Genomic DNA, 72,089 nt, shown 5'->3' on the forward strand with positions numbered 1-72,089 from the left:
TTTAAGAAGTTGACTAACATCTTAAATTCAGATAAACTTCAGACAAACCAAAACAATAAGGACACATTTTACATATGCAATTATCAATAATAATAAATAATAATAATATAGGTGTAATAATAATAATAATGTATAGGGATGTTCCTGAAATCTCACTGAGAAACTGCTTTTATATGAATGTCAGGTATCACCTTTTCAATCCTAAGTCCTTCACAATGTACCTGCTATCTGTCTAGTAAAACTCAAAAAAAAAAACCCTGCATAGTAATTACTGACAATTGAGGGAACTAGATGCAGAAAGTCTACTTTAAATGTATTGAATTTGTGTATCTCTGCCCAGGTATTTCCCAGTGCTCATTTTTGATGATACAGCATGAATCATGGGATTAAGTAACATAGCTTGAGAGGTTTGAGAAGGGTTTATTATGTAACTCTTTAATTTAAGCTCTAAAATGCTAAAGAAATCATGGCAGCTAGTTAATATTCTCAGACTGTGCTAACTGATGCAGAGAAGTATATTTAGGAGTGAGAGTCTCTGAAAGACACAAAGACAGTGCCACTGAATTCAGGACAGGTGATAAGACAGCATCCTGGAAAAGCAGATTCTTCCCAGTACAGTCTCTTCAAAGCAGTGTAGATCCATGGAAGGAGCCAACAGACACTAATTTCCACCCTTCTGTATTTGCTGCCTTTTGTGGTTTGCTGTTATTTCAGATCTTATCCATCACATCCAATACCTACATGCTCTGGGTTTACTATATTTTAACCAGTGTAGCCATTCTAAAGTTATTTAATCTTATTTTAAAAGTTTATATTAAGTACAGTTGTTTCCAGAAATTACGCTGTATTCTCCTGCTGTTTGTCTTGAGGACATTGACATACATTTTAATGACTAATAACCTGAATTGAATTTTTTGCTACTTTTGGGGAGAAATGGATACAGATATTATTTATAGGCATAAAAACCAAAATATAAATAAAAATAGCAATAATAAATAAAACTCCAAACTAAAAACACCCACAAATCCAAAGATTAAACAAATAAATATGCAAACAAACAATAAACTCATAGTATAGTTAAAGGTGAATATTGTTTTTAACATTATCCTTGCATGCTTCAAGGTCAAGTACTGATGTCTCAGTGTTTTATGTTAAAACAGCCATTCTTCCGGAAGACAGCATCTCATACTATTCTAAGACATACAGCACATGGGCCCTTCCATTCCAAGTCATTTAGGAAACTCATTAAGATATTTTCTAAATCTCAGTTTTGTTGGTTCTGTTTGGGTTTTTGTCTTGGATGAATTTGTTATCTTCTGTACATGAGTCTGTGTCATTGCCTCCCTGTCTTCTAACTCCCTGCCCCTGGCCCCCTGCCCCGGAAACGGGAACTGCACAACAGGCAGAACCAACAAGCCTTCAAAAACTACAAGGGAGTGAGATCATCCCTCCATTGCTCCCTCCACCATATGACAGACAAAAGATGAGGGCATATCCCCAAGGGTATTCGTGGTGCTGGATTACCTGTGCCTTTGTCAATGGGGTCAGCTCTACTATGCTGCCCAGGGTAGGTGCAAGGGTGCACTATTCTGAGTGCTACAGCCAGTGAAGGGTAGGATCCACTCTCCCACTTTCAAGATCCTGGGACCAGCTTTTCTACCCTGCTGTAGGTGTTAAGGGATGAAGTGCAAGGAACAAGGAGGGTATCTCTTCTTCCCACACACCACAGCATGACAGACCAAGGGGCTAGCTGGCTCCTCCACTCTTGCATATTCAGGGACAGATTATGTGGATTCTCACCTGCAGGAACAGTTTTACTGTGATGCCCGGGGGAGGTACACTGTTCTGCTCTCCCTAGTGTTGTAGTTAGAGGTAGGGCCAATTCTACGCAGCCCTATCCTCACTGCATTCAGTGGTTTCAGGAGCCATGAACATCATTGTAGGTCCAGGCAGAGCCAAGGAACAAGACATAGCCCCAATGGCAGCACAGGATTGTATGAGGCCCTGGCCCTGGGTGACAGCGTATGTTACTCAGGTTGGGATGGGCCCAACAGCACCATAGTCCTCAGGCTTCAAGAAAACCACAGGTGGAGGCCGAAATCCTGGGAAATAGTGTGGTCCTTTGTGGCAACATGGGCCACAAATAACAACAATGATTCAAACTGTTGTAGAACCACGAACACAGATATGGCCCTTGGCAACAGCCCAAACTGGATGTCATCATGGTCTTACTTGGCCTTGCCGGATTGCTCAGATCAGCATGATCAAAGAAACAGCATCATCCCCAAACACCAGTATGTCCCCAGGTCCACTCAATCTTAGATGGTAATAGGAGCCATAGACATCAGCACAGACCCTTGCTGTGGTAGGGCCACAGATACATATACGGGCTACTTCTACAGTTTGGGACTGGATGACGCCATGACTCTGCGTTACATTATAGTTCTGTATGGCTCTGTGTGGCATCTAGACCCTGTAAGATTGGCATGGTCTCAGGATTCAGCCTGGACTGCAGTCCTCAGTATGAAGCTTAGTGGCAACAGACCCCCACATCTGCATTAGGGTCACGAACCAAATAATGACCTTTGGAAGAAGCCCAAATCAAGACATCTGACCCGGAGTCGCAAGTTGGGCATGTACCTCAGTTCATTCTTCTCTTCCCTCCACCTCTTCAGATCTGTCTCTCTCCTCAGCCACCCATTTTGCCACTCTGAACTTACCATAAAAGTGCCCAGACTGCCTGGTGTGTTAGGTGCTGGGCAGGCTCCTGGGTGGAATTCTTTCTGTCCCAAGTCTAGAGACCGGGGGCAGAGCTGTGCTTATCCTCCAAAGTCTGCCAGGTGGCTCTAAGGTGAAATTCTGTCTGCCCTGAGTCTTATTCTTTTTTTTTAAGATTTATTTATTTATTAAGTATACAGTGGTCTGCCTGCATGTGTCCCTGCAGGCCAGAAGAGGGCAGTATATTTCATTACAGATGGTTGTGAGCCACCATGTGGTTCCTGGGAATTCAACTCAGGATGTTTGGAAGTCCAACCAGTGCTCTTAACCTCTGAGCCATCTCTCCAGCCCCATGACTCTCATTCTTAATAATTAAACCAGGATATGTCTTTAATCCTAATTGATATTGTGATTATTACTATGATTAGATTATATACATTAATATATACAGCTGTCTGTCTGTTTCTCTCTATATATATGTATATAGAGATGTATATATACATATACATTCACACATACATATGTGCAGCTTAGAGTTCATACTCCCAGTGTCACACATCACCTTGGCAGGGGCTCTACAGAATGTATCCTAATGTAGTTGTAAGTTTTCTCTGCCTTGCTTGATTCTGCCAGACAGGTTTCTTTTCTGCCCTTCAGTCCCGCAACTGCTTATTAATAATCACTGAGAGGTAAATGTTAAATATAATGGTTTGGCCAATGACAGGCATTATTGATTAGCTCTCATGCTCTGGTATCTTTTTCCTTTGGCAGCTACATGGTGTACTCTTATTGGGCAGCTGACTCACATTCCTCTTGACACCGCCCTAGTTTGTCTGTTTATCTGTTTGGATTTCCTGCCTAGCTATACTCTGTTTTGACATAGGCCAAAAAGCTTTAATTATTAACCAATGGGAACAACATATATTCACATATATTCAAAATATACAGAAGAACATACAGAAGAACACCCCACCCTTCCCCCCCCCATTTTCTGTCAAATTAAAAAGGAAGGTGAAAATTCAAGCTCATACTCCAGACACCAAAGATAGAGTTGCTTCTACTGCTATGCCTTCCCTGCCATGTTGAACTGAAGGGTCTCTGAAACCATGAGCCAAAACTATCTTTTGCTTCTTAAAGATTCTTCTGTCAATATCCTGTCACATTAACAACAAAAATTATTAATACAATCTGTACATGTTCCTAATCCAGATATAAATTTTTATGTAGAGGATAATTTAATTGTGTAAGAAATTGTGGTAGGATAGTGAAATAAAAACAGATCAATCTAATCGCATTGTTTACTATTTTTTATCCTCAACACAGGAATAATTTTATCACAGAAATGAATTCTTTTAGAGTTCCTAGTATTACTAGGATAGAGTAGCTGGAGCAGATATAAAAGTATTTGAAATAAAGTATAGTGCAACCATGTGGATAGTGGTTGTAACTTTTGTTTCTGTATATCAGCAAGTTGTCCGTCATTTCACGTTACTCTAAAACATCAGAAAGGTAGGTCTTAGACCAGTTTATGATCGTAACTTATTCTATATAGAAAAACAGGTTAATTCCCTATTTATTATTTGGTTCCCTCATTTAAGGAATATCACAGATCACATGTCGTGTATACTTTTTAGTCAAGCATTCTCATAACTACATAAAACTTTTCATGAATTTGGAGCCTGGGCTACAGTACTTAACGTTCCAGAGAAACAATTATACTCTTATTACCAGTGCACGACTGGGTCTCCAAAGACAAACAATTCCTACAGATCTTTCTAACAAGATGCTGTGAGCATAATTAAGACTTATTGGGTGCTCAGAGACAAATAATTAGAAAACTAAATAAACGATCTGTCACACTTCTAAACAAGTTTCAGAGGAACCAATTAATAGGGACAACTAAAACTTCCTGGGTGTTAATTGGTGTTCAGCTCTGAAGTTATCTCCCAGGACTTGGTAGATAGCAAAGAGGTTTCAGTTCTGATGACAGCCAGGTTGATGAAAGGCAGAAAGGTCAATATGTAACATTATTGTTCATTAACTTATGTCTTGTCGTCTTAGCCCTTGATTCTTTACCCTACAAACAAAACAGAATACAACATAACACATTCAATTAACAAAAACCAACAGATCAAATACTAAAAACAGAAAGCTGTAGGAGAAAGTGAAATTCAGATCTTCATCATGCAGAAGTCTTTCTAGATAGTCACACTGAAATACCACCTTTTGATCTGGAGAAACTGTCAAAAACTCTAGAATTCTCATTCCCTCCATGTAAAAGGAAGTTATTGATTCATCACTGAAGAATTGCACAAGATGATTATTGAGTGTGTGCATGGTACATAAAAGAAATCAATACATGTAAAATGTCACCATTATGTAGTTCCCTTTTTCCTTCTCAATCCTGGGCTCACTCTTAACTGCAACTAGATCAGGTGGTTCTGGTCAATTCCAACTGATTGACTCTAGACTAAGAAGCTCTGCTCTTGGCCCTTTCCTCCAGAAAAAAATAGAAACAGATCCTATAATTTCAGTGTTGAAACTTGATTCACTAGTATTTAAATTATCAGCCAAAACTAAATATCTAAAGGCTTGAGAAGAGGCTCAGTGTTTAAAGTGTTTACTGCACAAGCATGAGAAATTGTGTTCAGATTCTCAGCACAAACTAAAAGCTGGGTCCTGTGGCACACATCTGTAATCTCAGGGTGATGGGGTGGACATAGACATATTCCTGGTGCTTACTGATCATCTAGTCTAGCTGAAATTAAAGCCACAAACTCACTGGGAGACTAACTCCAAAATGAAGGTGGAGGCTGATAGAGGAACACACTCAACCTTGACCTCTGTCATTTACACATACATGCACAAGAGAACACACACATCTAAGCACACACAATTACTTATGTAGTTTTTCTTTTCATAAGGCATGAGTCAAAGGTATTTTGTTGAACATAGTGGCAGAAAGAAACTAGTGAAGACAGTCAATTGCAAATATGTATTTATCAGCATTTGAGAATCCTATTGGTGCTATAGGTGACATATTTAGGTCAAAAATCCTATTCCTAGAAATTAATTGTCGCAAGGTTATACCTAATTCAGCAAGCAACAGTAGAGTCAGTCTTTACATATGTATTAAATTCATTTATCTGAAAGCTCAAAGAATCAATCCTAAAAGAAAAAAAATGCAGCAAAGCAATAGTTGGAGAGAATTAGTGTATACCAACAGAGATAAAGTTATGGGAGACAAAGAAGAAGGTTGCCAAGCTGGACAGATATTCAAGCTCAAGTTTTGCAAAATCTGCAATCCAAATCTCTCAATATAAGTGTATCTCTCACCCTTAGTTAGAGAAGCTCCTTTTACAACAGATGGAGATGATTACAGAAATCTACAAGTGATCAAAATGTATAGAACAACTGTAGGGATCCCAGCCTTCACTGGTAAACCTACAACGCAACCCTTACACCTAAGGTTGAGGGATATTGCAGGAAGAGAATGACTGTAACAGTCAGGGGAACATCTTCTGTAATAAAGTGTCTTTCAGACATGACAAGGATGCTATATCTATGAAATTTCAACAACATTGTCTGTGAATAAGACTTGCATAATGACAACTCCAGCTTATATGCCAATGTAGATGGAAGAAATCTCCAAGCCTGTCATCTTCCTAATACTACAGGAACGAAACATGGATAGGCCATTTTAAATGTCGTTTCTATGCTGATGCTGTCATCTAATGGCCAGATGCAGCAAAAGCATAGTAAGAAATTGCTATTTCACAACATTGGAAGGCCTTTATTGAACACACCTGATATTTCCCAAGCAGGTGATGACTTAAGAGATACAGGGAGACAAAAAGAGAGTTTCTCATTAGTTCTGTGAAATGGTTCATGTTGTGAATACCCTCCTGCCTTTAATTTCCAATTGCTTTAAATACCCTAACCTCAAAAGGTGGGAGTAAGACAAAAACTGAATTAATATGATAAAAGGAAATGAACAGACAAACTGAAGGTTGCAGGCTACATCCATAGTTAAACATTCTGTTGCTAGAACAAAACAAGTCACACTCACACCTGAGACCATTCTGTAAACCCCAGATAGATTCCAAAGTTATCTCTTTAAAGGAACTGAAACTTTGTTGGATCTGCAGACTTTTGTTTGAGGTAGCAGCAAATCTACTTCTCTTTTCTGGAAGTACAAGGCCTGGCTATTAGCCACAGCTGTTGACAATAACCTTGAAAGAGCAGGACTCTCTGGTCTAAATCCAGGTGGGACCTTTGAGGAAGAAACACAATAACCTTGAAGGAATAGAGGTTAGTTCCAACTCTCTGACCTTTGGTCAACATGAAAAGAGACGCACATTTTTGGGAAACAGTGATATAGAGTCATAGGATCAGTCATAGTGGATACTTGGAGTAACCCAATACCCTTACTGGTTGAACCAGTCATGCCCCAATGCCACCCCAGTCACCCCAGTGAACATGAGTCCTGACCAGAGCTTCGTTACTCCAGTAATCAGTGTGGGTGTATGATTGACTGTTGGTCAAGTTAGCAAAATAGCTTTTGTTTTGTTTCTTTTTTATTTGAGGGTTTTAGTTAAATAGCATTGTATATTTTCTCATTTAAATCATAGAAAAATAAAATCAATATATGAATGTACTCCATAACATCAAATTCTGTGGTTAGAAATTCAGTTGCTGCCAGAAGGTGGCAGCACAGTCCTTTAATCCCAGCACTAGCACTAGGGAGACAGAGGCAGGCAGATCTCTGGTGAGTTCAAGGCCAGTCTGGTCTACAAAATGTGTTCCAGGACTGGCTCCAAAACTATAGTGAAACCCTGAAAAAAAGAAGGGAGGGAGGGAGAGAGAGAGGGAGGGAGGGAAGAAAAAAATAAAGTAAGTGTGTCACCTGAAAGAAGAATGTAGATCACAGGGTATATACAGTTATTTTTTCTTAACCAAGTAAAGGAAGCAATAGCAATGGTGGCAAATGAGGTAGAAACACAAATCCTGCATAAATAGCTATTCCTTTGCCTATGACTAAGAAACATCATTGAGTAGCCTGGAACGGTAGAAACATTGCAGGTGTGTTTGCTTTCCCTGGAAGCTCTTCTAAGAGTCCCCCACATGTTTTGTCTGTCTGTGTGTGTGTGTGTGTGTGTGTGTGTGTGTGTGTGTGTGTACATGTGCATGTACGTGTATGTTCAAGCTTAGTTACATATGTGAAGGTCAGAAGAGAGCCTCAATCATCCACTTGCATTTTCCATCTTGTTTGAGATAGAATCTCATATTGTTCACCATTGTTACTGGCAGAGTAGCTGACCTACACACTTCTGGAAGGTTCTCTGTCTCCACCTCCCAAGGAAGCTGGCCCCACAGACGTGAAATTCTGCATCAATTTTACATGAGTTCTAGGGCTCTGGACTCAGGTCCTGACGGTACCCACTGAGCCGTCTTCCCAGCTCTATAAGCTATTTTTACTCTATTAACCAGTTGAAGTGGATCTAGGTCCTCTTCTCTGTAGGAAGTCCTACTGTTGGTAGGAATTGCTATCAGAGACATCCTAGTTCAAAATAATCATATTTTAAAAGCCAGAAAACTTTACTATACCTAATAAATAAATATAAACTTGGTCCCCATACAGGATGAATTTTTATCACAATTGCAAGGGGAGGAGACTGTACCTTCCAACAGCCGAAAGGGTTCTCAGCTTAAAAAAAAATCAGACAGTTAAAACACCAGGTTAACTACACAATTGAAGAATTACAAACTAGAGGATGAAAATATAAGACTCTCTCATACTGTTTTATCATTTTATACAATTAAAGACATTGGATTGGGTACCAGAGTTTTCAGTGGCAGACCAGTTAGGAGACAGAGAAAATGGGGAGACAGTGAGCACGGAGTTGAAGCTTGCCCAGCACTGTGACAAAATGTCAATGGATTACCAGTGACACAGGAGTGTGTGCCATGGTTGACAGGAATTCTGAAAAAAAATCACAGATTCAAAGAACCTTGCTGTCAAGTACAGCCCAAGCTTGGATTTTTTTAAGGTAACAAGCAGTCACTTTTTTGTTTTTTTTTTTTACCAAAAGTGGCAAGCACACTCATATCTGAGATTGCTCATCCTAGCCTCCATATAATTGTTTAAAAAAATAAATTACAGAAGTTAAATGGAAGAACTTTCTGAGCTACAGTATGACTCCGTTTTATGTTCCCCTATTGGCACTGTTCTATTTCCTTAGCAACTTGGCTCAGAATCCAGGCTTTCATTCCGAGATAATTGCAGCATACAGTCTTGTTTATGTGTCCTCTGACCTGTCTGGGTCTGCAGCTCCTGAGAGAGCCTGAGCAACCAGTCTGAACCCAAACCAGTCTATCCTCAATCATGGCAAAGTGCTGTATTTAGAGGGACTCCAACACTTGAAGCAAGTCCGACTGTGCTCTGAAGAAAAGAAGACTATAATGCTGTTTTACATCAGGGTCTAAAGACCAGGCACACTGAACCATGATGCTGTTTTACACCAGGCATGCTGAACCATGATGCTGTTCTACAACAAGGTCTCCAGACCAAGCATGCTGGACCATGATGCTCTTTTACATCAGAATCTCCAGACCAGGCAAGCTGGACCACTATGCTGTTTTATACCAGGGTCTCCTGACCAGGCATGCTGGACCATGATACTGTTTTACATCAGAATCTCCAGACCAGGCATGCTGGGCCACAATGCTGTTTTATACCAGTGTCTCCTGACCAGGCACGTTGTAACCCAGCGACCTCATTGTGAAATCCTTTTGAGTAGGGCTTGAGATAGATCCACAGTCTGGTTTTTCCTTGTATCACTACAGCATACTTCACCTGTTTTTATCTCCTCAGTTATAGATCTTGTTAAGAGGCATATAATTGAAATAATTATATTTCATACTATATACAACCAGCATAATTAAAAATAATGATAGATTCTGATTTATTTCGAGACGTCACTTTCAAGTAAAGTCTTTTCAAAGTAACTGGAATATTTTATTCTTTGAACATCTCATACAAGCATGTAAGACATTTTGATCAAATATAGCTCCTTTCTTGTTTTTAACTCTTTAACGTTTTTCAAGTTGGCATAAAGTTAGTAAAGTTCTCTATAAACTTCATCAACTATTGTTTATTTTGTTTTGATGTACAAACACAAAAGCTAGCATGAAAATAAATTATACAGAAAAAAAACTAAATAAATGAGAAAAAAATTAATTGAAATTACTTTCACTCTAAGCAAAGTCTTCTGCCTCTTATTTTCAATTTTATATGTAGGAAAAAGGGATATACATGCTACAATGTACCACTCATATCTGTTGTTTCTGTATTTATTAGATTTTACTTTGATTACAGTAATAAATATATTCAAGAGAGAAAACACACTTATGTAGTGAGTTTTAACATTCGTAGTTACATGATTAAATAAAGCTCAATTACTTATTTAATAAAATAAAATGTATTTTATGTAGTAAAACAAAAGCTATGTGGAAGGATAAGGAAGGTGACAATTATGCCAATTACAAATTCTGCAAACTATTATGTTAGGATGATGTCTAGGTAGATTCGATCACGTCTACCAGCTTTGCCTTGAATCTATTTTCTGGGTATTTTTTGGGGGGGTTGGTTTTTGTATTTTGTTTTTGTTTTGTTGTTATTGTTGTTTTGGGGGTGTGTTTCTTGAGACAGGGTTTCTCTGTAGCTTTGGAGCCTGTCCTGGAACTAGCTCTTCTAAACCAGGCTGGCCTCAAACTCACAGAGATCCATCTGCTTCTGCCTCCCAAGTGCTAGGATTAAAGGCATGTGCCACCACCACCCAGCCCCTATATTCTGTTCTTGATGACAATTTAGTTTTAAGGAAGAATTTAGCCTTGGTGACTGTCCTGCCCTTGGCCTCTTTCACCTCCTTATTCCTCAGGCTGTAGATGAGTGGATTGAGCATGGGAATCAACGCTGTGTAGAACACAGACACCATCTTATTGAGGTCCAGTGAAGAGATGGCACTTGGACGCACATAGATAAAAAAGAGAGTCCCATACAAAATGGAAACCGCTGTGACATGGGATGAGCAGGTGGAGAAGGCTTTCCTCCGCCCTTCAGCAGAGCGTATCCTCAGGATGGCCATGAGGATGTGGAAGTAGGAGATTAAGATGGTGGTGCTGCTGACAACCAACACAGCTCCAGCCACAATGAACACCAACAGCTTATTGATTCGTATGTCCGCACATATGAGGGAGAGGATTGGAGACATATCACAGAAGAAATGATTGATAGTGTTGGAGCCACAAAAGGGAAGTCAGAAAGCAGCTGTAGTGTGAGTCATGGTGTTGAAGAAACCAAGAGCATAGGGTCCCATTACCAGCTGTATGCAGAGTCTCTGGGACATGGCCACCGAGTACAACAGTGGGTTACAGATGGCCACATAGCGGTCATAGGCCATGGATGCCAAGAGAAGGCACTCGATGGCCACAAAGAACCCAAAGAACCATTGCTGCAAGGCACAGCCCATAAAAGAGATGACTTTCCGTTCTGCAAAGAAGTCTGTGAGCATCTTGGGGCCCACAACTGATGAGAAGCAGATGTGTACAAATGACAGGTGGCTGAGAAAAAAGTACATGGGAGTGTGAAGATGAGAATCTACACGAATGAAAATGATCATACGCAAGTTTCCTGTCATAGTAACCAGGTAAAACAGTAGAAAGAGCAGGAAAAGGAAGACCTGCAGCTTAGGGTGGTATCTCAAGGCAATGAAAATGAACTCTGTGACCCTTGTGCAGTTGTCATACGCCATCTGTAAGGTTGGTTTCTATGGAAAGAAAAATGAAAAACTATAGGAGAGTCACGTCTCTCAATAATGCGCAAGAGAAGAAACTACAGACTGAAGCTACAGCACTGAATTTTAGGATTAACAAAATATAGTAGCAAATCAAATATGTGTTATCAGAAGAATAACATGAGCTAAAATATTATATAGAAAATGAGGGTGTAGTATGAAAGGGTTCAACATTACCTGTAAAATTACAGTCAAAAGGGAAAAGCATTGGTGTTATTTTCATTAAATTTTTAAAAGAATTCAAGGAAAGGTAGTTCTCAATATAAACTTTTCAAACTAGACATAAAAGTAGTGATTTGTGTTTGGGTGGAAGCTGAGTGAAACAACACCTTACTTAGTAAATGTCAGACTCTAGGTTTGATCCTAATTGGAAAAGTATTTAACTGAATAAGGAGAATGTCCCTGAAAATATATAGTGTAGACACTGATCATGTCATATGAGGTTAGTAGAAATTGTGGATTGAACATGATTGAACACTCTATAAAAGCTATGAAGAAAATAAAAGAATTATAAAAAATGACTAGGGATATAGAGGTTGCTCATGGTTAGAGCACTCACTACTCTTCCAGAGGATCCCAGTTCAGTTCCTAACACCCATTTTGGAATCTCCCAGACAGCTATTACTCCTGTTCCAGGAATCTGATGTACTCATCTGACTTCCTTGGATACCTGTGTACATGAGTGTACACACACACACACACACACACACAAATTAAAACAAATCTCTTTGAAATAAGTAATTACAAAAATAAAAACTAGGAAAAATGTCACCTTTCAGCAAAATTCTACCTAGAAATCTTTGAAAAATCAACTTAGATAGTTGGGGTGCTGATGGTATGGAAGGGGTGCTAAAAATGTGTGGGAGGAGATAATCAAAATATATTATATACACACATGAGATTGTCGGTGATAAAAGTTAACACTACAAAGGAGCTAGAACTGTTCAACAAAGCATAAACAGTGTGAAAAGTAAAAAAAACTGAATACAAGTTTCAGAGGGAAACTATCACATTATAAAGATCAATAGTTAAATTCACCATCAAGAAACCCAGAATGACCAGCATGAACATCAAACAAGAAACATATACTAAGTGTTTCAATAGTTGTCCTATCCAATGGAGTCTAAGTCTTATATTTTAAAAAAGGCTTGGCTAAGTGTTGAGAGGATAGTAACTATGACTATCTAGTCTTCAACCCCATCAAAGAACTGAGAAAAGAAATAAATTACCTGAGTAAACAGGAAGTGCAATCAAGTAATTTCCAAAAAGCACAAAAAAACCCTACCAACTACCTAGTCAAATACCTGAAAAAAAATAACAAATTGTTAAAATTGTGAATTAAATAAATGACAGTGTGTTTAGCAATTAGTACTAAAAAAGTTGAATATCCTCAAGTAGAAGAATAGAATTAGACCATTTCCCCCTTGTCATTCATCTTAAATTCAGATTTTAATGTATGATTTGCCTCTTCTTTTCCAAGGACAATACTTGATATTTGTTCTTATTGTATATAGTTTTGTATTAAGCTTAGAACTCTTTTATTTAGACAAAAAAGCGAAGTAATTCCTTCACCTAGTAGCCTTTAAGATACTAACCAACTTTGGGTATGGTCTTATGTACTATAAATGAAGACAAAAAGCATGCATGGCCCTCTTGGATGTTGGATTTGGTTCCAGTTCCCAGCACACACAGAGAACTGCAGATCACTACCTTTACTGTGAGCTCATCCCCAAATAAATGAACGTTTGTTTTACTCCATTCCGGACTATTGTGAAAATCTTTTGTATGCCAGCATTTCTGAAATTGGCAATCAAATACTATTTATGATTCTAACAATTTTCTTTTAAAAACATTTTTTCTAAATAATAAATGCTGATTATATGTTCTAAAAAAAAGAAACCCAGAATAAAATATATATTTTTTTTTCAGTGAAAAGAGCTCAGAATGTGGTTCAATGGTAGAGCAAAAGTCAAGAATATTCAAGGTCTTGGTTCCATTCTCAGTGTGGCAAAAGATGGTTGTAAAAGTTGTTTTTAAAGTTTTTAATTAAAATATAAGTTAAGGAGCTCAATGGATCTAGTCAGACAGCACCATACTTTGATCTCATTCCTGTCTGGTATAACAAGAGGGCTCCTTCAAGAGTGACTTGGTTCTCAATCGTTGTTTTCCTGACTAGCTACATTACAATTGGTACGATCAGACATTCCTTGTATCTTCAAAGAGTCTTGTTTGAAGAGGGCGGGGCTTGTGGTGTAAGAGACAAGCATCGCGATGAAACGAAGCATCGCGATGAAACCCCTGCAACCTTCCTGTAAACATGTATTTTGACTTCATAAACATTCAACTATCTTAATAAGTAAATCCTACTTCTGAAGGTCTTAAAAGGTGATTTAGAGCGTGCAAACCAGCTAACCATAATTTTGCTTTAGGGTGTCAGCTTTTTAGAAATATCTGGTTTTAAAGCCAGGAGCAAAATTGACAATCGGGGTATTTGGAGTTACATTGGAAAAGGAGTTCTGTGGCATGGTCTGAATAGTGGTGATTGAGTTTCAGGTGTGCTGTGCTTTGAAGCTGGAGAGCTCGTTGTGTGTGCATATGTCGCCCTCTGCTGACAATTAGTTGTAATTGCATGAGCCGGGTTTCAAAGCCCGCTGCAAAGGTGGAATTCCCAGTTTTCGTTTCTAAGAGGCACAGCTGGGGATGATGATTCAAGTTTGCATAATTTGTTTAGGATGCAAATGAAGGAACAGGAGTGAGGAAGCGGCAAAGGGGAAAGGTGGTCAATAAAAGGTAATTACTAGTACGTAACTGAAGTTTAGTATGAGTTGACGGTTTGAAACGCTTGTCAGAGCAAACCTACCCTCAGTAAATTGGCAGCATGTGGGGAGAAGGGAGGGTGACAGAGGAGGGGATTGAGAATATCAAGTTGGGTAAAGGACAGAGAGGAAGAGCAAGGAAAGAGATACTTTGAAAGAGGGAGCCACTGTGGGGTGAATGAAAAATCAGACACAAGAGAAACTCCCAGGAATCCACAAGGATGACCCCAGCTAAGAATCTTAGCAATAGTAGAGAGGATGCCTAAACTTCCTTCACCTGTAAGCAGATTGATGACTATCTTAATTGTCATCATAGAACCTTCATCTAGTAACTTATAGAAGCAGAGGCAGAGATCCATTGCTAAGCACTGGTCTAAACTTCTGGAGTCCAGTCACAGGGAGGCAGGAGTGAGATTACAGGCAAAGGGGTCAAGGCCATGATGGGGAAACCCACAGAAATAGCTGATTCTAGCCAGTGGGAGCTCACTGACTCCGGACTGACAGTGGGGAGAACTTATGTAGAACCGAACTAGGCCCTCTGGATGAGGGTGACAGCTGTGTGGCATGGGCAGTTGGTGAGACTAACAATGGAACCAGTATTATCCCTAGAGCATAAACTGGCTCTTTGAAAGCCCATTCCCTAAGGAGGGATACCTTCCTCAGCTTAGTTACAGGGAGGAGGGCCTTGGTCCTGCCTCAAGTGATGTGGCAGACTTTTCTGACTCCCCATGAGAGGCCTCACCCTCTCCGAGGAGTGGGATGGGGGTTGGGATGGAGAGAAGGTGGGAGGAGTGGGAAGATGTGAGGGAGAGGGAACTGGGACTGGTATGTAAAATAAGATTGTTTTAAAAATAAATAAATAGAAAAGAACAAAACAAACGAAAAAAAGTACTGTTGGTGAAAATTTCCTGTCAATATTTGTGTATACGTTATTGTATACGTTCTTTGTACTCCTGTTGATCCTTAAGTTGAATGTTCTGTCAATTATTGAGAGAATTATAATGATATCTCCCACATCAATTGTGAGTACATTTGTTTTTTTTCTCAGATTTCTATCTATTTTCGCTTCATAATATTTCAAGGCTCTGTTTTGTATTGTGTAAACACTTAGGAGCACAACATTTTCTTGATAATTTAGCCTCACTATGACTACAGAATTGTCTTCTTGTGCTTGATAGCTTTTTTTTGGCTCAAAATATGCTTAGTCTAAAGTTAATATAGCTATATCTAAGTAAACTGTTTCCTGAGATCAATACCATTAGTAAAAAAAAAGAGCTGCTAATGAAATATTGTAGAACTTTATGGTAAATCTTCCTGATGGAACAATAAAAGTTTCAGAGACAATGCTGATTGAGATGGGTGATCTGTGCCACCCTTGCTAATTCTTTCTTCTCGTTAATGGGATCTCTTTATCCTGGCTTTCCTGTTTCTGCTAATCTATTCCTGGTCTTTATTTCCTCTTTAATTGATCAAAACCTTCTTATCTTTCTTGACAATTTCCATTTCTGAAAGTAAATTTTCACCTGCTCCAGATTCTTTAGCAGTTCAATAGCTGTTTTTATTTTTTTAAATAGAGAGGAGCCAATGCTGCTTTAATATGTTTTTATATTTACGTATAATAATAACTTGTTCAACAATGTTCCCAATCTATAATGATAATAAACAACATTAAGAAGTACCTAATTGGTATTTTATATTTAAGAAATACTTGGTAAACATGTCTAGCAATTGTATTAACTAGAGATTGTTCCCTTTATTCTGGAGAAAAAGATATGGACAGTCTTGGCTTACTTAATATGACAATAAGAAAAACTGGGTTGGGGTTTATGCTTAAATGATATGGTTTTAGAATGGACACAGAAAATGACTTCTTCCCAAATGCTTCCAGTATATCACTCTGATGATGGAAGAAAAGATGATGATAAGGAGGATAGATCAGGAACACACACACACACTCACACACTTTGTAATGACACACAGTTAGAAAACAATACTTGGCCAAAATGCTATTGAGATCATTTAAAGTTTGTCCCTTCAGGTGTAAACCCTGGAGGCTTAAGTTCTTTGGGGATCTGGCTCTGAATTATCATATAAAGCTTGAATAAGGTCTCTTATTCTGTGCAGTCTGTGACTCAGTGTTAAGTTCAGGGATTCTTTCTTCAAGCCTAGCTCTATCAGGGCGGGAGGTTCATCATCTGTAAGTCACTTGTCTCAGACAATTGCCAGAATGAAGAAAATCAGATCTTCTGTCTTCTAGAAAATTACCACTTTTTTTTAAATGTAGATAAAAGAGATGCAGAGAGGATATTCTTAAAGAAGTGAGTACACTGGGCTTTGATAGATGGAAGTTTTGGAACATGATGGAGAAACAGTAATGGTGTGAATGGGGGGGCATGGTCTTCCACCCCTAGGATATTTACTCACAGACTTATCAGCATTTACAGTTGGTCTATGAGTTTTTTCTAAACCTATTTGCATAAATATGAAATAGAGATGCTGGTAGCAATAGTATACCACATTCTTGAAAATCACCCCAGAATTTTAAATTTCCACACCATAATAAACAATATATATGTGGCATAAGACACAGTAGCTAGCTTCTTTGGAAAAGGTAAGCATCATCGAAGTATAATTTTCTAACATCAGAAATATATACCAATTGATTTGTCAGTTGAAACCAATTACCCACTTAATGAATTACTCCAAACAGCTTACACTCAGATAATTAATAAATAAATAATAGACTGTTTCTGAACCCGTAGCGATCTGTATTACACTTTGTCTTAATACACTTATCCTAGTAAGTTGCGTGACAGTGGACGTAAGACATGAACCAACCATTTCTACAATGGAGAGCACTCAAAAAATCTAGATCTGTCTGTTTAACTGCATAAAATACACCCAGACAGCATCAGCATAAGGATGCCACTAAAATACTAATAAACCACACAGATTAAGTCATTTAAACTATCTGAAATGTGATGGTGCTTGGCATATCATGTGGCAAACTGCTTTTTCTTTGAATGAGCACTTTGCTGTAGAAATCAGATATTTTTGTATAGACTATCATATACAATAATCTAGGCGATTTGAATAGTTTCTACTATTGATTATCTCATATGTCACACAAAAATATAGTCTTGAAGGTTTTACCTTTATTAAACTGTGATAAATGTACCATTTTATTATTATTTGATTTGATAGTAGCAGTGATATATCATAATAACTGATTTTAAAGAAGATTGCATATATATGGGAAATCATATAAAATAATTTTATGTTATTTTAACTTTGGGGATTCTTAATTTTCTATGCAATTTCCTGATAATTTCACTGCCCCTGAAGGTTTGTCAGGCACCATGATCTCTAAGAAAGCATTTCTCTTACTTTTCCATGAAAGCATTTATTGGAAGAATGCAGTTGTAAGAAATTTTGACACCCTTTCTTTCTTCTCAATCTGTCATCTTACATTCTTTTTCTTGATGCCACGTTTGACTTCGCACGAGTCATACACTGAATTTATTTTATCTGTTCATTGGAAGATCAGTATTAAATAAAAATTATATGTTTTACTATTCTTTCAAATGGCCATCCTTTTTCTTTTTGCCAAGTGTGCAGTTATATTTCCATATCTTTTTATAATTGGGATTAGAAAATAGACTGAAATACATTCATATGAAATACACCTTTGTAGTATTTTTATAGTTCTCATTATTCAGTAAGAATTTGATGCCATATTTAACATTTCTCTAATATATGATACAGGATCTTAAACTTCCAGTTGTATTTACAGAATTACCAATAAAAGTATATCCAAGTAGAATTTCTAAAATTTCTGAGTGCGTGTGTGTGTGCGTGCACGCGCGCATGTTTGTGTGTATGTACTAGAGGAAAACCTCAATGCCATTCCTTAATACTGTCCACCTTGATTTTGCAGACTGGGTCTCCACTGCCTTAGTGGGATAGACCAGCTGGGGAGTCAACCCAAGGCATCTACTGTCTACTGCCTCTGTCTCTCCAGACCTAGATTTACACTAAACACATACCATCCAATCCCCTGTTTTCATTGTGAATTCTAGGGAGCAAATTTTATTACTAATGTTTACAAGGCAAATACTTTAGAAGCTGATCTATTTCCTAAACCAATTAAGAGAGCTTCATTATTCCACTATATAATAAGATGAGAAATGGAGAGAAAATTTCATTGCAAATGCAGTCTTAAAATCAAAGGAACTGTTGAATCAATGAAGTTAGATAACTCTTGATGGGAGGATGTTCATCCCAAAAAGTTCAAGGGTTTGGTTGCTGAAGTCTGCATAGGATTTTGTACAAGTGTCCAGATCTTGTAACTAGGAATATTATTACCACTCAGCTCAACTGTGCTGACCAGCTGTCTATAATAGACCTATTGAGGATAATCTGCTATTGATTTCAGATATCACACCCCAGTGCACACCACGTTGTCTTCCGCCCCCTCCGTGGGCTGGAAGAAGACATGGTGATCTCCAGGTGGCCACGCCATGACTGAAGTACTGGACACTCTCAGTCCCTGTCTTACTGGAACCTCAAGTACAGCTGAGGATCACTGTCTTCCTCTGGGGTTCATCTTGGACTCCCAGGACCTGGTGATCTCCTGGTATTCCTACTGCCTGAGATGCTGTGTGATTCCCTTACCAGACTCCTCCTCACCCTCTAGAGGTTATTCTTCATGAAGGGACCTCTCCGGTTATGTTCCCAACCAAACATCAGCACACATTATCATTCTGGACTACTTGATCTCTCTCTCTCTCTCTCTCTCTCTCTCTCTCTCTCTCTCTCTCTCTCTCTCTCTCTGTGTGTGTGTTTGAATGCATAAGCATATCTGTGTGAGGAGGTCAGAGGTCAACATTGAGTGCCATCCCTCAGGTGCCATCTAACTTTGTTAAGCAAGTCAAGCTAACCGGGGTGGGGAGCCCCGGGGAGCCTCCTTTGCCTCCTCAGGCCTAGGATCACAAGTATACACTGCCACAGCTGGGATTTTTTTGATGAGTGCTGAGGAATTTAACTCAGGCCCTCATGTTTGTATGTCAAACACTTAATGACTGAGCCATCTCCCCCAGCTGGCATCTGTTTCTTTTATTTACTTTTATCTCCTTCCCTCTTGCTCCCCCGGAACAGAGAGACTTGCCTGAAATCACAGTTAATCATGCTGACTTATGGTGACCAGAGGAAGAAGTCCAGTATGGAGTTATTTCCTCTCTACTGAATCAATCATGCTGTACACAGAAAAGTGGGACATTAATAAGGTATGTGTCATTCATCACCAGTGAGGGATGGCTAAGATGTGTGAAGTTACTCTAAGCACTTTTCTTTTCCATTGACAGGACTGGGAAAACAGAAATGAGATCCTAAGAGTGACCTCAGAATGCCTTAAGGACACAGTCTCGGGAATTTATAAAAATAAGAAGCTTCTAGCTCCTTCCACCTCATCTGAGTAACAAAGGGAGGTGGTGACAACTGAGGATGGAGGGAGACCAGGAAAGATGAAATTTCAAAGGCTGGGCTTCACCTGTCAGCAGGAAGTGAAAATGCAGACAAGACAGGCATGCTCCCTAAAATCAGCCCACAGAGACTGTCGCATGAAATGCAAACCTGCTCTAGGAGGCAAAGCGGGCCTCAAGGGAAGTTACAGATAGATGCATTTCAGCCTAGTGAGCAAGCAAAAGCACTGTAGGAACTGTCCAGGGTGCCAGGAGCAGCACAGGGCCAGGATGGACATGAGCATGTTGTCTGCGTGTCACTTTTCTATGGGTGCTGTCAGAGAGCAAGAAAACACAAGATCTGGTTTGAAGCCACGTTCATGTCTGAGCCAGCACTCTCTGGTTTGACCTCAACTGCACACTGAAATATCCGCACGTAAGTGTATTCCCTGCTGATGGCCGCGAAGGAAGCTGAGCTCATTGAGGGTTAAAGAAATGACTCTGTCCCAAGAAAAGGCTTCATAACACACCCAACGCCATTTGATGGGTTGTAACTGTGTTGTGTGAAAGGTAGATGGGGACTCAAAAGTGGGACGTCTCTCTGGGTGGCGTCTAAGTCACCCATTCAAGTCATAGTCTCTGTGGATCATGCCTCTGCTATTCGAGTCTTCCCTCTGCTTTTCCTCAGCCTCGTCAGAGGGCTCTCTGTCTTCATTTCGGCTTCTAAGACTCTCACCTATCCAAGTGGGAAGGGGACACTGGGCTGAGGTAGACATATGGCCAAGGCACAAAGGTGAGAGAGCAGAGGGTGACAGAGAACAGCAGGGGGCTTGGAGGAGACAGACTATGGTGCACCGTGGAAACTTGGGAGTGTGTAGAGAGGATGCGGGTCTGCTCTGGCATCTGGCTCAGCTACAGATCATCATTCCACACCACCTCTGATGCTCCACATGCCTGCTTCACATATGTTCCAGAGCCTATCTAGGCAATGACATGCGTTTACAGAGGCAGGAGTTACAAATGTCTTGGTCTGTTCAGTAGCATTTATACAATGCAAGAGAAAAAAGAAAAAGACAGGCCCCTGGATTTTGCTAATTTACAGACCACAAATTTCACCTGAGGAAGAGCAGATTACCTCAGTAAGCTATTTCCTCCCTCCCCCTTTCCCCCCCACCTTGCTCTCCTCCCCTTCCTGCCATTTTCATTGGCTGTGTTTGCTTCTGTCTTCCTTCCTGGCCTCAACTCATAAGGTCTTGCCCAGGGTCTCTCTTAGCACTCAGTTTCAATTCTAAAACTTTCTAAAGCCAATAAAGCTCTTTAGTCATAAAGCCTGGCTACCAAGGAAAGAATGCTAATTGGAGACTTTCTTTTCTCAAGGCCCCAGGGAGTTTGGATATGGATATTTTCCTTTCTTCTGGTATGTCATTAACATAGCATAGACTCAGAAGGGGCAGAACACAAACCAGCCCCAAATATGAGAAATGAATCCAAGAAATGCCAGCTCCTATGCCAAGAAGAAACTTCTGCCCAACAAATACTAAAGATAATGGCCCAACTGGAGGCCATGGAACACAGTTCTATTCCATCAGAAAAGGCAAGGATGTGGGGAAGAACACAGGGAAGAAAAAACCAAAAACAAAAGGAAATATATATATATATATATATATATATATATATATATATATATATATATATATATATATATATATACCAGGTATCCAGACAAGTTTAATAGTTTAGATCAGGCACCCAACTTAGACCATTCTTGCATTACCACTTGGGTTCAAAGTAAGATCTTAAGATCCCACAGTCACATAGTGTGAACGATCTTTTTAAATACAACTCAGAATCATCTAAGGACAGAGCTTCAGGTGAGAAATTGCCTAGACAAAATCACCTGTGGGTATGTCTGGTGGGGAGGGTGTGTTGATTGTTAATTGATGTAGGAAGACATATGTTTGGTTGTTTGTTTTTAAGGTAGGGCGTGGTGGTAAGAACACGTAATCCCAGCACTCAGGAGGTGGAGATAGGACAGTGATGCCCACGGGATCCCTGGGACTCACTAGCTAATCAGCCTTGCCCCCTTGCTTGTGTCAAAACTCAAGGTGGATAGTTCCTAAGGTATGATACCCAATGCTGATCTCTAGCTTATACACACACATGTCTTACTCTATGAATACAAATAAAGAATCAGAAAAACCCTTAGCTTTGAAATTCTTGAAACAGACAAATCTTGAATTCCAGTCTGCTCTACAGTGATAGTGTCATTAGCATGCAGCTCGCCCAGTTCATTGATCTTTCCACTACACCAAAGTCTTTCTCTGAAAATTGTAGCCTAACCAGACCAATTCCATGGTCCCATTGTAGTCGCTAGCCCTGGGGAAACAAGTCAATTGGAGATTTGAGTTAATAACAAATGAAGGATTTTTCCAGCATGCCCCCTCATTCCTCCTTCTCTCTCAGATCTCTCCTGCAGGTTACTGGAGTCAGCTAGCAAACTAGGCGGGAACATGGATGAAAGGACAGACAGAAGGCACAGTGATGCTGTCTGGCTGGAGGCTGTTTTTCACCTTCAAAGTACATTGACCATAAATTACAGATGTCCTTCCACGGCTCACATTCCTGTGTAATGTCTACCTTTGAGGCCCTTGGTTGGGGAGAATATGTTAGTTTAAAATAAAATGTAACCTGAGCAAAATACATTTTCCTCAGTGCTGAGGATGGAGCACTCAAGACATGACTTTTTTTTTTTTTTGTTGTTGGCATTAAAGATCAGTGTTCCACCCCTGCACTGAAGAGAGCAAAAAGTCTCCTCAGACAAAGGCTGAAAATGGCTACTTTTGTTTGGCTATAACACATCGGCTCTCAACCCGTGGGTCCCAACCCCTTTGGAAGTCAAAGGACCCTTTCACAGGGATCACCTACGACCATCGGAAAACACAGGTGTTTACATCATGATTCACAACTGTGGAAAAATTACATTTAGGAAGTATCAATGAAAATAATGTTATGGTTGGGGCTCACCACACCACGACATTAGGAAGGGTGAGGACCACTATTGGAGCAAAATGCCTGACACATCCCTTTAAAGAAGGAAGGATTTATCTGGCTCACGATTTCAGAAAATCCAGTCCTTCGTAGCACGAAGAACATGTGAAGCAATGCGGTTCAGATCACGTGGGCCAAGAAACAGAGAAAGGGGAACGGCACTGTTGGGCTGGCTTTCTCCTTTTTGTCCCTTTAGTACACCCAAGCTCTCATTCCACAGAATGAAGATGCTCATATTTATAGACATCTCCACCGCACTCCCACTATCACCCTAGCATTGGCTAAGTCTCTAGAAAGACCTTCATAGACATACCCAGGGGTGAGCCTCAATCTCCTGGGAGGAGATTTCAAATCTAACCAAGTTGACAGTGAAGATGGACCAGCACAGGGACACTACCCTCCTCCAGGCAGTGCATGGTCATCCCATCCCTGTGCCAATGGTCACCCCATCCCCGCACCATTAGGCAATATAACTCAGTGTGCACATCTAGAGACTGCTGTGTAGATATAGGGCAACACAGGACACCAACAACAACACTCTGCAGGTACACCACATTGTAAACTGCACAAATGTTTCGATACCACCATAGTGGCCAATCAGTGCAGAAGTCATGAGTGGTAGTACAACAGGAGGGTGATGTGGGGACTGGGATCAGGATGCCCATATAAAAGGAAGAGGAAAGCAGCCAAGTGACAGTACGAGCAAAAAGGCAAGCTATTCAAATGGTCTGGGAGGCTCCCAATCTGCGGGCGGCTGGGGCCATTGAGTCTTTAGCCTTTCTCCAGATCTGGCCACTCAATACTTTTCTCCCTCAATAAAGCATCTCTTCCGGTACTCCCCAGGTGTCTTCATCCAATTCCTTGTTCTTAGAAGAAAAGAAATCTGGAATTTCCATCTGCTGCCAAAGCTCTCCAACTAGGTAACTTTTTAAAACTCTTAGTGACCAACATCACGCTTTCTACTGGTACTCTATCTCTGTGTACACTCTTAGTGTAATGTCTCCTGGACTCATTTATGCTGTCACAGGTAAGATTTAGTCCTTTGTGTGTGTGTGTGTGTGTGTGTGTGTGTGTGTGTGTGAGAGAGAGAGAGAGAGAGAGAGAGAGAGAGAGAGAGAGAGAGAGAGAGAGAGAGATGTGTGAGTGAGTGCAGGTGCATGTGTGCCACAGCCAAGGTATGGAGATTAGGAGGCAACCTGAGTGTCAGTCTTTGCCTTCCACCTTCCCTGAGGCGTGGTCTCCTGTGGCTCACAGAAGCATGCATCAGGCTCTCTGGGCCATAGCTTCTGGGGACAATCCTGTCTCTGCCTCCCATTTTGCCATAGGAACACTAGGATGGCAGACACATGGGACCACACTGTCTTTACATGAGTTCTAGGGATTCAAACTCAAGCTCAGATGCTTGTGTGGCAAGAGCTTTACCCACTGAGCCCTCTTCCCAACTCCAAGAGTTCATCCTTTTCACAGCTATGCAGTGTCCTGTTGGGTGTGTGCAACACATTCCCCTTACCTAGCCACTAACTCATTCCATTTCTCCGTGGCTTTTGTGAACAGCACTGGGACAGGCGGGAGAGTATGGATCTCTCTCCACCATTCTGAAACATTTCCTTTACATATGTGCCCAATGGTGAAACTGCTAGGTGGCATGGTTGTGTGTATTGGGAACCTCCATGCTAATCTCCACAACTGTACTAATCTGCATTCTTACCTACAGTTTATGAGTGTACCTCTTTCCACACCCTTGCCCATTTGAGGTATGTTTTGTCCTGGTGATATTAGCCATTCAAACTGGAATGGCAGGGTACATTTTGTGGGTTTGATTTGCATTTCCTTAATGGTTAATATGTTAATCATTGTTTTACATACCTGATGGTCATTTGCAGGTCTTCCTTTAAGAAATATCTACCCAGACCGTTAGACAACTTTAATCGTTATTTGCTTTGATTCAATTTGACTTGATAATTAAATTGTTACAATTCTATTTCACTTTGTTTAGTGACTTAATAATTTGCCCCTGATCCAAACCACTTTAAATGGGAGAAAGAAGCCGCATAGACCAGTTGAGTGTGATCTGTTTGCACTCACCCTGAAGGAACACATAGCCAGCTTAACCTAAGTAGTGTTGGCAAAAGTTGGACCCAGGGGCCTAGACAGGGCTCACAAGTGAGTGTGAACACACCCATCTTTAATCCCAATGCCTGGGAGGCAGAGACAGACAAATCTCTGTGAGTTCAAGGCATTGTAGCACACACCTTTAATCCCAGCACTTGGAATGCAGAGGCAAGTGGATCTCTGTGAATTCAAGGACAGCCTGGTCTACAAACTTATTCCAGGACAAAGATATACAAAGAACCTGTATCAAAAAGTAAAAATAAACAAAATAGATGTTAAAATAAAGCCACACAAAGATGGAAAATATACAGATGATCTTGATACTGTATTTTATTATGCTCTCTTTGAATTGTTTGAATGCTGAGGAAAGAGCAACAGCTGCTAAAAGATATTTGTTTATAATTGCTGAACTAATCCAAGGTAGGTATTTTGAAAATACCTTGATGTTAAAATTTGGATCTAAGGTTACGATGCTTTGATATATTACAAATATTGATTAAGGTATTATGATTGTGTAGTTCATTTAAAAATATAATATATAATTAGGAAATATAGGTTGTTAATGGATAATCATCAATAATAGTCAAGCTTGTAGTCATGTTAGTTAGATTATCTAGATGTGCATAGATATAGTTCAGATAGTCATTCTTTGTATGTTTCAAAGACTACAGAATATGGCATTTTAAATGTTTTAATAACTTAGGGCTTTTCATGACAATGAGACACATCTGCTCCTGGCAGCACCAATCTACTTCAAGAGGAAGATGGGCATTGAAGAGGCTCCTTATGGAGTTGGTTAGTCATTTGGGCAAGAAACTGCTCTTGCCTGGACTGTTGCATAAACTGGACAGAGAGAACCCACAGACAAAGGACTGCTGAACTTGCCTAAAGGTGAGATGATCTTTCGGGGTTCCTGATTCATGAAGAGTCTGCAAGACATTCTGCAGGACACAGCAGAGAGTGACTGAACTGCCTTTGAAATTTCCTGCTTCATGAAAATGTCTGCTGGATACTATGGGCATGTAGGCTGAAGATGGATGCCCCAATGGTACAGAGAAACTTTGGATGACTGTCCAGGCAGCTAGATTTTTCTGTGATTTCTAGAGTTTTTTTAATTGCTTACTTCTCATTTACTTAGATAATATTATATCCTTCTGGAGTCTTTGATGGAGTTGAAGAATAGATAGATAGTTATTATAGTAGTTTTCCTTTGTTATGATAAAAGATAAAGTAGATGTAAATATTGTAACTGTAATTCTTGCTTGATAACTGTTTTGTTATATGTAATTTTGCTAGGTTAAAGTTAAAGCCTTCCTTTTTTTCTGTTTAAACAGAGAAAGGGGAAATGATGGAGGAAGGTGATTGGTTAATAAAGAAACTGCTTGGCCCTCATAGGTGAGAACATGGGTGGGTAGAGTAAACAGAATAGAATACTGGGAGGAATTCCATGCTTTCCTCTCCCGGGTAGACGCGATGAAACAAGCCACGAGGTCAGACATGCTGAATCTTTCCCAGTAAGACAGGTGCTACACAGATTGCTAAAAATGGGTTAGGCAAAATATGAGAATTAGCCCGTAAGAGGCTAGAGCTAGTGGGCCAAGCAGTGTTTAAATGAATACAGTTTGTGTGTTGTTATTTTGGGGCATAAGCTAGCCAGGCGGCTGGGAGCTGGGGGGGGGGGGTCAGGCCCGCAGCTTCCTCAACAGACAGAGAGAAGGGGAAAGATGGGGCAGTGAACAGGTACATATGTAGAAACGAGAGGACAGCTCTGTAATATTGTCCATTCCCTCGTTACAGTTTTTCATGGGTTCTAGAGATCAAAGCCAGGTCACCAAGCTCACACAGCAAGTGTCTTTGCCCTCTGAACCATCTCGTGAGTCCCTCCTCCTTCTATTCCATTTTTATCCTACACTGTATCAGTTCTTTTCCTTGTTGTTCTAACAAAATGCCCAACTGAAAATGTGAGAGTAGCAATACTTAATAACACAGGTGGGAAGTTTCTTCCATTGCAAGCTGGTGGAAGAGTGACTTGTGCGTTCTTTTAAATGAAACTTGTGATAGATAACACAGCTTCTTTCCAAAGTACATAGTGTGGATAGGTTATGGTTTGGTAGTTAATAGTACTTATACCTGAAGGGGACCTGGGTTGGGTACCCAGAACCCATATTGTATAGCTCAGAGTCTGGACTCCATGAGCAACTGCAGTCACACGCACAAACACCCCCATATGTACATACACATTAATTAAAATTTGTAAAAATAAATCTCAAACCAATCCAGTCTTTAACCATATTATCGAGAAATAAGCCAACAAGAAAATTAGATGAGATTAAAGACTTCAGTTTTCCCTGTTCTTTACCAGACAAAGCAGATGTCTAATGATCGATTAATATTTAATTATATTAGAATCCTTAAATACTATAATTAACAATTAAAAATCTAAGAACATGACATTTTTGGTACACTTATAGTATAAAAAGAAGTATTATAAAAAAATTAACACAGTAATTTTATTTTTTATTAAAAAATATATATATATATAATTTCCAAATAAATTTTGAAACTCTATAGTCAAAAATAATAATTTTTCTTCAAACTTGGGATTCAAAATATTCTTAATCAGAGTTCTTCTATGTCTGATGTTTTTGTGATTATTATTTATTAAGTTTTAAAATTCTACAGTAAAAATAATAGTTGTCAGAGAGCAAGAAAAGGAGAGTTCTGATTTATGGACATGTACCCTGAAATGAGTTTGATCACGGATGCTATTATATTTAGAACAAAATACAAATGTACAATGCTAAGTTTCACCAAAAAAAGACTCTTATTAATTTTTTGTAAATACAAAAACAACAACAACAAAAACAGCTTTCATCTCAAAGGAGAGTTAGTTTATTCTGGTGTCAAATATGAGTGATTATGGTGAGTGACCAAAGTCAACAACTATAGCCTAGGAACTCAACCTAGGTCCCACTGTGGGAACCATGTCATGGTCATAAAGTTTGTTTATTTGTTTGTTTGTTGGTTGGTTGGTTGGTTGATTGGTTAGTTTCTCATGACAGGGTTTCTCTGTTTAACAGCTCTAGCTTTTGTGAAACTTGCTGTGTAGCTCAGACTGTTCTCAGACTCACAGTGATCCACCTGCCTCTGCCTCCCAAGTGCTGGGATTAAAAGTGTGTGCCACCACTGTCTGGATGTAAGATTTTAACAGTAACAGAAAAAGGAGGAAAAAGCCACAAATCAAAGTACTTTAAAAATGTCTTGGCTGGGGGCAGCAGGAGCATGGATCTGTGGTGGAAGGGTACTGGCTGCTCTTCCAAAGGAACTGGATTTGGTTTCCAACATCTACATGATGCTTCACAACGATCCAACTTCAGTTCCAGGGTATCCAACGACCTCTTCTGACCACCACCACCCTTTGTGGGTCAGAAGGTTTGCATATGGTACTGATAGAGTCATGCAGGTACACATAAGATAAAGTAAATACATCTAAAATAATACATAGGTGGGGATGGTTGCAGCAAAGCAAGAAACATTCCAGCTCTGCATAACACCCAGAAGCTTCAATCAGTCAGCTTTGTAAAGTCGTTAACACAGAGACAGATTTTCTCTATATGGGGAATGCACCTATTCACAAATACAAACCAATCTGCAGAAGTTTAAGGCATATCTGAAATTTCTTTCAAAGAAGCACACATGTACACCTTCCCTGAACAACTGAAAGAACACTAAACAGGTCTAAAAACTGAACTATATAACTCTATTAAGATGTCAAAAAAATGTTGAAAAAGCTAGAGTTTTTGTAATGAACCCTCATCTATCTCTAGAGAGTAACAGATTAAGCATTAATTTATCTTAAAAACAAAGGTGTTGAAGTCTGCAGAGTAGTCGTAGACACCTTGCTTCCAGTAAAGACACATGTGGTGATTTCCTCGTATCCGCTCAAGCATCTGTCTCATCATGTTTGGCATGCTTTCCTCACATAGCTGTGATGTGGTGGATATTGCAATTGACTCTAAGGAAAAGACTAAAACATCCTAAACCTCACATGACTGTGTTGTAAGAGTTTGTTCCCGGCTGCTCAGCCCCGAAATAATTATAAAGAACCCATATTATTTGCAATGCTGTTCGGCCAATAGCTTAAGCTTATTTCTAGCTAATTTATATCTCAAATTAACCTATCTCCATTAGTCTGTGTATCGCCATGAGATTGTAGTAAAGTTCAGCATCTGTCTCTGGCAGGGCTACATGGCTTCTCACTGACTCCACCATCTTTTTCTCAGCATGAGTTTAGTTTTAACTGCCTAGTTCTACTCTGCCCCATCCACAGACCAAGGCAGTTTCTTTTGAAAGACTGTGGGCCACCTCAGCAAAACTGCTCCCCCCTCCTCTGGGAACCAGGAACCTGATAATCACCCACAGGTGCACTAGAGCTTTGGGTACTTCCCCTGGAATTCTCCATCCCCTTTGTATTTTGGCTTCAATATATCCAGGCCCTGGAACTGGAGTAAAACAACTTGGAGATGACCTGCAGGTGTTTCTCCTTGTTCAACCAACCCAGCAATCACCATAGCAATGACCCATAATAGTTAGCTCACCATTAAAATGAGCTAGTCACAATAGTTGACAAATGACTTCTTCACTCTCCCTTTTGAGTCTGCACTCCCCCGTTTGATTCTGCATTTCCCCTTTTGATTCTGCAGTCCTGGTTTTGGTTCTGCGGTTTTAAAAAGAAGCCTGTAATAGCTTTTCGAGGTCCCTCTCCTCCTGAGACTGGGGGACCTCTGTTGCAGCAGATATAAAAATTCCTCTTGCTTTTGCATCAACTGTGGTGTGAGAGTGGCCTCTTGGGGCATCTCCCTTGGTGTTTGGACTTTAGGGTCCAAAACTTTATTCACTAATGGTATTCACAGCATACAGAGGGAATCCCCCATCATGACTGACTCTGAGTTATAGATACTATCACAAGTCCTGTGACAACCAGTGCTCTACTGTTGAGTGACCAGTTCATTCATCCCTGTGCTGCTGGTAGGAAAGAATCAGACATTAACTTCCAGAGTCAGACACCAAAACAAAAATTACCGAAACCAACCGAGTGGTGGTGGTGCATGCCTTTAATCCCAGCACTCAGGAGACAGAGGCAGGCAGATCTCTGTACATTCAAGGCCAGCCTGTCTACAAGAGCTAGTTCCAGGATAGCTAGCAATGTTACACAGAGAAACTCTGCCTCAAAAAAAAAACAACAAACAAATAGAAAGAAAAAAAAATACCAAAACCAAGATAAAGACAGGTACCCAGGACTGGAGCTGGAGTTCCTAAATCTGTCTGAGGATATTCAGAATGGTATCACCAAAGAGATGGGGGTTGGTCTAAATCTTGAGAATAGTGAGCAAGCCAGGCAGGAAGACTTGACAAGTGACATAGTCTGCTTTCTATTTCTGTGGTAACCACCATGACCAAAAGCAAGTTAAGAAGGAGAAAGTTTGTTTGGCTTACATGTCCTGATCACAGTCCAGTTATGAGGAAAGTCAGGGAACTCAAAGAGGAGCAGAGACAGGGACCATGAATGAATGCTGCTTGCTGGTTTGTGCCCAATGGCTTGCCGCGAGTTTGCTTTCTTTTAGAACTCAGGACCACCTGCCCAGGGTAGCAACACCGACCCACATCAATTATCAATCAAGAAAATACCCCCCAATTTTTACTTTGTCTTTTGCTTATCTATTATGGCTTCCAATTTTGTGTTTTTATAGGGTATGTGTATCTACATGTGTATGTGTTTCTCAGTGTTTTTTGTTTTCTCATTTGTCTGTTTGCTTTGTTATTTGTTTGTTTATTGGCCTACTTGTTTTTTAAAAACAGAAAGAAGGTCTGGAGTTGGGTGGGTGGGGATGTAGGGTGGGGCTGGGAGGAGATGAGGACAATCTGAGGCAATCCCATGGCTGAGGTCCTCTTCTTCCCAGGTGACTCTAGTTTGTGTTGACAAAAACTAGTCAGCAGTGGGTTTTTTTTTCATTTTTAGGAATTTATTTTTAATATTTTTAATATTCTCTTAAAATTTCAGGAATGTATATATGTCAATTATATATACTCTCAATCCTCTCATCTAACTCCCCCCACATGCTTTCTAACATACCTTTCCCACGATTGAATCGAATTAGTGCTACCCAGGAACAGATGCATGCCCGTGAGGCATGGTCAACCTACCAGTAACCACAGTCCTAAACAGCTCAACATTCATCAACTGTCAGCTGGCAAATAATGCACATAGATTTATGAAGTATAGCATTATATTTTGATATATGTGGCAAAATAATTGAATTGGGCCAATTCATGCATCTTGTACCTGCTCTCCCACAACACCTTTTCTTTTCATACAAATTTTGGCATCCTCCTTTTTCTCTGGGCTCCAGCAATATTTACTTCACAGCTAGAAGGCTCTCAAATCTATTTTCTGCAAAGAGCTTCATTGTTCATTGTTTTATATAACATTTATTTAAGTTTCATTTATGATGATCTCACCACAGGAGAAACTATGTGTCAAATGGTATAGGACATTTTTCAGGGGGTTATTATTGTGGTTTTCTCCTTAAGGAGAAATTAAAATAAAAATTATATAACCGTGTGTGTTAGATATTGAGTGTATTTCAGTTTGAACTGCAATAAATCAGTGGACCCGGCTAGGTACATATTTTTATTTTTATTGTAAGCGGAGGACCCTGTAATCCTATTTTGTTCTTTCTCCAAGCACAATTATTAATGGCTCTCATTTCCACGCTCAGAAAGCTCTTGTTTTGAAAAACAAATTATGTGGTCATTCTATTCATTTAACTTTGTCCCTTTATAAAAGCAAAAAGTTTAGAATAATTGGGCCGTATGTCTCAGAGGATGTAAGTCACTGGGAAGTGATTCATCAGCCCTGATGTCACAACCTTGGGGAAAATAAACCAATGCAAATCTGGTTCTAATGTGTTGAACAAAAGCAGAAAGGACTGTGTTATGAAGGAAGCAGTGTGAGACCAAATGGGACTGCTGCATTGGATAGCTATATCCATACTTCCTCAGTCTCTTTAGATGACCTTATCCATCCCCAGGGAATGGACCTGCTTTCTGTAGTTTCAACTAGGTCATGGAAGCTTGTCTTCTTTTAGTTTTGGCAACACCAACAGCTGGGACAGGCTTTCTTTTGGTAGACTTTGCAAAGACTCATGGGAAATTAAGTACAGTATTAGCAAACTATATGAGTTTGTCCAGAAACCAGACTTCGGTAGACATCCTTAAGGATACTCCTCAACATTTTCCCCCATAATATCTAAGAACTTTTCCATTTATATGAACGAGAAACATTCCAAGATTTTCTAAATTTGTTTTTTGTTTTGGCTTAATGTTGACATTACGTGACCTTGATACTTTACTCAGACTTATCCTGATTTCTTAATTTCAGTACTGTTTTGATGAGAGTGAAGAGAGAATTGGGAAGGCAATCACACACACACACACACACACACACACACACACACACACACACACATGGAATTTGGGTCTGCAATGCTATAAAAGGGCCTTAGGCTTCTGTATTCTTATTCAACACTAAGAGATCTAAATCTGCCCCGTATGTGGATCCCATGCCTCTGAGCTCTCACACTTACTAGTGTTAAAGTATTTAGGGAAAGATTAGGTGGAAAAGGAAATATTTTTCATTTACTAACAGTAGTCTTTTTAATACTGTGGAAATATTCTGGTGCATGCATGCAGAATGGGCAATGTGCTGGCTAGTTTTACCAATTTTACTAAACTAGACACCTGGGAAGACAAAGCCTCTGTTGAGGACTCAATTCCATCAACTTCCCCTTTGGGCAAGTCTGTGGGGCATTTTCTTGATTGATGATTGCTGTGGAGGGCCCAGTTTTGTTTACTGTGGGTGGTGCTACCTCTGGTGTCTTAGTTTGGGTTTTTATTGCTGTGAAGAGACACCAAGTCCATGGCAACTCTTGTAAGTGCAAACATTTAATGGGGAAACTCACAATTTCAGAGGATCAGCCCAGTATCATGGTGAAGAGCCCTAGATCTCGACGTGTTGGACCCTAAAGCCACTTACATAAGAAAGGGCACCCTACGGGACCACTCTTACACCACAGTTGATGAAAAAACAAGGGGAATTTAATTTGAATGGCACGTCAGGGTCCTCAGCCTCAGGAGGAGAAGGATCCCAAAAAGCTATTACAGGCTTCTTTTAAAGAGAAAAACCACAGAATCAAAACGGGGAGTGCAGAATCAAAAGGGGAAATGCAGAATCAAAACGGGGAGTGCAGAAGTCATTTGTCAACTATTGTGACTAGCTCATTTAATGGTCAGCTTTCTATGATGGGTCATTGCTATGGCGATTGCTGGGTTGGTTGAGCAAGGAGAAACACATGCAGGTCATCTGCAGGTCATTTTACCCCAGTTCCAGGACCTGGGTCTATTGAAGAAAAACTACAAAGGGGATGGAAAATTTCAGGGGAAAGTACCCAAAGCACCAGTGCACCTGTGGGTGATTATCAGGTTCCTGGTTCCCAGAGGAGGAGCGGCGGTAATGCTGAGCCCCAGGGTCTTTCAGACTCAATGGCAACAGGAAGTCAACTGACTGTTACACTGAGAGAATTTTGAGAAAAAGAAACTTCAAAGCCCACTCCACAGTGACACACTTCCTCTAACAGGGCCAAACCTCCTAATAGTGCCACTCCCTTTGGGAGCCATTTTCTTTTAAACCATCACACCTGGGCAGGTAGTTCTAAGTTGTATCAAAATGAGAATTGATAAATCCAAGGGGAATAAGCCAGTACACAGCATTCCTGCTTCAGTTCATGCCTATTGAGTTCATGCCCTGACTTCTCTCAATAAGAAGCGGTGATCCGATGTGTAAGCCGAACAGACCTCTTCCCCAAATTGGTTTTGGTATTGGTATTTAATCAAAGAAATAGAAAGGAAACTATGACAGACAATAATATTGTTGGGGGATATTTTCTTGAACTCATGAATCTTCTACCCTTTCTCAAAATATTCCATCTAATCAAACAGAAGAAGGCCTATATTATGCAGGAACCCTAACACCAAACATCCCAGGTCATTGGTGACTCTCCCCATGTGAGAATTTTTTTACACTGCACAGTTTGATAGAAAACCTAGCATGACCACTCTGCTTCCCTCTCCCACCCATGTGGGTACAAAGGATTACTAAAACCCTTTCTCCCTGGCAATCCCTGTTGATTCCATTAAGAATCTATGGAGCTTCGATTGTGTTTGTTTGCTCACCAGGACTCATTGCTAGCTCAGAGTAAATACTACTCTCTTGGAAGGGGAGAAAAATTTTCACTGGGCAGTAGTGGCTCATGGATTTAATCCCTTTCCTCCCCCCCCTCCCCTTCCCACAACCCCAACCACTTACCCCCACCTCCATGCTCCCAACTTTTGCCCGGCAATCTTGTCTGCTCCCAATTTTCAAGATGATCCATATATGTTTTCCTTTGGGTTCACCTTGCCATTTGGCTTCTCTAAGCATATAGGTTTGTGAACTATAGGCCTAATGTCCTTTGTTTATTGCTAGAATCTACTAATGAGTGAGTACATACCATATTCATCTTTTTGGGTCTGGGTTACCTCACTCAGGATAGTGTTTTCTATTTCCATCCATTTGCATGCAAAATTCTAAATGTCATTGTTTTTTACCGCTGAGTAGTACTCTAATGTGTATATATTCCACACTTTCTTTATCCATTCTTCCATTGAGGGGCTTGTAGTTTGTTTCCAGGATCTGGCAATTACAAATAATGCTTCTATGAACATAGTTGAAAAAATGCTTTTGTAGTATGATTGGGCATCTCTTGGGTATATTCCCAAGAGTGGTATTGCTGGATCCTGAGGTAGATTGATTCCCAATAATATAGTATTTTAGAGATACATTCCAAAGTCAAATTATGCATCTCAAATGTCATTTGAAATGTACATAAAAAGAATCTTTTGAGACTAATGTATTCTATCATGTATGTCTACCATTGCACAACAAGAGAGCCATTTCAAATGATTTTATGTTGAATTGTTCAAAGCAGTTCTTTAAAACCTATACCTAGATACATCATTAGCTACCTGAGTACTGAATGGAGAGATGTTTAAGTGGTTTTAAACAAAATCTATTGTTACCTCTGGTTTTAGTTGCATTTCTAGAAAATGGAATTTGGCTCAATTTGTATCTCTGGGTGATAAATGTTTTATAAAGAGCAATTAGTACTTTTAATTTTAAATGTTTAAAAAAATAGTAATAAAAGTTTGCCCACACCTTCAATCCCTGCAGCCTGGAGACAAAGACAGGATGATCCCTGTGAGTTTGAAGGTCAACCTTATCTGCATAATGAGTTGAGGTCAGCCAGGGCTGTATAGTGAGATCCTGTCTCAAATAATGAAAAAAAGAAAAATGCCTGGCAATCTTGTCTACTTCCCATACCCAGGAGGGTAGCTATATGTTTTTCTTTGGGTTCACCTTCTTATCTAGCTTCTTTAGGATAACAAATTATAGACTCACGGGCCTTTATTTATGGCCAGAACCCAATTATGAGTGAGTATATCCCTTGTTCATCTTTTTGGGTCTGGGTTACCTCACTCAGGATACTATTTTCTATTTCCATCCATTTGCATGCGAAATTTGAGAAGTCATTGTTTTTTACCGCTGAGTAGTACTCTAATGTGTATATATTCCACACTTTCTTCATCCATTCTTCCATTGAAGGACATCTAGGTTGTTTCCAGGTTCTGGCTATTACAAATAATGCTGCTATGAACATAGTTGAACAAATGCCCTTGTCATATGATCGGGCATCTCTTGGGTATATTCCCAAGAGTGGTATTATTGGGTCCAGGGGTAGGTTGATCCCGAATTTCCTGAGAAATCGAAACACTGCTTTCCAAAGTGGTTGCACAAGTTTGCATTCCTACCAGCAATGGATGAGGGAACCCCTTCCTCCACAACCTCTCCAGCAGAGGCTATCATTGGTGTTTTTGATTTTAGCCAATCTGACAGGTGTAAGATGATATCTCAAAGTTGTTTTGATTTGCATTTCCCTGATCGCTAAGGAGGTTGAGCATGACCTTAAGTGTCTTTGGCCATTTGAACTTCTTCTGTTGAGAATTCTCTGTTCAGATCAGTGCCCCATTTTTTAATTGGGTTAATTAGCATTTTACAGTCTAGTTTCTTGAGTTCTTTATATATTTTGGAGATCAGACCTTTGTCGGTTGTGGGGTTGGTGATGATCTTCTCCCAGTCAGTGGGTTGCCTTTTTGTCCTAGTGACAGTGTCCTTTGCTTTACAGAAGCTTCTCAGTTTCTGTAGGTCCCATTTATTCAATGTTGCCCTTAATGTCTGTGCTGCTGGGGTTAAGAAGGGTAGGATGGGGAGAACTTGGGGCAACGGGATGATTGGGATAAAGGAAGGTTGGATAGGGAAGCAGGGAAGCACATATCCTAATTAAGGGAGCCATCTTCGGGTTGGCAAGAGACTTGGACCTAGAGGGGCTTCCAGGTGCCCATGGCGAGGTCCCCAGTTAGTTCCTGGGGCAGCTGAGGATAGGGAACCTGAAATGATTCTATCCTATAGCCATACTGATGAATATTTTGCATATCACCATAGAACCTTCATCTGGCGATGGATGGAGATAGAGACAGAGACCCACACTGGAGCACTGGACTGAGCTCCCAAAGTCCCAATGAGGAACAGAAGGAGGGAGAACATGAGCAAAGAAGTCAGGACCACGAGGGGTGCACCCACCCACGGAGACAGTGGGGCTGATCTATTGGAGCTCACCAAGGCCAGCTGGACTGTGACTGAAAAAGCATGGGATAAAACCGGACTCTCTGAATATGGCGAACAATGAGGGCTGCTGAGAAGCCAAGGGCAATGGCACTGGGTTTTGATCCTACTTCATGTCCTGGCTGTGTGGGAGCCTAGCCAGTTTTGATGTTCTCCTTCCTAGACCAGGATGGAGGGGGGAGGACTTTGGACTTTCCACAGGGTAGGGAACCCTGACTGCTCTTCAGACTGGAGAGGGAGGGGGAGAGGAGTGGGGGGAGGGGTGAGGAGTGGAGAATGGGGGGGTTCAGTGGGAGCCTGGGAGGAGGCAGAAATTGTTTTTTCTCAAGAATAAAAAAATTAAAAAAAATTGAAAAAAATAATAAAAAAAAGAAAAAAAGAAAAATGAATACAAATAATGTAAGGAGACATTTTGTGTAACCAACTGAAACAAGCAAACATTTGCATAGTCCCGAGGAAGGCTGATGTAAGGCCGTTAGCATGGCAACATGAGAAAGTCAAGCCACAAGAGGACATGGAGATATGTGTTGATATTTTGTTTGTAATCTAAGAAATAAAGCTTGCCTGGAGGTTAGAGTGCAGGGTTACTGCAAGTTAGCCATAGAGGGCAGACAGTAATGGCACACACCTTTAATCCCAGCACTCACAAGACAAGCAGACAGATCTCTGGGAGTTCAAGGTTAATCCGGCCTACTTGAAACAGTGGATTAAGCAGTCAGTGGATTAACCTTTAATCCTAGTGTTTGGGATTCACACACCCTTACTGCCAGCATTAGGGAGGTGGAGTCAAGAAGGGATTAAAGTTTAAGGCGGGGCAGAGAAAGCTATATAAGCAGGACCTCAAGTGCTATTTGAACGTACCATATGAGATTTGGTGGAGACCCAGCTCAGTCTAGAAAGTCCGAGGATCACCCACCCTGGTCTGAGCTTGGAGAGAGGTAAGTACTCACTTGGGGCTTACTGGTCTGTTTCTCTGATCTTTAGCGTTAACCCCTGCTTCTGACACTCGGGGCTGATTATAAAGAACAGTTAGAATTCGTGCTACAGACATGGGCAGCCACAATCACGAAGGGACAAAACTTGGTGTGGGAAAATAAGGAAAACTTATGCCTTAGTGCTTTCAAAGCACAAAACTTAGAAACATATATACAGATAGCAATTTGCTAAAAAACGGCAACATGATCTCTCCCCTGGCAAAAGAGGGGCAGAAGGCCTCACACTCTGCAAGTAAATGACCAGAGTGGAAAATGTACTGTGCTCTGTCAAGTATAGTGAATTCTAGATCAGAATCAGGATCAGGACACACAAAAAAAGAGATAGGATTTAGGACACTAAAAAATCATTCAAAGGGATGAGCCGTGGAGCCATAGTGCAGCATACACAACCCTCACACGCGTCCTGTGAGCAAAACAAAGCAGACCTGAAAGAAAAGCGACACTATTAATTTTGTATATATGAAGTTCTGGAATAGCACAGTGGCTCTATGGACAATCTGAGGTCCTCCTGTTTTCACACCAACTATTTTTATCCACTGAGCAGTCTCTCCTCCTCCTCAGTAATCTTTAAGGAACGAATGTGGATCGAAGGAGGAGAGATGGGGGACTACAGCCTCTAAAGATGCCTCTGTAGCAACTAACCCTTCTGCAAACACCTCCCCGGAAATTCAAAAGCTCCACATACTTGAGTCATAAAATGTGGGCATTTGGGGCCAGGTGGGGGTGGGTGAAGCTATGGGCGTGGCTAGGCACGGAGGGCGTGGCCTGGGCCTGGGGTATTCTGGGTGGCCAATGCCGGAAGTTGGCAAATCGGGTGCTGGCAGAGCCAGGGGCACTTGGCCCACAGCCTGCACACGCCAAAGTGTGGCCTGTACCATTGGCTCCCACAATTCGAAAGTCGAACTCTCTTGTCCCTGCATCTCAACAGGTCAAGGCAGGTGACACAGACACCCCAGACATAACTATAGAACCAGAGAGCCTGGAAAGTGAGCACCTTCTACTGACCGCCATTAATTGCATTCAAGGACATCAGTGAAAATAGTAACCTTCTTCGGATTTGAGAGAAGGAGAGAGGCAACCAAGAAGCTCACCCGGAGAAAGAGGTGTTTGCTGAAAAGATGCCCCTGTTTGAAGAGCCCTACAAGACTACAAACAGGGATGAGTTGTCGCGTCAGATACAGAACATACTAGGAGACTACGAAGTTATGAAGGAGTTATGGAGATCTATGTCTTGTACTCAGTGTCCAAATGGTTCTGAAGACAGCCAGGGGAAGCCGAAATATCCTTCATTTCATGACAGGGAGAGCCTTGAATCCAACTCCTGTTGCGCGCACATCTACCACAAGCTTTTCTGTACTTCTTCTGCCCGTGGATCACCTTTTGTTGGTAACATTAGCCACAGTTCAAAGATGGCACCACCAAGGATGGAGCCAGTGCCAAGTCTCCATGCCAAAAACTATGGTCCACCCTACAAACAGCATCTGACTCGAGATCGCCTCAGTCAGGAGGGGCACTCTTCAAACCACAAAAAGTGTGACCGCAGAGCTGATGGTGACTCAGCTCCAGGTAAAAAACTCTCACCCTTAATCTCCCCTGTGTCCCATTTGCCCCCTGTACAATCCAGACTGCCAAGAACCAGCAAGGTTTACAGCAACAAGTCTTCCAAGGAACTGAAGGTGAAGGTTCAAGATAAGGAGACTCCTCTCGACAGGTCTTCCAAGGACCTGAAGGTGAAGGTTCAAGATAACGAGCCTCCTCTTGCCAGTTCAGTGGTAATTACGAGACTGGGAGTGGCCTCTTCTCAAACGTTTCCACTCCCTCCCCTCCCCTCAGAAAGTGTTGCAACGCAGCAGAAGCCCATGACACGTATCTGGCCCACGGACGGTCAGAATCAGGCTCCCAGTGAGTCCTTGGGCCTGAAGCCGCCACTGAAAGACAATGGTCAGCAGAGCTTCGAAAAACCGGATGTAAAAGTGCCAGCCAAAGCCAAACTCACCAGACTGAAGATATCTTCACAGTCGGAGTCGGTGGAGCAGTTGTTCTCCAATGAAGTCCGCTGCATTGAGGAGATTCTGAAGGAAATGACCCATTCGTGGCTCCCTCCGCTGACAGCCAAGCATAAACCCAGTACGGCCAAGACCAAGCATACACCGAGTACGGCCAAGTCAACCAGATCTCCTTTCCCTACAAAGGAGCCTCTGCCCAATAGTTCTGCAACCCAAAGGCAAAATCAATACGATCCGCCTTCCAAAATTTATCCCAATTCCCAGCAAAGAACATCCACACTCAGGGAGGACCTGCAGCTCAGTGACAGTGAAGAGAGCGACACAGAACAAACTGCAGAGAAGCTTCCTTCCCTATCTGCACCTCCAAGCGCTCCCCAGAATCTCCCCAAGCCGGATCCCAATTCACAGCAAGGAACATCCATACTCTGGGAGGACCTGCAGGTCAGTGATAGTGAAGAGAGCGACACAGAACAAGCTGCAGAGAAGCTTCCTTCCCTATCTGCACCTCCAAGCGCTCCCCAGAATCTCCCCAAGCCGGATCCCAATTCACAGCAAGGAACATCCATACTCTGGGAGGACCTGCAGGTCAGTGATACTGAAGAGAGCGACACAGAACAAGCTGCAGAGAAGCTTCCTTCCCTATCTGCACCTCCAAGCGCTCCCCAGAATCTCCCCAAGCCGGATCCCAATTCACAGCAAGGAACATCCATACTCTGGGAGGACCTGCAGGTCAGTGATACTGAAGAGAGCGACACAGAACAAGCCGCAGAGAAGCTTCCTTCCCTGTCTGCACCTCCAAGCGCTCCCCAGAATCTCCCCAAGCCGGATCCCAATTCACAGCAAGGAACATCCATACTCTGGGAGGACCTGCAGGTCAGTGATAGTGAAGAGAGCGACACAGAAAAAGCCGCAGAGAAGCTTCCTTCCCTATCTGCACCTCCAAGCGCTCCCCAGAATCTCCCCAAGCCGGATCCCAATTCACAGCAAGGAACATCCATACTCTGGGAGGACCTGCAGGTCAGTGATACTGAAGAGAGCGACACAGAACAAGCCGCAGAGAAGCTTCCTTCCCTGTCTGCACCTCCAAGCGCTCCCCAGAATCTCCCCAAGCCGGATCCCAATTCACAGCAAGGAACATCCATACTCTGGGAGGACCTGCAGGTCAGTGATACTGAAGAGAGCGACACAGAACAAGCTGCAGAGAAGCTTCCTTCGCTATCTGCACCTCCAAGCGCTCCCCAGAATCTCCCCAAGCCGGATCCCAATTCACAGCAAGGAACATCCATACTCTGGAAGGACCTGCAGGTCAGTGATACTGAAGAGAGCGACACAGAACAAGCTGCAGAGAAGCTTCCTTCCCTATCTGCACCTCCAAGTGCTCCCCAGATTCTCCCCAAGCCTGTGGTGTCAGCACATTCCAGTAGTGCAAAGTCGGAAAATAAGGGTGAAAACCGCAACACTGACCAGCTACACCCTGAGTCCAAAGGCTCTCCCCCCAAGAGTTCCAGCAAAGCCGTCCAAGATCCCACTGAAGGGCCCCAACCTGAGGAGAGGAGCTGCCAGAAATCCCCTGCCCAACAGGAGTCCCCACCTCAGCAAACTATTGAAACCAAACAACCCAGAAAACCTGCCAAGGGCTCTGGCCAGGCAGAGCCCCAGGCCTGTTTGCAGGTGGACAGTCAACCAGGACCCCTTCCTTCTGAATCAAAAAAACAGACTTCCAAAGACAAACCCGAGATGAAGGCGAAAGGCAGGGAGTCTAAGCCTGAAGCTTGCATGCCCAACCATCAGGCAGCCGAGCCCGCCCCTAAGGAGAAAAGGAAGCACAAGGGTTCCCCAGCTCCCTCAAAGGTGCCCTCAGGCCCTCAGCCTCCAAAGGACAAAGCTCTAAACAGTGGTAGGGGCTGCAGTGGCGGCAGCAGTGGCAGGTCTAGCGACTGCCAACAAACTGCAAGTGTCCGGGAAGATGGTCAAAAGAGAGACACCCAATTGCTCTCACCGCTCAGGGACTCTCCACTACCACCGAGTTTGGTAGTGAAGACAAACCTAGATCATCTCACTCGGATTCCCCAGCCCCTGGGGAAGGGTGGCAGCCCTAGGAAAGCAGAAGACAGGCAGCCACCAGCAGATAAGAAGCAAGACTCTGAAAAGAGAGACTGCAATGGCTCCAGCAGACTGAGCCAGAAGAGAAAGGGCAGCGACTCAGAAAAAGACCGTGCCAGCAAGAAAATCAGAAGGGAGAAAGATGTCCAGTCACATTGTACTTCTTCTTCCTCTTCCCATACTGAATCTTCCAAAACAAAGACTTCCAAAATGCCTTCTCTGCCACCTGTGTCAGCCTCTTCCTCCTCCCAGAAGTCAACCAAAACTGCAGGCGAGAAGCCAAAGCCGGATGTAGACACCTGTGGTCAGGACCCTCCCAAAAGTGCAGGCAGTGCCAATGCCAATGACAAGGACTCTTCTGTTCCCAAGCCCAGAAAAGTGCCTAAAGTGCAGGCCAAAGGCTCGGAATACAAAGGGTTTTCTAGAGAAGCCACAAACGCGCTCCTAGTGCCTTCTTTGCCAAAGGGTAACTGTAAACCAGGGAAGCCACAAGTGGAACCTTACATGCAGAAAGCTGACTTTTACATGAAGGAAGCTCAAAGGTTGAAGTGTAAAGCAGCGGCAAAGACGGACAAGATCAAAAAGGCCTTCAAGTATTTGGAAGCTGTCCTGTCTTTAATTGAGTGTGGCATGGCCATGGAGTCAGAAAGCTCAGTAGAGGCAGCGTACGCTGTCTACTCAGAAACTGCAGACCTCATTAAGTTCACGATGTCATTAAAATCCTTCTCGGATGCCACTGTGCCAGCACAAGAACAGATATTTGACGTTTTATGTCTACGTTGCCAGTCACTGGTGAACATGGCAATGTTTCGCTGTAAAAAGGACATAGTAATGAAGTATTCTCACTCTCTTAGTGACCACTTCAACAATTCTTCTCTATGCACAGGTATTCCGGCCTCCCTCTCCCCAGTGCCTTCTCCTGCCAGATCTGTCAGGTCCCAGTCAAGTGCTGGTGGGATGACGGCCACCGTCCGTGTCCCAGTCACCATCCAGAACAAGACCTTTGCCTATTTCACCATCACAAACCACCTCCTTAAAGCCTTGGAACTCTGGGAACAGTCAGAGGCTCTTACAAATGAGAATAAAAAATTCTTTGCTCAGCTCAGCATAAAGGTGCATATCTTGACCCTCAACAGCAGCCTGGTGGACCTGGTGATCTACACAAGGCAAGGTCTGCAGCGGCTGAAACAAACACTCAAAACTCCCTAAAACAGGCTGGGATTACTTGACACTTGAGCCGTCTGATCTAGTGTAGGCCACTGTCTGATGGCGACGGCACACTCAGGAAGGGAAGCACCACGATGGGCAGAATTTCTGCCCACTTAAACTCACAAGAGCTGTGTGGCTATCCGTTGGATCCTGGTTAGCAGAGCGGACGGTGGGAGATGACCTGCCTTTCCTACGGAAGGATGGAAGTGCAATGGAGCCTAGCTGGTCTAGTGACCTTTCTGGTTGTTTTCTGTTTGTTTGAACAATAGGATACAGGTTGCCAACAAAAGGTCAAGAAGCAGTTTCTAGTATCACAGCAGATACCTGTCATCTCAGTAGCCACACGAGTTTACTTCCAGAAGGAACTTTTGTTTTTCTGAATAATAATTTTTGGTGAAGGATTTTATGGATATATAGATATATATGTATTTTAAAGAAAACATTGTTTAATAAATTCTAATGACTTGTAATGAAATAAATAAATAAATAAATAAATAAATAAATAAATAAATGAATAAAAACATTGACACATTTGCTGTGGGACAATGGTCTTTTATCCTGTCACTTGTATTATTTTTAATAAAATGCTGATTGGCCACTAGCCAGGCAGAAAGTATAAGAGGGGTGACCAGGCAGGAAGTAGAGGCAGGGCAATGAGAACAGGAGAATTCTGGGAAGAGGAAAGAGGCAGTCTGCAGTCATCATCCAGACACAGAGAAAGTAAGATGTGACTGCCTCACCAAAAAGGTACCAAGCCACGTGGCTAACACAGACAAGAATAATGGCCTAATAAAAGCTATAAGAATCAATAAGAAGCCTGAGCTAATAGGCTAACCAGTTTATAATTGATGTAGGCCTCTGTGTATTTATTTGGGACTAAACAGATGTGGGACCTGGTGGGACAGAAACCTCAGTCAAGTCAACAGACATTTCAAGCTAGTAATTTTCACTGTAACTTTTATTCCTGCTGACGAGTTTTCATAATGCCAAAAGGTGCTGTGCATGCTAACACAGAAAAGGAGAAAAGTAGTCATCAGTCTTGCCCAATTCTGAACACTACGAGCTGCTCTGGCGCCATAGTGGCATGGTTATTGTGGAACAACCAACCATTTCTGATTGAATTTAAGTCCTGCTCAACAAGATGAAATCCATATCTGGCACCAGTGTCACACCAAGAACCTGTGTTTAGTCAGGTCATAGACAAAGAATAAGAGATCATGAGATACTTAGCTCTAAGTGGGACGTCTCATACCACAATTCCTCCTCCCAAGGCTCTGGAATCATTTTTAAAGAGGGGGTAGATGGATAAAAAGAAATAGTGTCTTCCTGATACAGCAAGGTAGTTGCAAGTATAAGCCATAGTAATTTTAGCAGCACAAGACCTGTGAAAGAGTTCTGTAATTGGCTACCGAGTACCAGGAGTCATCCCTGAAAACACTATATACACACAACACTGAGTGGACCCAGCAGACTGTGTTTATATGTTTGGATATATAATATGCATTAATGTGTAACAAGAATAATTTAAAAACAGGAGGTCATGAATTTAAGAAGGAGTAATGAAGGGACACTCAGGAGGGATTGAAGGAAAGGAAGATTTTATGATTATGTTTTAATTTAAGAAATAAGAATTAAAAGTGAAAAGAGTGTTGCCCCTAGTAGGTTGACCCCTAGTAAGTTGACTACACTTCAGTGGAAGGTCTCACATGCATGCATATATGAGAAGCACAAATTGGACCTGGTAGGTAAAGTACAAAGAAGATACAAAGTTGCACCGGTAGGGAAAGGAGGATGCATCTGGGAGGAGTGGGTTGGGCAGTGAATACAATCAAAGTACACTGCCCAAATTCTCAAAGAACTAACTTAAAAAAAGATATACAAAGTTTCAAAGGCTCCTAAAGAATTTTTTTAACTGTTTCTGTAATTCCATGTGTCTTCAAGACACACATGTACACAAACCTCCAAAGCAAGCTTCCTGAACAAGATCGGTGTAGAAGTTAGGGAGGTTGATCATTAATAGTCATGTGTTATTTACTTCTATGACAGGAGCTGAGATATTCCACACTGATGATGGCTATGTCTCCGTCATGTATACCAAAGTGGTGGATTAGCTCTCCTGGTCTTTGCCCAGTACTGAAGGCCAATGTATTTACAGTCTCTGGATACTGCCTGATGATGGTTGGATATGTCTTTATATTTATAACAATTCATATGTTATATGCTTTAAAGTAACCAAAGCAAGGAAGAGGCCAAGCTAAAACATAGCAAATCCAGCGTGTTAGCCATGGTGCCCTCAGAAAGTCCCCGTGGCTGAGACAGCAGCATTCTGTGGAATGAGTATGTTCAGAAGATACAAGAGTGAGACTTGTCCCAAACGTGAACATTGAATAAATGGGACCTACTGAAACGGAGAAGCTTCTGTAAAGCAAAGGACACTGTCACTAAGACAAAAAGGCAACCTACTGACTGGGAGAAGATCTTCACCAACCCCGCAACAGACAAAGGTCTGATCTCCAAAATATATAAAGAACACAAGAAACTAGACTGTAAAATGCTAATTAACCCAATTAAATAACGGGGCACTGGGCGGAGGCGGACGGAATCCGGACGGCGTAGGCAGACGGAGGATGCCCTCTGCAGCCGGCAGGGACCACCTGGGACTGGCTGGGACCGGCTGGGACCAGAGCGGCAGCAGAGGACACAGGCCGCAGGCAGCGGGAACCTTCGTGGCAGCTGAAGCAGGCTGCAGGAACCGCGCGCGCAACACCGAGAGCAGATCGCCCCACTACAATTAAATCAAAGAGGTAGGCCTTTGGTTGGCGAGGTCCCTGGCAAAGGAGGAGCCGGGTCCTATTCCTGAAGACCCTTCTGAGGGGTGAGAGGGATCTTGGCCCCTGGCAGGAACCAGGAAATAGAGCGAGGGCATTTTGTAAGAGGAGCCCCTGGCCAGGAGGGAAACCTGAACCAGTTTTAAAAGACCCCTTAGATAGCATCGATAGGAGGAGATGGGCAGGCGCCAAGGCAAGAATTCACCCAATAATCTGGAAAACAGCATGAAAACACCAGAACCCAATGATCTTACAACAGAAGGTCTTCAACACCCTAACACAGAAGTAGAAAAAATTGACTTTATGAAAGGAATAAAGTCCCTTAAACAACATGTGAAAAATGCCCTTATAGAAATGGATGAGAAGTATAACCAAAAATTTGAAGAAATGAGTAAATATGTACATAATACCCTGGGAAACCAAGAAAGAATGATCAAACAGGTAATGGAAACAGTTCAAGAATTGAAAACTGAAATGGAAGCAGGGAAGAAAACACAAACTGAGGACCAGCTGGATATGGAAAATCTAGGTCAACGAGCAGAGCCTACAGGAACAAGCATAATCAATAGAATACAAGAAATAGAAGAAAGAATCTCAGATTCTGAGGACACCATAGAGAAAATAAACGCACTGATCAAAGAAAACTGCAAAGCCAACAAATTCTCATCACAAAACATTCAGGAATCATGGGACACAATAAAAAGACCAAACCTAAGAATAATAGGAATAGAAGAAGGAGAGGAGTCACAGCTCAAAGGCCCAGAAAATATTTTTAACAAAATTATGGAAGAAAACTTTCCCAACATAAAGTAAGATATTCCTTTGAATATTCAAGAAGTATACAGAACACCAAACAGACTGGATCAAAGAAAAACATCCCCTCGCCATATAATAATCAAAACACAAAATATACAGGTTAAAGAAAGAATATTAAGAGCTGCAAAGGAAAAAGGCCAAGTAACTTATAAAGGTAAACCGATCAGACTTACACCTGACTTCTCTATGGAAACAATGAAACCCAGAAGGTCCTGGATAGAAGTACTGCAGAAGCTAAGAGACCATGGATGCAAGCCCAGACTACTATACACAGCCAAGCTTTCGTTCACTATAAATGGAGAAACCAAGACATTCCAGGATAAAAACAAATTTAAACAATACGTAGCCATAAATCCAGCCCTACAGAAAGTAATAGAAGGAAAATCGCAACCCAAGGAATCTAACATTTCCAACACTGCCTACAATAACTGAGGCATCTAGCGACCCTTCACTAGCACAACTCAAAGAAGGGAGACACACAAATTCTACTTCCAAAAACAATAAGAATATCCAGAGTAAACAACCACTGGTCATTAATATCACTTAATATTAATGGTCTCAATTCACCTATAAAAAGGCACAGGCTAAGAGATTGGATACGAAAACAGGATCCAACATTCTGCTGTTTGCAAGAAACACATCTCAACCTCAAAGACAGGCATCTACTCAGAGTAAAGGGTTGGGAAAAGGTCTTTCAAGCAAATGGTCCTAAGAAAAAAGCAGGTGTGGCCATATTAATTTCTAACAAAACTGACTTCAAACTAAAATCAATCAGAAGAGATCGAGATGGACACTTTATACTCATTACAGAAACAGGCATTCAAAGTAGAGGAGAATGTGAATGAGTAGGCAAAGAAAATATGAAAGAAAGAACAGGCAAGGTACTTCCTCTGCCAGAGCGCTTACCTAGAGTGCACACAGCCCTGGGTCCGATCCCAGCCCTGTCTCCACCAGGCACTATGGCCTCAGGGGAGGTGGAAGTAGGAGGCTCAGGAAACCATGGTCCTCGCCATCTATACAGCAAGTCTGAGGCCAGCCCGGGCTACATTTTATATAAACTGTTAAATATGAAGGCACCTTATAAAAACTTATAAAACAAACCATGTAGGCAGAGGCAGGTGGATCTCTGCGAGTTCAAGACCAACCTGGTCTACAAGAGCTAGTTCCAGGACAGGCTCCAAAGCTACAGAGAAACTCTGTCTCAAAAAGCAAACAAACAAACAAAAGAAACCAAAAAAATGTATAAATTGATAACTGTGAGATCAGCAATAAAGGGCAGAGATAAGGAGACATTTCTAGGTAGACAAGGTTTCATTTCAAGAGAAAGTAAAAAAAAAAACTCAAGGTTCACAATATCTTTAAATGCAGTTTCCTATTTCAACTAGGTCACATAGTATCTATACCAAGAGGCCAAGCCCCCGTGGCACTGAGATAACACACGCCGTGCACTGTAAATGATAGACCATCACAGATTTGGTTCAGTATTGACAGTCAAGGCAGCTTTTATTGGTGATACAGTGTTAATTGGGACCATGCTAACATTTAGTTAATCTCAAGTACAATAGGTCATTTGCCAACAAAGGGAGGTAAAATATTAATTGAAACATATGTGAATGGTTATTTGCTGGGTGTAGGAAATATCCCACAATTAAAGTTAATCACAGTGTGATTAATTGATTCTAATTGATTCAAGACGGGTTCCTGGGGGCATAACGTAAGTCTGTCAATAAAACCTACAATTAAGCATCATTGCAGAAAGCAGAGTTGTTGCAAGCGGTGTGTGGCAAAGCTGCAGTACACTGCTTTCCTCCCAGTGCCAAAGGGAGGAAGGCCAGAGGTCCGAGCAGGGAAGCAAGAGCTCTGAGGCCGATGTCCAATGCAGTTGAAAGACAGAAAGATAGAGTTGGGAAAGTCGTCTGCAAAGTGTGGATGTAAACTTGGGCCTGAGAGGCAGAGATGCATTTGTGGAAGCCATGAAGATAATGAAGATGAGTAGGAAGCGGAGTGTAGAAGTCAGACAGTGGGACATTTGATATGCCACTAAAACTCTCCACCGTGGGTTTTGAGAAAGAGTCTCTCACTGAACCTAGTACTTTCTAATTGTCTAGACTTTCTGACCAGCTAGTTCTAAGGAGCTTAGGGTTTAGGGTTACAGGTGCATTCTATCATGCCCAACTTTTGACCTGGGTGCTCAAGCTCCAAACTCGGGTGTCATCAGGGTAGCAGGCACTAGGACCCAGTCACTTCCCCAGGCCTAAGTCTTAATCAGGATTTCCAGGATGTGTATGATTTGAATGGTCACTGTGGGCAGCACATCCATTCTATTATTCTTTACTTTAGAAATCTAAGTGATTTTCACCTGTTTTCAATGCCACACATGCATCAGAGTGAGCCTTGGCAACCCCTATGAATGGAGGCTCAGTGTGTCTCTCCTCACCACAATCTTACCCTTAGCAAATTTTCCATTGGACTGTTCCTGGGTTGTGTCCTTTATAATTGAAATCTAATTATAAGTATGACACCATCAAAAAGCTCCAAGAACAGTTCTGAGAATTGCCAAACACAAGAAGGGGCATCATGTGGCCCTTAAATTCATCAGCAGCATGTCACCCTGTCAGCAGTTCTAGTGGCCTCTCCAGACCTGCAACTGATATCTGACATGGATGCAGTCTTGGGAAAGATTCAATTCATGGAGTCTGTGCTAATAGTAAGGACTCTTGGTTGGTAAGAGAACACAACAGATTGAAGGGGAAAAAAATGGATGCTACCACATGAGGCCAGGGTAGAGGGTGAAGAAAGCAAGAGAGAACAGGTAAACATGATAAACTACATGGTAATCTAACAACTCATTACCTCTGTAGGCTGTTGGAGAAGGAGCTAGAAAGGGTGCATCTCCACAGACGGGACAGCCAGGATACCCTCCCACTAAAATTCTCCCCAGTTGGTTAAGAGTGACTCTAGGGAGAAAGACCATTAATTTCTACACCATTCTGTTGTACCAGAGAAAAGCTAAATAATTCCCTTGTCTTCATAGAAATATCTACAGCATTAAATAATATTAAATTAAATTAAATTAAATCAAAGAGTTATAAACTTGATGTGCCACACCACAGACATAAATTAGTCAAGACAAGGGAGAGGATGTGGCTTGGTGCATGACAAGCATTATCTGCACTCAGGAGTCTCAATGTCCTCTGTGAAGTAGCCCCAGTTTCATTCTTAGACTGGAGCCATCTATAAGTCATTTGTTGGGCACGGTGGAACCCTAGGAATGCCTTTTTTTTCCCTCTCGGTTCTACCTATGGTCCCTACAGAGGTCACAACTCTAAGATGTATTGGAAACAAGTAACCATGATGCTCACAACAAGACACATGAGTCCTCTTGCAAGACCTTGTAAAAGCAGAAATGATATTAATGTACAAGCAAGTCATCTGTGGGTGAGCCAGTGACATGTGTGAGTAAAGATGGGGAAGGTGGGGCCAGAAATAGAGGACAATGGAATCCTGATAAGAAAGCAGCCCTGGTGTGACAAGGGGATGTTGTGATGACCCAAGGGAAGAGCTATTTTGAATAGAGCAAATGTTGGATTCTAGAATTATGATCCATTTCCCACAGTCACCCCCCATAAGGTCTTGCTCCAGGGACAAATGTCATAACAATGCCATCAAAGAAGCCAGCCTAAGTAAGTCTCTATTCTTGGCCAGCACAAGAATTCCCAAAATTGTTGTGGGACACTTGTCTTCTACCCTGCAAAGATTTGCCACTTGTATGGCTTTAATAAACTGTTGATTGGCCAGTAGCCAGGTAGGAAGTATAGGCAACGTGACCAGGCAGGAAGTAGAGGTGGGGCAACCAGAACAGAAGAATTCTGGGAAGAGGAAAGGCTCAGTCCACAGGTGTCACCCAGATGCAGAGGAAGCAAGGTAAGACTGCCTTGCTCATAAAAGGAACCAAGCCATGTGGCTGACACAGATAAGAATAATGAGTTAATGTAGGATATAAGCATTAATAAGAAGCCTGAGCTAATAGGCCAACCAGTTTATGATTAATGTAGACTTCTGTGTGTTTCTCTGGGACCGAACAGCTGTGGGACCAGGTGGGACAGAAACCTCTATCAACAAATGGTGCCAACGTGGAAAGTAGTCCACTTAAAACCCGAGAAAGCTTGAGAAAGAATTCTAGACACAAAAAGAACAGAGTTAAGAATGGCTTCTTGGTAGCAGCATTTTCTCAGGTGGGCTCTGCTTGCTAGAGACAAGCATGTCTCATTTAAAAGAGGCTTCCTGACTCAGCTTTAGCTGCAAAAAGTTTGCATCTGTTTTAAGAGAACCCACCAGCAAACACTTAAATGGTGTTTTTGGATAGCCAACAGCATGCCTCTTGGTGGTGACCTGGACCCTGAAACTCCATAGAGTTCTGGTAATAAACATGGCTCCTGCCAGTACCTCCACCATGAAGCTAGACTCTCAGAAAGCTAAGAAATGGGATATATCCAGCCGTCAAAGCCATAGATTTACTCCTAGTCATATTGTTTAGTAAATTAAAGATTCATGTGGTCAGAAAAAGAAAGATATACAGTAAAGATAGATTCAGATGGGAACAAAGCTCTAAATGATTTACAGTATGTTTAAAAATATATGTAGGCTTAGGAGAGAAAAGAAAAAGGATAAAGTCCCGAGAGAACGAAAGGAAGAAAGAAAGAAAGAAAGAAAGAAAGAAAGAAAGAAAGAAAGAAAGAAAGAAAGAAAGAAAGAAAGAAAGAAGTTGGGTGTGGTGGCACACACACCTTTAATCCCAGCACTTGGGAGGTAGAGGCATGAGGGTCTCTATGAATTCAAGGACAGCCTGGTCTACAGAGTGAGTTCCAGGACAGCCAAAGATACACAGAGAAACTCTGTCTCATAAAAACAAATATAAAAAATAAAAATAAAAGAACTAGAGTTTAAAATAAAGCCACACAAAGATGGAAAATACACAGAGAATCTGTATACTGTGTGGTATTGTGTTGTCTTGGAATTGTTTGATGACTGAGGATGAAGCAAGAGCTGCTAATAAGACATTTGAATATAAATGCTGCTGGATTAATCCAACATATATATTTCGAAAATGCGTCCAAGTTGAACACCCCAAATCATCTGTAACACAAATGCCATTTCTCCATTTATTCCCCCAACAGTCCAGACCCTGCACTGAGTACTGACATTAGCAGAGCAAAACCAGCATACTCCTGAGCCTCATAGCTGCATAGCCAGGTAAATTTGTGGACAGGCAATCTAATCACCCAGCTCCAGTTCCTGCACCTGTAAAATAAAGATAATGGTATCTACCTCAGATTGTTGCAAGGAAAGTTAGTTTGGTTTTCATGGATCAGCATGGCAGTTTAATCCGTGCAGATGTGCCTGAGAGAAGCAGCAATGGTGGCCCCTTTACTTCGAAGTGTGCAGTGAGATTTGAGATATTATATTCTCTGGCTGCACTGCTTCTAGACATCGCTCCCTCCCCCCGAGTCTTTAGCTGTGGCAGAGATTTTGCACACTAATACCCCCTAATAAATTGCCCTTCTGCTTAAACTAGCTTTGATTGTGTGCTACTAAAACATTAACTGATAAGGAATCTCCTTAATAAATGGAAACTATAGTTACTAATCCCTGAGCTTTTTTTGTCCCTTTATTACAAAAGGCATATCTTGAAGTCAGGAAAAGTAAGAACTTAAGGAAGCTATCCTAAGAATAAAATCTGTCCCCAACACTGGCTGGGGCAGACATGGAGAGCAGCTCCCAAGTCTGATGGACAGAGAAGGCGAGGAGGCCCCTCTCCTTTCGCAGAGACCAGGGAAAATAAAGAGGCCATCTGCCTTCCACACATAGAAGTAAAATAATGATTTCTCTGAAGCAGCTTTCCTGCACCACACTGATGAAAAGTAATAAAGACGCCGCTCCTTCGACTCTGGATTTAATTTCAGACACTTAAATGTGTTATGGCTTTTCAATTGAGTTCTGTGTGTTCCAGGGAGCAGGAAGGTGGGAAGCTAAAATTTCCCTTCACTTGGGAGACATAGAAGGGGAGCCACATCCACATCCCTGACCTTCGGAGAGCAGATAAGGGACTCAGTTCTCCCACTGGCCACAACCTTGAGGTTAGCTGTCCCTCGGGAATCCAGGTGGACCCCCTCTGAGCACCTACTAGAGAGTAGGGAAATCCTGTCTTTCCAGGAACACACTAGCTGAAATTAAGTAGCAGGGCATTTACCTGATCTCCTTTCTTTCTTTCTTTTCTTTCTATTTTTCGTTGTTTTTTTTTTTTTTTTGGATTTTTCGAGACAGGGTTTCTCCATAGCTTTTGGTTCCTGTCCTGGAACTAGCTCTTGTAGACCAGGCTGGCCTCAAACTCACAGAGATCTGCCTGTCTCTGCCTCCCGAGTGCTGGGATTAAAGGCGTGTGCCACCACTGCCCAGCTCTGATCTACTTTCTTTTATTCCACCCTCACCGAATACCTTCCATCACCCTGTGATACTCTGAAGTCAGCTTTTCTCAGCCTGTTTCCTCCCCTTGAAAACAGCACTGGTGAAGCTGGGGAGATGGCTCCGTTGGTCAACTGTTGGATAAAACCATTCTTATTCTTATATTTAATATTTATTTCTCCTATGTATATAGTGTACATGTGTGTATGTGTTTGTGCTGGGGGACACTCATGCATGTGTGTAGAGGCTCAAGGTTGACGTGGCCACCACAGTCACTTTTCACCCTATCTAATGTAACAGGGCCCTGTACGCAAGCTTGAGTTCACTGATCCACTGGGCTGGTTGGGTGCCCTGGGGTCTTACTGTCTCTGCTTGCACAGTGCTGGGTTACAGGTATGTGCTGTGACTCCTGGCTCTTGTATTGGGTCCTGGGAATCAAACTCTGATCTTCACGTATGTACACGGTGACTTGGCTATGATTCTGTTTTCTAGTTCTTAGATTCAACATCCTCAGAGAGATAAAAGAAAATAAAAAACAATGATTACATTGATACAACCCACAGTTCCAAGCACAGTTTGCCATGAGAGAGGTAGACTCCTTACCCTGGCCTAGACCCAGAGGATGGTACCCACTTGAAAGCCTCTTTCAGTTCTCAGTGGCTAACTCCCTCACACTTCTCATTAGCACCGTGAGTGGCAGCCTTCTCACACCCTCTCAGTAATCCAGGTACTTAAGATCAGGAAACACATAGAAAGAAGCCTGGATAACCTGAGTGGTGAGTACATCCTCCCAGTAATCCAGCCACTGAAGATCAGGAAACACATAGAAAGAAGCCTGGATACCCTGAGTGGCGAGCACATCCTCTCAGTAATCCAGCCACTGAAGATCAGGAAACACATAGAAAGAAGCCTGGATACCCTGAGTGGTGAGCTCATTCGGTGGCTAGTGTGAAGTTGACTAAAATTTAAACTGACATATGCCTAACCATAGATTTTTGATTTCTCTTTTCTTATAAGCTGTACCTTAGAAGACTTGCTAATATAAATTCTTTCTTATCCCCTTTACAGTGTAAATCTTCCCTGGGTACTGGCTTGCCAATGTTATAACTCAGAAATGTCTTTCCCAAGAACCTGGAAGCTAACCTTTTAACATGATTACTATACCACTAGGAACACTATTTTCTCATCTCTGTGGGACATTAAGAAACTGACTCCTAAGCACCAAGTAGCAAATGCTAATGGTAACTGACTTTTCAACTACCCCATCAATACCTTCCAGTACCCTTCTCCTGGCTCGGCCCAGGCGTCAAACTCCCTCCCCTTTCATCTCAGAAAAGTCTGCTTCATCCTTTTTTCCTACCACAATGGTCTTGGATGAAGTCTTTCTCACATATTTAGCTTGATTTTCTGTTTTCCTTTGGCACAGGAGTTTAATAGAACAACCTGGAAACTTCTGTAATACTCCATCAAGACAAAAGGAAACCAATGGGCAGGGTTAGAAAGCGTGGTTTGGATGTGAGAGAAGGGAGATGTGTTTGTCAGCTTTCGTCAGTACAAAACACCTGAGATGCACCTTACAAGGAGAACAGATTTGTTTGCTTCATGGTTCCAGTCTATGATCGTCTGGGCCTGCTGCTTTGGGCCCAAGGCCAAACAAAGCATCATGGTGAGGAGCAGGTGGTAGAGAGAAAGTCTCTTGTCTCATGGTATCCAAGAGGAAAGGGAGACACAAAAGGGAAGGAGCAATGCTCCAACCTCTTCCTACCAGGACCCGTGATCCCCTTAGTAGTCAATGACCCCTTTCATAGCGGTCACCTAAGACCATCTGAAAACACTAGTATTTACATTATAATTCAGAACAGTAGCAAAAATTACAGTTATTAAGTAGCAACAAAAATAATTTTATGGTTGGGGGGCCAACACAACATAAGGAAGGAAGAGGTTAAACTTTCATTATTTGCAGATGATATGATAGTGTACATAAGCGACCCCAATAACTCCACCAAAGAACTCCTAAAGCTGATAAACAGCTTTAGTAATGTGGCAGGATACAAGATCAACTCCAAAAAATCAGTCGCCCTCTTATACACAAAGGATATGGAAACAGAGAGGGAAATCAGAGAAGCATCACCTTTCACGATAGCCACAAATAGCATAAAATATCTTGGGGTAACTCTAACCAAGGAAGTGAAAGATCTATTTGACAAGAACTTTAAGGAATTGAAGAAAGAAATTGAAGAGGATACCAGAAAGTGAAAAGATCTCCCTTGCTCTTGGATTGGGAGGATCAACATAGTAAAAATGGCAATTCTACCAAAGGCAATTTATAGATTCAATACAATCCCCATCAAGGTCCCATCAAAATTCTTCACAGATCTTGAGAGGAAAATAATCAACTTTATATGGAAAAACAAAAAAAAAAAAACCAGAATAGCCAAAACAGTCTTATATAATAAAGGAACTTCTGGAGGCATTACCATCCCTGACTTCAAACTCTACTACAGAGCTACAGTATTGAAAACAGCTTGGTATTGGTATAAAAACAGAGAAGACGACCAATGGAATCGTATAGAAGACCCAGATTTTAACCCACAAACCTATGAACACCTCATTTTCGATAAAGGAGCTAAAAGTATACAATGGAAGAAAGAAAGCATCTTCAACAAATGGTGCTGGCACAACTGGATGTCAACCAGTAGAAGAATGAAAATTGACCCATATCTATCTCCATGCACAAAACTCAAGTCCAAATGGATCAAAGACCTCAATATCAGTCCAAGAAGACTGAACCTGATAGAAGAGAAATTGGGAGGTACCCTACAACAGATGGGCACAGGCGATCGCTTCCTAGGTATAACCCCAGCAGCACAGACATTAAGGGCAACATTGAATAAATGGGACCTACTGAAACTGAGAAGCTTCTGTAAAGCAAAGGACACTGTCACTAGGACAAAAAGGCAACCCACTGACTGGGAGAAGATCTTCATCAACCCCGAACAGACAAAGGTCTGATCTCCAAAATATGTAAAGAACTCAAGAAACTAGACTGTAAAATGCTAATTAACCCAATTAAAAAATGGGGCACTGATCTGAACAGAGAATTCTCAACAGAAGAAGTTCAAATGGTCAAAAGACACTTAAGGTCATGCTCAACCTCCTTAGCGATCAGGGAAATGCAAATCAAAACAACTTTGAGATATCATATTACACCTGTCAGATTGGCTAAAATCAAAAACACCAATGATAGCCTCTGATGGAGAGGTTGTGGAGGAAGGGGTTCCCTCATCCATTGCTGGTAGGAATGCAAACTTGTGCAACCACTTTGGAAAGCAGTGTTTCGGTTTCTCAGGAAATTCGGGATCAACCTACCCTAGGACCCAGCAATACCACTCTTGGGAATATACCCAAGAGATGCCCGATCATATGACAAGGGCATTTGTTCAACTATGTTCATAGCAGCATTATTTGTAATAGCCAGAACCTGGAAACAACCTAGATGTCCTTCAATGGAAGAATGGATGAAGAAAGTGTGGAATATATACACATTAGAGTACTACTCAGCGGTAAAAAACAATGACTTCTCAAATTTTGCATGCAAATGGATGGAAATAGAAAATAGTATCCTGAGTGAGGTAACCCAGACCCAAAAAGATGGACATGGTATGGTTTCTAGCCTTAAATAAAGGTCAATGAGTCTATAATTGGATATCCTAAAGAAGCTAAATAGGAAGGTGAACCCAAAGAAAAACATATAGCTATCCTCTTGGGTAGGGGAAGTAGACAAGATTGCCAGGCAAAAAATCGGGATCTTAAGGGTGGGGTGGGAGGGCGGTAAGGGGAGATGGGGAGAGAAATGTGAGAAGGATAGGAAGGGGAGAACTTGGGGCAACGGGATGATTGGGATAAAGGAAGGTTGGATAGGGGAGCAGGGAAGCACATATCTTAATTAAGGGAACCATCTTAGGGTTGGGAAGAGACTTGGACCTAGAGGGGCTTCCAGGTGCCCAAGGCGAGGTCCCCAGTTAGTTCCTGGGGCAGCTGAGGATAGGGAACCTGAAATGATCCCATCCTATAGCCATACTGATGAATATTTTGCATATCACCATAGAACCTTCATCTGGCGATGGATGGAGATAGAGACAGAGACCCACACTGGAGTACTGGACTGAGCTCCCAAAGTCCCAATGAGGAACAGAAGGAGGGAGAACATGAGCAAGGAAGTCAGGACCAAGAGGGGTGCACCCACCCACGGAGACAGTGGGGCTGATCTATTGGAGCTCACCAAGGCCAGCTGGACTGAGACTGAAAAAGCAGGGGATAAAACTGGACTCTCTGAATATGGCGGACAATGAGGGCTGCTGAGATGCCAAGGACAATGGCACTGGGTTTTGATCCTACTTCATGTTCTGGCTGTGTGGGAGCCTAGGAAGTTTGGATGTTCTCCTTCCTAGACCATGATGGAGGGGTGAGGACTTTGGACTTTCCACAGGGCAGGGAACCCTGACTGCTCTTCAGACTTGAGAGGGAGAGGGAGAGGAGTGGAGGGAGAGGGAGAGGAGTGGGGGGGCGGGGAGAGGAGTGGGGGGGAGTGGGAGGCTGGGAGGAGGAGGAAATTGGTTTTTTCTCAATAAAAAAAAAGTTAAAAAAGAAAACCAAATATGGTGGTTTGAGTGGGAAATACATAGGCTCATGTAGTCGGACACTTGGTCTCCAGTTGGTGGCGCTGTTGGAGGAGGTTAGTGAGCCTTTAGGAGGTGGATCCTTGAGAGAAGAAGTGCATCACTGGGTATGGGCTTTGAGGATTTATAGCCTTATCTACATTCCTGCCCTCTCTGCTTCCTGTGTGTAGATAAAATATGATCAGCCTGCTCTCTGCTCTTGCTGGCCCATGCCTTCCCTGCCATGATATACTCCAGCTCTTGGGAACCCTAAGCCCAAATAAACTTTCCTTCCTTGAGTTGCTTTTAGCCATGGTGTTTTATCACACTAACAACAACAACAAAAATAACTGCTGTACAAAGTTAGGAATTATGATTCAGTTTCCCCCTATTACTAATATGGACTTCTTTACATGCAGGTGATACTGAATTGGTCTTAGAAGGCAAATTGAAAATGGTGACTTGTCTCAGAAAGGGATTTTCTTTTAGATGTCAGCTCCTAGGCTTCATTACATGTATGCACTTTAGAACTGACCAAAGTATACATCCAGTCAATCATCCAATTGTTTACACAAGTCCCTGCACATCATATCCCATTCTTATTTGGATGGATTCGTTTCCTATGGAAACAAAAGCAAAATCCTTTTCCAAAGTAACATATATTTTGACTTAAATTTTGAGGTCAAGGTATTTTCGAAATATATATGTTGGATTAATCCAGCAGCATTTATATTCAAATGTCTTATTAGCAGCTCTTGCTTCATCCTCAGTCATCAAACAATTCCAAGACAACACAATACCACACAGTATACAGATTCTCTGTGTATTTTCCATCTTTGTGTGGCTTTATTTTAAACTCTAGTTCTTTTATTTTTATTTTTTATATTTGTTTTTATGAGACAGAGTTTCTCTGTGTATCTTTGGCTGTCCTGGAACTCACTCTGTAGACCAGGCTGTCCTTGAATTCATAGAGACCCTCATGCCTCTACCTCCCAAGTGCTGGGATTAAAGGTGTGTGTGCCACCACACCCAACTTCTTTCTTTCTTTCTTTCTTTCTTTCTTTCTTTCTTTCTTTCTTTCTTTCTTTCTTTCTTCCTTTCGTTCTCTCGGGACTTTATCCTTTTTCTTTTCTCTCCTAAGCCTACATATATTTTTAAACATACTGTAAATCATTTAGAGCTTTGTTCCCATCTGAATCTATCTTTACTGTATATCTTTCTTTTTCTGACCACATGAATCTTTAATTTACTAAACAATATGACTAGGAGTAAATCTATGGCTTTGACGGCTGGATATATCCCATTTCTTAGCTTTCTGAGAGTCTAGCTTCATGGTGGAGGTACTGGCAGGAGCCATGTTTATTACCAGAACTCTATGGAGTTTCAGGGTCCAGGTCACCACCAAGAGGCATGCTGTTGGCTATCCAAAAACACCATTTAAGTGTTTGCTGGTGGGTTCTCTTAAAACAGATGCAAACTTTTTGCAGCTAAAGCTGAGTCAGGAAGCCTCTTTTAAATGAGACATGCTTGTCTCTAGCAAGCAGAGCCCACCTGAGAAAATGCTGCTACCAAGAAGCCATTCTTAACTCTGTTCTTTTTGTGTCTAGAATTCTTTCTCAAGCTTTCTCGGGTTTTAAGTGGACTACTTTCCACGTTGGCACCATTTGTTGATAGAGGTTTCTGTCCCACCTGGTCCCACAGCTGTTCGGTCCCAGAGAAACACACAGAAGTCTACATTAATCATAAACTGGTTGGCCTATTAGCTCAGGCTTCTTATTAATGCTTATATCCTACATTAACTCATTATTCTTATCTGTGTCAGCCACATGGCTTGGTTCCTTTTATGAGCAAGGCAGTCTTACCTTGCTTCCTCTGCATCTGGGTGACACCTGTGGACTGAGCCTTTCCTCTTCCCAGAATTCTTCTGTTCTGGTTGCCCCACCTCTACTTCCTGCCTGGTCACGTTGCCTATACTTCCTACCTGGCTACTGGCCAATCAACAGTTTATTAAAGCCATACAAGTGGCAAATCTTTGCAGGGTAGAAGACAAGTGTCCCACAACAATTTTGGGAATTCTTGTGCTGGCCAAGAATAGAGACTTACTTAGGCTGGCTTCTTTGATGGCATTGTTATGACATTTGTCCCTGGAGCAAGACCTTATGGGGGGTGACTGTGGGAAATGGATCATAATTCTAGAATCCAACATTTGCTCTATTCAAAATAGCTCTTCCCTTGGGTCATCACAACATCCCCTTGTCACACCAGGGCTGCTTTCTTATCAGGATTCCATTGTCCTCTATTTCTGGCCCCACCTTCCCCATCTTTACTCACACATGTCACTGGCTCACCCACAGATGACTTGCTTGTACATTAATATCATTTCTGCTTTTACAAGGTCTTGCAAGAGGACTCATGTGTCTTGTTGTGAGCATCATGGTTACTTGTTTCCAATACATCTTAGAGTTGTGACCTCTGTAGGGACCATAGGTAGAACCGAGAGGGAAAAAAAAGGCATTCCTAGGGTTCCACCGTGCCCAACAAATGACTTATAGATGGCTCCAGTCTAAGAATGAAACTGGGGCTACTTCACAGAGGACATTGAGACTCCTGAGTGCAGATAATGCTTGTCATGCACCAAGCCACATCCTCTCCCTTGTCTTGATTAATTTATGTCTGTGGTGTGGCACATCAAGTTTATAACTCTTTGATTTAATTTAATTTAATATTATTTAATGCTGTAGATATTTCTATGAAGACAAGGGAATTATTTAGCTTTTCTCTGGTACAACAGAATGGTGTAGAAATTAATGGTCTTTCTCCCTAGAGTCACTCTTAACCAACTGGGGAGAATTTTAGTGGGAGGGTATCCTGGCTGTCCCGTCTGTGGAGATGCACCCTTTCTAGCTCCTTCTCCAACAGCCTACAGAGGTAATGCGTTGTTAGATTACCATGTAGTTTATCATGTTTACCTGTTCTCTCTTGCTTTCTTCACCCTCTATCCTGGCCTCATGTGGTAGCATCCATTTTTTCCCCTTCAATCTGTTGTGTTCTGTTACCAACCAAGAGTCCCTACTATTAGCACAGACTCCATGAATTGAATCTTTCCCAAGACTGCATCCATGTCAGATATCAGTTGCAGGTCTGGAGAGGCCACTAGAACTGCTGACAGGGTGACATGCTGCTGATGAATTTAAGGGCCACATGATGCCCCTTCTTGTGTTTGGCAATTCTCAGAACTGTTCTTGGAGCTTTTTGATGGTGTCATACTTATAATTAGATTTCAATTATAAAGGACACAACCCAGGAACAGTCCAATGGAAAATTTGCTAAGGGTAAGATTGTGGTGAGGAGAGACACACTGAGCCTCCATTCATAGGGGTTGCCAAGGCTCACTCTGATGCATGTGTGGCATTGAAAACAGGTGAAAATCACTTAGATTTCTAAAGTAAAGAATAATAGAATGGATGTGCTGCCCACAGTGACCATTCAAATCATACACATCCTGGAAATCCTGATTAAGACTTAGGCCTGGGGAAGTGACTGGGTCCTAGTGCCTGCTACCCTGATGACACCCGAGTTTGGAGCTTGAGCACCCAGGTCAAAAGTTGGGCATGATAGAATGCACCTGTAACCCTAAACCCTAAGCTCCTTAGAACTAGCTGGTCAGAAAGTCTAGACAATTAGAAAGTACTAGGTTCAGTGAGAGACCCTTTCTCAAAACCCATGGTGGAGAGTTTTAGTGGCATATCAAATGTCCCACTGTCTGACTTCTACACTCCGCTTCCTACTCATCTTCATTATCTTCATGGCTTCCACAAATGCATCTCTGCCTCTCAGGCCCAAGTTTACATCCACACTTTGCAGACGACTTTCCCAACTCTATCTTTCTGTCTTTCAACTGCATTGGACATCGGCCTCAGAGCTCTTGCTTCCCTGCTCGGACCTCTGGCCTTCCTCCCTTTGGCACTGGGAGGAAAGCAGTGTACTGCAGCTTTGCCACACACCGCTTGCAACAACTCTGCTTTCTGCAATGATGCTTAATTGTAGGTTTTATTGACAGACTTACGTTATGCCCCCAGGAACCCGTCTTGAATCAATTAGAATCAATTAATCACACTGTGATTAACTTTAATTGTGGGATATTTCCTACACCCAGCAAATAACCATTCACATATGTTTCAATTAATATTTTACCCCCCTTTGTTGGCAAATGACCTATTGTACTTGAGATTAACTAAATGTTAGCATGGTCCCAATTAACACTGTATCACCAATAAAAGCTGCCTTGACTGTCAATACTGAACCAAATCTGTGATGGTCTATCATTTACAGTGCACGGCGTGTGTTATCTCAGTGCCACGGGGGCTTGGCCTCTTGGTATAGATACTATGTGACCTAGTTGAAATAGGAAACTGCATTTAAAGATATTGTGAACCTTGAGTTTTTTTTTACTTTCTCTTGAAATGAAACCTTGTCTACCTAGAAATGTCTCTTTATCTCTGCCCTTTATTGCTGATCTCACAGTTATCAATTTATACATTTTTTTGTTTCTCTTGTTTGTTTTTGCTTTTTGAGACAGAGTTTCTCTGTAGCTTTGGAGCCTGTCCTGGAACTAGCTCTTGTAGACCAGGTTGGTCTTGAACTCGCAGAGATCCACCTGCCTCTGCCTACATGGTTTGTTTTATAAGTTTTTATAAGGTGCCTTCATATTTAACAGTTTATATAAAATGTAGCCCGGGCTGGCCTCAGACTTGCTGTATAGATGGCGAGGACCATGGTTTCCTGAGCCTCCTACTTCCACCTCCCCTGAGGCCATAGTGCCTGGTGGAGACAGGGCTGGGATCGGACCCAGGGCTGTGTGCACTCTAGGTAAGTGCTCTGGCAGAGGAAGTACCTTGCCTGTTCTTTCTTTCATATTTTCTTTGCCTACTCATTCACATTCTCCTCTACTTTGAATGCCTGTTTCTGTAATGAGTATAAAGTGTCCATCTCGATCTCTTCTGATTGATTTTAGTTTGAAGTCAGTTTTGTTAGAAATTAATATGGCCACACCTGCTTTTTTCTTAGGACCATTTGCCTGAAAGACCTTTTCCCAACCCTTTACTCTGAGTAGATGCCTGTCTTTGAGGTTGAGATGTGTTTCTTGCAAACAGCAGAATGTTGGATCCTGTTTTCGTATCCAATCTCTTAGCCTGTGCCTTTTTATAGGTGAATTGAGACCATTAATATTAAGTGATATTAATGACCAGTGGTTGTTTACTCTGGATATTCTTATTGTTTTTGGAAGTAGAATTTGTGTGTCTCCCTTCTTTGAGTTGTGCTAGTGAAGGGTCGCTAGATGCCTCAGTTATTGTAGGCAGTGTTGGAAATGTTAGATTCCTTGGGTTGCGATTTTCCTTCTATTACTTTCTGTAGGGCTGGATTTATGGCTACGTATTGTTTAAATTTGTTTTTATCCTGGAATGTCTTGGTTTCTCCATTTATAGTGAGCGAAAGCTTGGCTGTGTATAGCAGTCTGGGCTTGCATCCATGGTCTCTTAGCTTCTGCAGTACTTCTATCCAGGACCTTCTGGGTTTCATTGTTTCCATAGAGAAGTCAGGTGTAAGTCTGATCGGTTTACCTTTATAAGTTACTTGGCCTTTTTCCTTTGCAGCTCTTAATATTCTTTCTTTAACCTGTATATTTTGTGTTTTGATTATTATATGGCGAGGGGATGTTTTTCTTTGATCCAGTCTGTTTGGTGTTCTGTATACTTCTTGAATATTCAAAGGAATATCTTACTTTATGTTGGGAAAGTTTTCTTCCATAATTTTGTTAAAAATATTTTCTGGGCCTTTGAGCTGTGACTCCTCTCCTTCTTCTATTCCTATTATTCTTAGGTTTGGTCTTTTTATTGTGTCCCATGATTCCTGAATGTTTTGTGATGAGAATTTGTTGGCTTTGCAGTTTTCTTTGATCAGTGCGTTTATTTTCTCTATGGTGTCCTCAGAATCTGAGATTCTTTCTTCTATTTCTTGTATTCTATTGATTATGCTTGTTCCTGTAGGCTCTGCTCGTTGACCTAGATTTTCCATATCCAGCTGGTCCTCAGTTTGTGTTTTCTTCCCTGCTTCCATTTCAGTTTTCAATTCTTGAACTGTTTCCATTACCTGTTTGATCGTTCTTTCTTGGTTTCCCAGGGTATTATGTACATATTTACTCATTTCTTCAAATTTTTGGTTATACTTCTCATCCATTTCTATAAGGGCATTTTTCACATGTTGTTTAAGGGACTTTATTCCTTTCATAAAGTCAATTTTTTCTACTTCTGTGTTAGGGTGTTGAAGACCTTCTGTTGTAAGATCATTGGGTTCTGGTGTTTTCATGCTGTTTTTCAGATTATTGGGTGAATTCTTGCCTTGGCGCCTGCCCATCTCCTCCTATCGATGCTATCTAAGGGGTCTTTTAAAACTGGTTCAGGTTTCCCTCCTGGCCAGGGGCTCCTCTTACAAAATGCCCTCGCTCTATTTCCTGGTTCCTGCCAGGGGCCAAGATCCCTCTCACCCCTCAGAAGGATCTTCAGGAATAGGACCCGGCTCCTCCTTTGCCAGGGACCTCGCCAACCAAAGGCCTACCTCTTTGATTTAATTGTAGTGGGGCGATCTGCTCTCGGTGTTGCGCGCCGGTTCCTGCAGCCTGCTTCAGCTGCCGCGAAGGTTCCCGCTGCCTGCGGCCTGTGTCCTCTGCTGCCGCTCTGGTCCCAGCCGGTCCCAGCCAGTCCCAGGTGGTCCCTGCCAGCTGCAGAGGGCATCCTCCGTCCGCCTACGCCGTCCGGATTCCGTCCGCCTCCGCCCAGTGCCCCATTATTTAATTGGGTTAATTAGCATTTTACAGTCTAGTTTCTTGTGTTCTTTATATATTTTGGAGATCAGACCTTTGTCTGTTGCGGGGTTGGTGAAGATCTTCTCCCAGTCAGTAGGTTGCCTTTTTGTCTTAGTGACAGTGTCCTTTGCTTTACAGAAGCTTCTCCGTTTCAGTAGGTCCCATTTATTCAATGTTCACGTTTGGGACAAGTCTCACTCTTGTATCTTCTGAACATACTCATTCCACAGAATGCTGCTGTCTCAGCCACGGGGACTTTCTGAGGGCACCATGGCTAACACGCTGGATTTGCTATGTTTTAGCTTGGCCTCTTCCTTGCTTTGGTTACTTTAAAGCATATAACATATGAATTGTTATAAATATAAAGACATATCCAACCATCATCAGGCAGTATCCAGAGACTGTAAATACATTGGCCTTCAGTACTGGGCAAAGACCAGGAGAGCTAACCCACCACTTTGGTATACATGACGGAGACATAGCCATCATCAGTGTGGAATATCTCAGCTCCTGTCATAGAAGTAAATAACACATGACTATTAATGATCAACCTCCCTAACTTCTACACCGATCTTGTTCAGGAAGCTTGCTTTGGAGGTTTGTGTACATGTGTGTCTTGAAGACACATGGAATTACAGAAACAGTTAAAAAAAATCTTTAGGAGCCTTTGAAACTTTGTATATCTTTTTTTAAGTTAGTTCTTTGAGAATTTGGGCAGTGTGCTTTGATCGTATTCACTGCCCAACCCACTCCTCCCAGATGCATCCTCCTTTCCCTACCGGTGCAACTTTGTATCTTCTTTGTACTTTACCTACCAGGTCCAATTTGTGCTTCTCATATATGCATGCATGTGTGACCTTCCACTGAAGTGTAGTCAACTTACTAGGGGTCAACCTACTAGGGGCAACACTCTTTTCACTTTTAATTCTTATTTCTTAAATTAAAACATAATCATAAAATCTTCCTTTCCTTCAATCCCTCCTGAGTGTCCCTTCATTACTCCTTCTTAAATTCATGACCTCCTGTTTTTAAATTATTCTTGTTACACATTAATGCATATTATATATCCAAACATATAAACACAGTCTGCTGGGTCCACTCAGTGTTGTGTGTATATAATGTTTTCAGGGATGACTCCTGGTACTCGGTAGCCAATTACAGAACTCTTTCACAGGTCTTGTGCTGCTAAAATTACTATGGCTTATACTTGCAACTACCTTGCTGTATCAGGAAGACACTATTTCTTTTTATCCATCTACCCCCTCTTTAAAAATGATTCCAGAGCCTTGGGAGGAGGAATTGTGGTATGAGACGTCCCACTTAGAGCTAAGTATCTCATGATCTCTTATTCTTTGTCTATGACCTGACTAAACACAGGTTCTTGGTGTGACACTGGTGCCAGATATGGATTTCATCTTGTTGAGCAGGACTTAAATTCAATCAGAAAATGGTTGGTTGTTCCACAATAACCATGCCACTATGGCGCCAGAGCAGCTCGTAGTGTTCAGAATTGGGTAAGACTGATGACTACTTTTCTCCTTTTCTGTGTTAGCATGCACAGCACCTTTTGGCATTATGAAAACTCGTCAGCAGGAATAAAAGTTACAGTGAAAATTACTAGCTTGAAATGTCTGTTGACTTGACTGAGGTTTCTGTCCCACCAGGTCCCACATCTGTTTAGTCCCAAATAAATACACAGAGGCCTACATCAATTATAAACTGGTTAGCCTATTAGCTCAGGCTTCTTATTAATTCTTATAGCTTTTATTAGGCCATTATTCTTGTCTGTGTTAGCCACGTGGCTTGGTACCTTTTTGGTGAGGCAGTCACATCTTACTTTCTCTGTGTCTGGATGATGACTGCAGACTGCCTCTTTCCTCTTCCCAGAATTCTCCTGTTCTCATTGCCCTGCCTCTACTTCCTGCCTGGTCACCCCTCTTATACTTTCTGCCTGGCTAGTGGCCAATCAGCATTTTATTAAAAATAATACAAGTGACAGGATAAAAGACCATTGTCCCACAGCAAATGTGTCAATGTTTTTATTCATTCATTTATTTATTTATTTCATTACAAGTCATTAGAATTTATTAAACAATGTTTTCTTTAAAATATATATATATATATTTATATATCCATAAAATCCTTCACCAAATATTATTATTCAGAAAAACAAAAGTTCCTTCTGGAAGTAAACTCGTGTGGCTACTGAGATGACAGGTATCTGCTGTGATACTAGAAACTGCTTCTTGACCTTTTGTTGGCAACCTGTATCCTATTGTTCAAACAAACAGAAAACAACCAGAAATGTCACTAGACCAGCTAGGCTCCATTGCACTTCCGTCCTTCCGTAGGAAAGGCAGGTCATCTCCCACCGTCCGCTCTGCTAACCAGGATCCAACGGATAGCCACACAGCTCTTGTGAGTTTAAGTGGGCAAAAATTCTGCCCATCGTGGTGCTTCCCTTCCCGAGTGTGCCGTCGCCATCAGACAGTGGCCTACACTAGATCAGACGGCTCAAGTGTCAAGTAATCCCAGCCTGTTTTAGGGAGTTTTGAGTGTTTGTTTCAGCCGCTGCAGACCTTGCCTTGTGTAGATCACCAGGTCCATCAGGCTGCTGTTGAGGGTCAAGATATGCACCTTTGTGCTGAGCTGAGCAAAGAATTTTTTATTCTCATTTGTAAGGGCCTCTGACTGTTCCCAGAGTTCCAAGGCTTTAAGGAGGTGGTTTGTGATGGTGAAATAGGCAAAGGTCTTGTTCTGGATGGTGACTGGGACACGGACGGTGGCCGTCATCCCACCAGCACTTGACTGGGACCTGACAGATCTGGCAGGAGAAGGCACTGGGGAGAGGGAGGACGGAATACCTGTGCATAGAGAAGAATTGTTGAAGTGGTCACTAAGAGAGTGAGAATACTTCATTACTATGTCCTTTTTACAGCGAAACATCGCCATGTTCACCAGTGACTGGCAACGTAGACATAAAACGTCAAATATCTGTTCTTGTGCTGGCACCGTGGCATCCGAGAAGGATTTTAATGACATCGTGAACTTAATGAGGTCTGCAGTTTCTGAGTAGACAGCGTACGCTGCCTCTACTGAGCTTTCTGACTCCATGGCCATGCCACACTCAATTAAAGACAGGACAGCTTCCAAATACTTGAAGGCCTTTTTGATCTTGTCCGTCTTTGCCGCTGCTTTACACTTCAACCTTTGAGCTTCCTTCATGTAAAAGTCAGCTTTCTGCATGTAAGGTTCCACTTGTGGCTTCCCTGGTTTACAGTTACCCTTTGGCAAAGAAGGCACTAGGAGCGCGTTTGTGGCTTCTCTAGAAGACCCTTTGTATTCCGAGCCTTTGGCCTGCACTTTAGGCACTTTTCTGGGCTTGGGAACAGAAGAGTCCTTGTCACTGGCATTGGCACTGCCTGCACTTTTGGGAGGGTCCTGACCACAGGTGTCTACATCCGGCTTTGGCTTCTCGCCTGCAGTTTTGGTTGGCTTCTGGGAGGAGGAAGAGGCTGACACAGGTGGCAGAGAAGGCATTTTGGAAGTCTTTGTTTTGGAAGATTCAGTATGGGAAGAGGAAGAAGAAGTACAATGTGACTGGACATCTTTCTCCCTTCTGATTTTCTTGCTGGCACGGTCTTTTTCTGAGTCGCTGCCCTTTCTCTTCTGGCTCAGTCTGCTGGAGCCATTGCAGTCTCTCTTTTCAGAGTCTTGCTTCTTATCTGCTGGTGGCTGCCTGTCTTCTGCTTTCCTAGGGCTGCCACCCTTCCCCAGGGGCTGGGGAATCCGAGTGAGATGATCTAGGTTTGTCTTCACTACCAAACTCGGTGGTAGTGGAGAGTCCCTGAGCGGTGAGAGCAATTGGGTGTCTCTCTTTTGACCATCTTCCCGGACACTTGCAGTTTGTTCGCTAGACCTGCCACTGCTGCCGCCACTGCAGCCCCTACCACTGTTTAGAGCTTTGTCCTTTGGAGGCTGAGGGCCTGAGGGCACCTTTGAGGGAGCTGGGGAACCCTTGTGCTTCCTTTTCTCCTTAGGGGCGGGCTCGGCTGCCTGATGGTTGGGCATGCAAGCTTCAGGCTTAGACTCCCTGCCTTTCGCCTTCATCTCGGGTTTGTCTTTGGAAGTCTGTTTTTTTGATTCAGAAGGAAGGGGTCCTGGTTGACTTTCCACCTGCAAACAGGCCTGGGGCTCTGCCTGGCCAGAGCCCTTGGCAGGTTTTCTGGGTTGTTTGGTTTCAATAGTTTGCTGAGGTGGGGACTCCTGTTGGGCAGGGGATTTCTGGCAGCTCCTCTCCTCAGGTTGGGGCCCTTCAGTGGGATCTTGGACGGCTTTGCTGGAACTCTTGGGGGGAGAGCCTTTGGACTCAGGGCGTAGCTGGTCAGTGTTGCGGTTTTCACCCTTATTTTCCGACATTGCACTACTGGAATGTGCTGACACCACAGGCTTGGGGAGAATCTGGGGAGCACTTGGAGGTGCAGATAGGGAAGGAAGCTTCTCTGCGGCTTGTTCTGTGTCGCTCTCTTCAGTATCACTGACCTGCAGGTCCTCCCAGAGTATGGATGTTCCTTGCTGTGAATTGGGATCGGGCTTGGGGAGATTCTGGGGAGCGCTTGGAGGTGCAGATAGGGAAGGAAGCTTCTCTGCGGCTTGTTCTGTGTCGCTCTCTTCAGTATCACTGACCTGCAGGTCCTCCCAGAGTATGGATGTTCCTTGCTGTGAATTGGGATCCGGCTTGGGGAGATTCTGGGGAGCGCTTGGAGGTGCAGATAGCGAAGGAAGCTTCTCTGCAGCTTGTTCTGTGTCGCTCTCTTCACTATCACTGAGCTGCAGGTCCTCCCAGAGTATGGATGTTCCTTGCTGTGAATTGGGATCCGGCTTGGGGAGATTCTGGGGAGCGCTTGGAGGTGCAGATAGGGAAGGAAGCTTCTCTGCGGCTTGTTCTGTGTCGCTCTCTTCACTATCACTGAGCTGCAGGTCCTCCCTGAGTGTGGATGTTCCTTGCTGTGAATTGGGATCCGGCTTGGGGAGATTCTGGGGAGCGCTTGGAGGTGCAGATAGCGAAGGAAGCTTCTCTGCAGCTTGTTCTGTGTCGCTCTCTTCACTATCACTGAGCTGCAGGTCCTCCCTGAGTGTGGATGTTCCTTGCTGTGAATTGGGATCCGGCTTGGGGAGATTCTGGGGAGCGCTTGGAGGTGCAGATAGGGAAGGAAGCTTCTCTGCAGCTTGTTCTGTGTCGCTCTCTTCAGTATCACTGACCTGCAGGTCCTCCCAGATTATGGATGTTCCTTGCTGTGAATTGGGATCCGGCTTGGGGAGATTCTGGGGAGCGCTTGGAGGTGCAGATAGCGAAGGAAGCTTCTCTGCAGCTTGTTCTGTGTAGCTCTCTTCACTATCACTGAGCTGCAGGTCCTCCCAGAGTATGGATGTTCCTTGCTGTGAATTGGGATTTGGCTTGGGGAGATTCTGGGGAGCGCTTGGAGGTGCAGATAGGGAAGGAAGCTTCTCTGCAGTTTGTTCTGTGTCGCTCTCTTCACTGTCACTGAGCTGCAGGTCCTCCCTGAGTGTGGATGTTCTTTGCTGGGAATTGGGATAAATTTTGGAAGGCGGATCGTATTGATTTTGCCTTTGGGTTGCAGAACTATTGGGCAGAGGCTCCTTTGTAGGGAAAGGAGATCTGGTTGACTTGGCCGTACTCGGTGTATGCTTGGTCTTGGCCGTACTGGGTTTATGCTTGGCTGTCAGAGGAGGGAGCCACGAATGGGTCATTTCCTTCAGAATCTCCTCAATGCAGCGGACTTCATTGGAGAACAACTGCTCCACCGACTCCGACTGTGAAGATATCTTCAGTCTGGTGAGTTTGGCTTTGGCTGGCACTTTTACATCCGGTTTTTCGAAGCTCTGCTGACCATTGTCTTTCAGTGGCGGCTTCAGGCCCAAGGACTCACTGGGAGCCTGATTCTGACCGTCCGTGGGCCAGATACATGTCATGGGCTTCTGCTGCGTTGCAACACTTTCTGAGGGGAGGGGAGGGGGTGGAAACGTTTTAGAAGAGGCCACTCCCAGTCTCGTAATTACCACTGAACTGGCAAGAGGAGGCTCGTTATCTTGAACCTTCACCTTCAGGTCCTTGGAAGACCTGTGGAGAGGAGTCTCCTTATCTTGAACCTTCACCTTCACTTCCTTGGAAGACTTGTCTGCACAGTAGCCTTTATTGCTAGTGCTACTGCTGCTGTAAACCTTGCTGGTTCTTTGCAATCTGGAACGTACAGGGGACAAATGGGACACAGGGGAGATTAAGGGTGAGAGTTTTTTACCCGGAGCTGAGTCACCATCAGCTCTGCGGTCACACTTTTTGTGGTTTGAAGAGTGCCCCTCCTGACTGAGGCTATCTCGAGTCAGATGCTGTTTGTAGGGTGGACCATAGTTTTTGGCATGGAGACTTGGCACTGGCTCCATCCTTGGTGGTGCCATCTTTGAACTGTGGCTAATGTTACCAACAAAAGGTGATCCACGGGCAGAAGAAGTACAGAAAAGCTTGTGGTAGATGTGCGCGCAACAGGAGTTGGATTCAAGGCTCTCCCTGTCATGAAATGAAGGATATTTCTGCTTTCCCTGGCTGTCTTCAGAACCATTTGGACACTGAGTACAAGACATAGATCTCCATAACTCCTTCATAACTTCGTAGTCTCCTAGTATGTTCTGTATCTGACGCGACAACTCATCCCTGTTTGTAGTCTTGTAGGGCTCTTCAAACAGGGGCATCTTTTCAGCAAACACCTCTTTCTCCGGGTGAGCTTCTTGGTTGCCTCTCTCCTTCTCTCAAATCCGAAGAAGGTTACTATTTTCACTGATGTCCTTGAATGCAATTAATGGCGGTCAGTAGAAGGTGCTCACTTTCCAGGCTCTCTGGTTCTATAGTTATGTCTGGGGTGTCTGTGTCACCTGCCTTGACCTGTTGAGATGCAGGGACAAGAGTTCGACTTTAGAATTGTGGGAGCCAATGGTACAGGCCACACTTTGGCGTGTGCAGGCTGTGGGCCAAGTGCCCCTGGCTCTGCCAGCACCCGATTTGCCAACTTCCGGCATTGGCCACCCAGAATACCCCAAGCCCAGGCCACGCCCTCCGTGCCAAGCCACGCCCATAGCTTCACCCACCCCCACCTGGCCCCAAATGCCCACATTTTATGACTCAAGTATGTGGAGCTTTTGAATTTCCGGGGAGGTGTTTGCAGAAGGGTTAGTTGCTACAGAGGCATCTTTAGAGGCTGTAGTCCCCCATCTCTCCTCCTTCGATCCACAT

The 72,089-nt window shown here is 42.4% G+C and overlaps 1 protein-coding gene and 2 pseudogenes across 1 annotated transcript; 1 reads left to right on the forward strand and 2 right to left on the reverse strand.

The window, feature by feature from the left end:
- Positions 1 to 4,732: 4,732 nt before the first annotated feature.
- LOC142838487 (olfactory receptor 5G9-like) lies at positions 4,733 to 11,531 on the reverse strand. Its single transcript, XM_075953957.1, is given in 2 exon segments — positions 4,733 to 4,795; positions 10,557 to 11,531. Coding segments are annotated over 2 exon segments (1,038 nt in total).
- A 21,851-nt stretch (positions 11,532 to 33,382) lies between these two features.
- On the forward strand, positions 33,383 to 43,157 carry LOC142838488 (AF4/FMR2 family member 1 pseudogene; annotated as a pseudogene).
- Positions 43,158 to 67,324: 24,167 nt separating this feature from the next.
- LOC142838490 (AF4/FMR2 family member 1 pseudogene) lies at positions 67,325 to 71,875 on the reverse strand (annotated as a pseudogene).
- Positions 71,876 to 72,089: the final 214 nt, after the last annotated feature.

The sequence above is a fragment of the Microtus pennsylvanicus genome, chromosome 19 (genome assembly GCF_037038515.1).
Source record: "Microtus pennsylvanicus isolate mMicPen1 chromosome 19, mMicPen1.hap1, whole genome shotgun sequence".
Taxonomy (NCBI): Eukaryota; Metazoa; Chordata; class Mammalia; order Rodentia; family Cricetidae; genus Microtus; species Microtus pennsylvanicus.